The 72089-nt window shown below is 42.5% G+C and overlaps 1 protein-coding gene and 1 pseudogene across 1 annotated transcript; one reads left to right on the top strand and one right to left on the bottom strand.

The window, feature by feature from the left end:
- Positions 1-30329: 30329 nt before the first annotated feature.
- PPP1R3C (protein phosphatase 1 regulatory subunit 3C) lies at positions 30330-34910 on the bottom strand. The gene is made up of 2 exons (XM_065894400.1): positions 34814-34910; positions 30330-32782 (listed from the first exon to the last, which is right to left on the bottom strand). The coding sequence occupies exons 1-2, from the start codon at positions 34825-34827 to the stop codon at positions 31843-31845; spliced, it is 954 nt and encodes a 317-aa protein (XP_065750472.1). The 5' UTR covers positions 34828-34910; the 3' UTR covers positions 30330-31842.
- A 4427-nt stretch (positions 34911-39337) lies between these two features.
- LOC136136002 (developmental pluripotency-associated protein 4-like) lies at positions 39338-65025 on the top strand (annotated as a pseudogene).
- The last annotated feature ends 7064 nt before the right edge of the window (positions 65026-72089 follow it).

The raw sequence follows: 72089 nt of genomic DNA, 5'->3' as shown, positions 1-72089 counted from the left end.
TTGTGAAGTTCTGGGGGTTAAGACTTCAACACATGAATGTTGGGGGTACACAATTCACCCATAACAGTATCTGTTTATGAGGGTAGGGGATTAGACTACAGAAGTTTTCATGCATAGTGTTTGCGGCAGGACCATTTCAGGGACTCGTAGACTGACATTAACAAGGACATCTACCTGAGGGTAGTTTCCATCATGGCTGATGATCAGGACCATCTGGTACTTGTTAAAACCAGAAATTCCCAAGCTGCCTCCCAGACATCCTGAATCAGAAAGAGATTCAGAAAGTTGTGTGTTAACAAGCACCTCTGTGATTCTGATGTAACCAGCCCTTTGATGCCCTCAAATCTGGGAAGCACAGTTCTAGCCAACCCACATGGATGTTCAACATTCTGGCCCTTGTGACAGCCAAGTGCCTCTGAAGTGGTATCCAGACTCCCTCAACTCTCCAGCCACCAAGATGCCCGTGGTAAGTTCTAAGTTCAGATCAGTCACCTCAGGAACACTTGCCCTGAGGACTACTCCAGAGTTTTCTTTACACTCAGGTCCCAGATTACCTACTTTGGTCCACAGTCGGCACAAAAAGTTCAGAGAAACTGAATTCTAAGCTAGATGATTTCACTGAGTGGAAGCCAAGTTGAACCAGGTCCCCTGGGATCCATCTTCACTAACCCAATAACTTCTCCTCTTCAAGTGCCTCTGCTCGCTTGCCCCTTTCTCTCCATCAAAGGGCTTCCTCTGCCAGTACCTCAGCCTGTACAGTAGTCATCCTGGTTGCTTTCATCCCCAAGACTACACGGCTCTTCAACTCAGTTCCCCACAGCTCAATGGCTCAGTTTCTCAAGGTTCCAATTCCAAATTTCCAAAAGAATCCAAGTCCATCCTGGGTTAGGTAATCTTACTTCACCCAGTTAACTGTGACTGAATAGTAGGTCACACAGTACAAACCCAGCACCTCAGCCAGGCATCTTATCAAGGGCTGTAGGTGAAAGCAAGGGTTCTATGGGTGGGCAGCACCCAAGGCACGTCTTCTACAGTAATACAAAAAAGTGAGTGCCATTTTCTAAGCACCTAATAGATGACAGACACTGACCTACATGTAATTCTCACTTTAAACATTCAAGGTAATTATTACAGATATGGAAACTGAGGCTCACAGAACTGAGGTAATTTATCAAGGGTCACTCAGCTAGTCAGGGGTGGAGTAGGAATTCCAACTCAAGTCCACCAGATTTCACAGCGGTGTACTTTTCTTTTTGCCTTCCAGCCTAAGGCAACCAGACCAAGAGACGGAACCATTTCATCACACCAGGGGGAAAGAAACGGGTCAACAATCTCTACCCTGTCTATCTGGCTGGAAAGTGCATTGGGAAACCTCTACAAAGATAAATGTGAGCCTTTGAACATGCCTGCTACCACCAGACCCCGTCGTGGTGTTTGCTGCAGAGCATCTGTTCACCTCTGCCCTGTGGCTAGAATTGGTCATGGCCACAGCAGGGGTCTTAGCAGCTGTCCAAGACCCCCTGCAAACAACTGCCCACTGCTTACAATCTGGTGGTATGGCCACATAAACAGAATCTGAATCCTCAGCCCAGAGCTTGGCAATCCAAGGTGAGTGCTATTTGAATTGCAGTAACCTTCTTGTTTTTTCACTAAGAAACTTAGTGTCCAATGCCAAAATGTTGGTCAGTTGTGTTCAAGTTTGGTGTAACAGAGCACAAACCATAGTCATAGGCAACTCTCAACTGTAATGCCACCCCCCAAACCACAAGAAAGGGGTCAGGCCCACCGAGGTTTTGCCCCAGAAAGGAGGTGGGTTTCACACTATGATGTGGAACAGGCCACTCTCATTGGCACTTACAATGGTTCTTTCTTTGTGTCAATTTGGTTGGGTTATGGTACCCGGCTGTCTGGTCAATCACTAGTCTAGATTTTGCTGTGATGGTATTTTGCAGATGTGACAAACATTTACAATCAGTGGACTTTAAGCAGAATATCCTCAATAATGTAGGTGAGATTCATCCAATCAATTTTTTTTTGTCACTTGACAAAATTTTATTAGGGGCATGGAACTCTGCACATAGCAGAGTTGAAGGATATTAAATAAACAAAACTGGCCAGAGGGGAGGATTCTTAAAGATGGTAGAAGAGGCAGTTAGAACCAGAATTTGGACTCAATTACATGCATAATGAGGTCCCACTAAAAGACAAGGAAATTGATAATTAATGTAGGGTTTTCTGGAAATTAATATGACTGATAGGGTGGAATAATACACAAAATGGAAGGAATTAGAACTGTGTAATAGATGAGGGTCTTTGTAAATATTTTAGGAGTGTCATCCAATCAATTGAAGGCATTAAAAACAAAAACTAAAGTTTCCCAGGGAAGGAGGAATTCTGCCTCAAGAAATGCAGCCTGAGTTTCCAGCCTGTTGGCCTGCTCTACAGATTTCAGACTCAATAATTCAGTTCAGTATCAACTCTTATCTGAATTTCCAGCTTGCGAGCCTGAAATTTTCTCTCCCTCCCTGACTGATAACAGTCCTTACCCACTGGACTGCTGATGGTGACCTGATGACACTTCCCTCACACTGACAGAGTAACAACTCCTGCAGCTGGAGCCCTAGGCCAGATAAGGAAAGGGAAGCAGACCATGCTCTGCAGTGCCCAGGTGCAGGTATCTTAGAGTGAGTCCCTCCTTCTTCCACAGATTCCTGTCTCTCCGCCAGAGACTCAGGTAGCCTCAGAGAGCTCACTGAGGTTGATATAGACCCTCACTACTCAAAGCATGGCCCACAGACCAGCTGTATGAGCATCACTTGGGAGCTTATTATTTATTTATTTATTTATTTATTTTTGCTGTGTTGGGTCTTCGTTTCTGTGCGAGGGCTTTCTCTAGTTGCGGCAAGTGGGGGCTGCTCTTCATCTCAGTGCGCAGGCCTCTCACTGTCGCGGCCTCTCTTGTTGCGGAGCACAGTCTCCAGATGCGCAGGCTCAGTAGTTGTGGCTCACAGGCACAGTTGCTCCACGGCATGTGGGATCTCCCCAGACCAGGGCTCGAACCCATGTCCCCTGCATCTGCAGGCAGATTCTCGACCACTGCGTCATCAGGGAAGTTGGGAGCTTATTAGAAATACAGAAGCTCAGGTCCCACCTCAGTCCAACTGAGTCAGAATCTGCCTTTTAACAAGATTCCTCGGTTATTCAAATACACGTAAAGTTTGAGAGGCACTGTGATTGAAGGCAGCCTGAAATTTCAGGACAAACACTGGACCAGGTGTTAAAGAGATACGGGTAGAGTTCCTGATCGGACTCTAGCCAGCTCTGAGTATGTGGGCAAACCTCGGAAGGAAACAGGCATGCTCAGAACTAACTAACAAGAGCTTATGTTATTGGGGTTTCACTATGTACCAGGCACTGAGCTAGGCATCTTGCGTGTATTAACTCTCCCAACCCTCCCATTGAACCTCTGAGAAAGGTACTCCCGCTGTCTCCATTTTACAAATGGCAAAAATGAAATACAGAGACGTTAGGCAGCTCGTCCAAGGTCACACGGAAAGTAAATAGTTGAGTCAGGTTTGAACTCAGAAAGTCTGGCTCCAGAGCTATATACTGCCTCTCAGATTCCAAGCACAGAGTCTTCGCAGTGTTCTATCAGGTGTATAAGAGAAGCTCTGGCATGGAACTAATTCTCTCTTGACTGTAGGGTTTGAAGAAAGCTTCATAAAAGAGGCAACTTTTGAGATGGTCTTTGAATGAGAGGTAGGAGTTTGGTAGGAGTTTTAAGTTGAGTGCCTTCCATGGGTAAGAAGGCTATTCCCATAACCCGGATGGGGTTTCCATGCAGCCGAGTACTCCTGTATCCGTGCTGTTTCCTCTGCCTGGAACATCTCAGCATCACCTCACCCCCTTTCACCTGATAATCTGGTTTCACTTGTTGAGTGTCATCCTTCAGATCTCAAGCTCCCATGACACTCAGGCAAGGTCAGGCTTCTCATTAAAACTCTCCTCACATCAATTGCTTTTCCTTCATATCACTTAGACCAGCTTATAAATAAGGAGTTATTGTGAGAGTGTACCTAATGAACGTGGGATTCTCCAACCAGTCTGTGAGCTTTTTGAGGGCAAGGACTATACCTAGTCCTCTTTTTTTACAGTATAACAACATAACGATCTGACATATGTATACATTGTGAAATGATTACCGCAACCAAGTTAATCAACACAGCAATCACCTCACGTAGTTACCATATTTTTGTGTGTGATGAGATTATGACCTACTCTTAGCAAATTTCAAGTATACAGTACAAACAGTATTATTAACTGTAACCACCACGCTGTACACAGATCCCCAGAACTTATTCACCTCATAATTGAAAGTTTGTACCCTTTGACCAACATCTCCCCATTTCCCCCACCCCTAGCCTCTGGCAGCCACTGTTCCACTCTCTGGTTCTGAGTTCCACTTTTTTAGATTCCACGTATAAGTGAGATCATACAGTATTTGTCTTTGTCTGACATATTTCGTGTAGCATAATGCCCTCAAGGTTCGTTCATGTTGTTGCAAAGAGAGGATTTTCTTCTTTTTATGTCTGAGTAATTTTCATTGGATATACATGCCACATTTTCTTTATCCATTTATCCATTGACACTTAGATTGCTTCCATATCTAGGCTATTGTGAATAATGTTGCAAGGAAGAGGGAATGCAGGTATTTCTTCAAGATGGTGATCTCATTTCCTTTGGATATCTGCCCAGAAGTGGGATTACTGGATTGTAGAGTAGTTCCATTTTTAATTTGTTGAGGAGTCTCCATATTGTTTTCCATAGTGGCTGCACCACTTTACATTCTCACTAATAGTGTACAAAGCTTCCCTTTTCTCCACACCCTCTCCAACGTTTGTTGTCTCTTGTCTTCATGATAACAGCCATCCTGATGGGTATGAAGTGATATCCCATGGTGATTTTGATTTGCATTTCCCTGATGATTAGTGATGTTGAAGACCTTTCATGTGCCTGTTGGCCATTTGAATGTCTTCTTTGGAAAATTGTCTACTCGGGTCCTTTGATCATTTTTTAATTTGGTTATTTGGGTCTTCTGCTTTTGAGTTGTATTAATTCCTTATATATTCTGGATATTAAACCCTTATCAGATATGCTTTGCAAATATTTTCTCCCATTCCATAGGTTGTCTTTTCACTTTGTTGTTTCCTTTGCTATTCAGAAGCTTTTTAGTTTGATGTAGTCCCAGTTGTTTATTTTTGCTTTTGTTGCCTGTGTTTTGGGTGTCATATCTAAAAAAAATCATTTCCAAGACCAATGTCAAGGAGATTTTCCCCTATGTTTTCTTCTAGGAGTTTTATGGTTTCAGGTCTTAAATTTAAGTCTTTAATCCATTTCGAGTTAATTTTTGTGTATGGTGTAAGACAAGGGTCCAATTTCATTCTTTTGCATGTGGATATCCAGTTTTCCCAACACCATTTATTGAAGAGACTATACTTTTCCTGTTGTGTGTTCTTGGCACCCTTGTCAAAAATTAGTTGACCATACAGGTGGAAACTAAACTTCACAGCATACACAAATATTGAATTATTACGCTACACACTGGAGACTAATCTAATGCCATATGTCAATTTTACCTCAATTAATAGAAAAGATTGGTTGACTATATAGATGTGGATTTATTTCTGGGCTCTCTATTGGACTGTACCTGTTTCTACTTTCTTGTGAATCTCTAGGGTCTAGCCCAGTGCCTGACACACAGTCAGCACTCAGTACTCAGTAACTGTTAGATGCACGGGACATGATCATCGGCGGCTCTCAATCACCACCGCCCCGCCCCTCCCCCACACAGAAGTCAGAGAATGGGCTGCAACCCGAAGCAGGAAACCACCCTCCCCTTGATTAATAAATGACAAACAACAAGTCTGCCAAGCCTGCATACCTTGGGTTTATCCATTTCAGCTCATTCCTTCTTTGGAGCCACAATGAGCACAGATAAATAGTCGTTCATAATTTGAATGGCTGTTACTTGTACAAGGTTGTACTGTTACCTCCAAAGCATAGAAGACAAATCATGTATTTAAACTGAAAATGTGAAACCTGTTCCAGCAACACTGTGGCTTCTCCAAAATTCCAGATCAAAAAGGAATAAAACAAAGTCGAATTCTTCTTTTAGGCACCGTGAGGTTAGCTTAAACACCAGAAGCACTGACTTAAAGGGGCAAATTCTTCAGAATTATATAATAGATTTGACAAGATCTTACAAGTTAATTCTCTTTCCAATATGAAAACCTCCTTTCAGAAGCTGGCCCCATTTTGATAAGCGATTAATTTAGTGGTAAATGAAAGGATCCTTTGCCATTCAGAGCTCTGCTTCGTGTGGTCAGCTTGGGAACCTATTGCAAAACCTCCATCCCAGGCTACTTGGCTTCAATGGTGTTGAAATAAAGGGATCTCTTTTCCAAATCAGGTTGCCATTTATCAAAGCTGCAATTCTTCTTAGGGTCCAGTTCCATGTTCATTTGCTTGTTTACCAAGTCTCAGTTGGTCCTTTTAAACCCCAAATATAAATATGCCTCCAACTTTGATTTCCGGCCAGGGATTTCTAAAAGCAAGTCAGACTTCAGAATGTTATTCTTTCTTGTAGGGAGGCCTTATCAGATCCCATCACACAAACTGATTTTGTGAAAATAAACTCACTTGAAAACCAATAAGAAGCCCGGCTTTTGGGACCAGTGACAGTGAAAACAAATCACTCATGTAGCTGTGAGGTCTACTGGCAGAGGTTTCTCTCACTCTTCAAACAGAGCAAAGAATCTGCTAAGAAACATTCAATTCTCCTGTAATTCTGGATTGCCCAAAGCAAATATAATTGGAAGCAGACATATCCAGTAGCCCAGCACAGTCATGTGGGTTGACTGTGGGTTCAATTTCAAAAGGAAAGAGTTCTCTGGACCAAGGAATGATCATGTTTACAGTCGCCCTTTGAGTCGTTTGAGTTTTGCTTGTCAGTTTGTTCATAAGAAGACAGAAATTTTAGGAAATTAGAGGAAGAATTTCTTCAATGCTGATTGTCAATGTCCCCACTGAGACCTCTGAAGAGAAATGATTCATTTATCCCTCAGCTCTATCTTCTGCTTTCTAGCCTCATGCATTCAGGAAAACTGAGAAGTTGAGTTTCCTCTGCTAGACAAGGTCTGGCCAAATATTTACTATTGAAGGCCAAGTCCTGAGATCAGCGATATACCATTAATTTTCACAACAGGCTAGTAAGGCAAGTACAGGTATCAGCTTCATTTTATAGATGAGGGAGATGAGGCTCAAAAAGGTGAATAGGTTACCCAGCTTGTAAAGACAGGCCTGGATTTAAATACTAGCCGGTCTGACTTCTGACCCTCAGCTGGTTTGCCTCCCCAGCTCTGGGCTGTTTAGCCCTGGCCTCGGGCCAGTGCCTTGGGCCTGTCCCCATGGAATTCTTCCTTCCCCACAGCCTTCTTTCTCCTCCTCCGTGCAGGCGGGGGGAGCCTGCTCCAGGCTTGTCCTCCAGTCCCCATTTTCTCAGGGCTGCCCATGATGACTCCCTGAGCAGATTACAAGCCCTGTGTCCCTTGGTTCCCATTTATCTCCAGGGCCTGAACACCAAGCTGTTCATCAAGGCTCTGAAAACTGTTGGTGCCTGACTGATGATTATTGGGGTTCAGACCCCCTCTTCTACAGTGTCTTTCATCTCATCGAGGAAATACCCTCAACTCAAGCCTCCTTTTATTCCATCATCCAGGTCACAGATAAAAATATTCAGCCAAACCCATAGTCTATTTGCGTCACCCACCGAGAGAGACCAGTTCCACCTGTGCAAGAAGGCAGCCCAAGGGAGGAGGGAAAAGGGAGGAGAGAGACGGGGGTGCAGGGGTAGTTCTACACCCCTCCAGCAGTGAACCCCTTTCCCACTATTGCCATGTTGTATAAAGGCCCAGAAAAAGTAAAGAATCTGAATTGGAAAAAGAAAAACCATGAGGAATCTATCAAAACTACAGTTATTAACAACTTCTTACTCATTTATTTTCATTGCATTTTGTTTCTCTTTATCCTTAAGGACAGGACACAGTAAAACCAAATCGACCAGCTGAGCTCTGTCTGAGAGGCCAAAGAAAGTCTGACCTGTGACTTTTATGTATGAACAAGGCCCACTCTCTACTAAAGAAATAGGTGAACAAAGAGCTCTAGATTAAAGTACTAAAAACCCAAATGAGCAGTTACCTACATGACAAACACAACTTCCCAGCCTGGAAACCCCTTTGGAATGATACTGTCCAGAGACACTATGGCTCATTGAAAAGAGTAGTGGACTTGATGGGCTATCCCAACCCTGCTCACTGACAAGCTGTGTGACTTTGGGGAAATAACTTACCCTCTCTGAACTTCAGTTTCCTTAACTATAAGATGGGAATCATTTGAGTTTTACTTTACAGGGTTGTTGTGAGGATTACATAAATTATTAGGTCACAAGAGGTCCTCAGTAAATATTAGTCAAATTCCAATCCTAATGGCCCCTTACACATACACTGGAGGTGACCACTGCCCTCCAGTAGCTTTCTGAATATCCAAAGTTCCTCTGGGCAATTCATTAAAATTTGCCTATACGTAGGACACCTACTACTTCTTCCTGTTGGTCCACCCACTGCCCCTACCCCACATAAGATTCCATTCTCTCATTTAACTAAACATAGCTGAGGGACAAGCAACTGAGTCTTTGGTAGAAACTAATTCTCAGTAAGCATGAACAGCCACAGGTAAAGCGCCTGGGTAGCTTGCCACTTTGCCATAGGTAGACTCGGGGTAACAAACCCAGCTGTGCTTGCCTTGCACCTCCTTCTCTTTACTTTCCTCCCCTGTGAACTGAGATGGTTGAGTCAGCTGGATGGCAGACTCCTATTCAGTCTTATCAGTCAGTGGGGCTCCAGCATTTACTGGGGTCCATAAAGGCCACCACATGGACCTAAGAGATCCAAGTTTTCTCTTCCCACATCCTCAGTCTTCTCCTCTCACTCCCTCCAGCATCTCTCTTGGCTTGGCCCCCAAGACTAAGCATCTTTCCAGCCTAGTCCCCGATTTGGATGCCCTATCTACTCCAACATGAAGAAATCCTCAAATACAAACCATATGCAGGTTTTTAAAATTAAGCTCACTCCAATCTTACTCATTACAAAAAAGGTTGAGGTGACTTAGAATAAAAGCTATAAAATTAATAGTACATAGTTATCATTATGACACCAGATTAGAAACAGCTGATGTCACTAAGTGAGCTCTTACTAGGCCCAGTGAAGCATTTCAAAGGTTCAGCTCAGGGTTTTGGGGTCTCTCTGTCCTCCTGGCCAACTGCAGGTTATAAATCAATTCTGCCCCATGCTTTCTCTATTCTCCACTTTTGCACTTTCCAGCTACTTCTAATAGTGTATCCAGCATGCCTGGGCTTTGTCTCTCTCTCCAGGAAAAGTATAGACTGGGACAATCAGAAGTTGCTTCTCTCCTGGGCCCTGCCTTCCTGGGAGAGCAAACAATGATTCTCTTGATGCTTTAGGTCTTTCTCTCTTGTGCTTTGGTCACCCACCTGTAGGGCACCTTAACAACTTTTGCAGCCCTCCCCTGGTTCCTATAGACCAGTGGTTCCCAAGCCTGGCTGCCCATAAGAATCATTTGGAGAGCTTAAAAAATGCTAGTGTTTAGGCCTCCACCCTATTGATGTAGAAGCCCTGTTGGAAAGGCCTGGCCATCTGTATTTGTAAAGCTTCCGGGGTGATTCTAACACATAAGCAGGGTTGAAATCCACTTCTGTAGATTTTCACCTTTGGACCTCCAGCCTTACATTGTCTGCTGGTATTTCCAGGTTCCTAATATATTACAACTGAATATTCCTTGGAGATGAGGGGAAGGGGCATGGGGAAAGCAAGGACAATGCACTACTGTTACCCAAAGGTAATTTTTTTTAAAAAACAGCAATAGGAAATAATTTTCTTTTAAGGGAAACAAAATAATTACATGTGGCATAACACTTTTTTTCGAGCAGCCTTTAGTAGTTATTAAGAAAATACTGGTACATTTTATTTATTCATATATTTCATTATAAAAAGAACTCATTTTTATTTTCAGATACAAAACAATAAGGCTAATTGAGCAAATTCTTGATTCTCACATGTAATTAGTGACAAAATAGTTTGGGAAAATCTAAACAAATTGTATCAAAAGTCCACCCCTGGGACACCCTAAAGGTCATTAAAAAGGCAAAAGGTGCAGGGATCTCTCTTCTTTTGAAACTGAAAGCCATCTTTGCACAGATGCGATGACAGGCATTTCTTCAACAAAAATGTGTTGAATTCCTACCTGGTGTGAGGCGCTGCTCCAGGCCTGGTGTGTGGGGCTTTAACTTGAACCCCTACATCATGCCCTTCCACCTCAAGTCCCACAGGTTGATTATTCATAGGCTGTACTTCTTTCCTTAGATTGAAGTATAGTTGATTTACAATGCTGTGTTCATTTCTGATGTACAGCAAAGTGATTCAGTTACACATATATATATTCTTTTTTCATATTATTTTCCATTATAGGTTATTACGAGATACTGAGTATAGTTCCCTATGCTATACAGTAGGACCTTGTTTATCTCTTTTGTATATAGCAGTTTGTATCTGCTAATTCCAAACGCCTAATTTATCCCTCCCCCCTCTTCCCCTTTGGTAACCGTAAGTTTGTTTTCTATGTCTGTGAGTCTGTTTCTGTTTTGTTAATAAGTTCATTTGTATCAGATTTCAGATTCCACATATAAGTGATATCATATGATATTTGTCTTTTTCTTTCAGACTTACTTCACTTAGTATGATAAACTCTAGGTCCATCCATGTTGCTGTAAATGGCATTATTTCATTCTTTTTTATGGCTGAGTAGTAGTCCATTGTATGTATGTATACTGCATCTTCTTTATCCACTCATCTGTCCATGGACATTTAGGTTGTGTCCATGTCTCGGCTATCGTAAATAGTGCTGCAATGAACATTGGGGTGCATGTACCTTTTTGAATTAGAGTTTTCTCCGGATATATGCCCAGGAGTGGGATTGCTGGATCATATTGTAGCTCTATTTTTTGTTTTTTTAAGGAACCTCTGTATTGTTCTCCATAGTGGCTGTACCATTCCCACTAATAATGTAGGAGGATTCCCTTTTCTCCACACCCTCTCCAGCATTTATTATTTGTAGTCTTTTTAATGGTGGCCAGCCTGACTGGTGTGAGGTGATACCGCATTGTAGTTTTGATTTGCATTTCGCTAGTAATTAGTAATGTGTTTTAATTCTCACCGACAACATTTTTTTATTGAGATGTGCCTATTGGTCATCTGTATGTCTTCTTGGGAGAAATGTCTGTTTAGGTCTTCTGCCCATTTTTTGATTGGATTATTTGTTTTTTTTTTATTGAGTTGTATGAGCTGTTTGTATATTTTGGAAATTAAGCCCTGTTGGTTGCATCATTTGCAAATATTTTCTTCCAGTCTGTAGGTTGTCTTTTCATTTTGTTTATGGTTTCCTTTGTTGTGAAAAAGCTTATACATTTGATTAAGTCCATTTGTTTATTTCTGTCATAGCCTGTACTTCTAATTGAATCACCTGACAACATATGAATCTTGTTTTCAATCATTCTCTTTTTCTTCAATGGTCTCTACCTTCATCATCATCGAGTTTCCCATTGGTCTTAGTGTCTTTGATCTCCTTGTTTCTGAAAGTTCTCCTACATTTCTTCTAGAGTTCTTATACACAGTTCAGCCATTTTTATATTTCCTAAAACTTATCAACTTTCTCGTCAATTATGTAAAGGAAAAATTCTTGAAGGCGGTCACAAGCTGATACAATCTGCCAGCCTAAATCAATAAACAGACTTAGTTTTGTCACCATCACTAGACATGCCACCTGAACTTAAGGGAAGTGCAAAAGCATTTTACATGTTTGTAGACTAACAACTCATTTACCTGCACCTAGGAAGCGAACTCTTCCTCCTTCAGGACTTTCCAAAAACTTCCAACACTAAAACTGAAATTTAGCCATTTAGATCAGGAATCTCGCAGTGGTAGATGGTGGACTAATTCAGTTTGCATATGTGTTTTAATTTGCACTGAAAACATTTTTTTATTGACATGTAATTGACGTACAACATTGTATTCGTTTTAGGTGTACAACATAGTGATTTGATCCATGAATATATTGAGAAATGATCAGAACACTGTTTAGTCGACATCCATCACCACACCCACCCACAAATTCTTTTTGTGTGTGACTACTATCACTTCCACCACCCACACACACACACAAACACACAAGAGTCTTTTGACATACACAAACCCTTTCTAACCCTCTACTCTTCTGTGGGCTAAGAACCAGGAAGATAATTTAATTGAAATTGTGTGTAAAGTAATAATAAATAGGCTTGAATCAGGAAGTCTTTAAGGAAGGTGCCTCTTTATAATAGATAAACTTCAGTGCAAGTTCTTTGTTTTGCCTGTTCAGAAATCGTCACCATTCAGTTATAGGCTCTTTAAAGAAGGCTGATAAGTATGTCTCCTGTCTAATAAAAGAGTTTGCAATGGAAATTCTGAGCATTGAATTTCCCATGAAGAATCAAAAACTCACTCACTAAGCCAAATAGAAAGCATGCCCACTGACCTTCAATCCTTGACCTTCACTGCCAACCATAAAATAAACAACTAGAAACAAACAGCCACAGATGTTATGCCCTTCCTTGGGTTGATTAGTGGCACCAAGAGCATTTGTGCACCCAGCACTGTAGCATGAGCCACTTGTGTAAGCAGAAAGCCACTCGTCATTAACTAGACAACGATGGCCAAGCCAGCCCAGCCCAGAGCCTCTACTCATTCTGTACTCAGAGCCCACAGAAGCAGCTCCCTCAGAGGGGCCGGGGCTGCCTTGCTCCCCTCACATCCAGTCAGGCCCACTGCCCACCCCAGCCTACGTTTTTGTCCCTCCTCGCCTGGGCTATTACAATGACTCCCCCAGCTGAACTTCTGCTTCCCATCTCTCTCTGCCTGAGCCATCCTTGTCAGACTTTCTAACCCTCTGCTCTCATTGCATTGCCTCCAGGTAAAGACGCAGTTCAGTCTATCTCCCTCTTACCTGGAGAAAAAAAGATGACTTTCCTCAATCTCCATCATTCATTGCACCTTACCTTTCTGCAGGCCCCAGCCCAAGCAAGCATGTTTACCTCTTAGCTTTCCCACCACTCCATGGTTATTGCCACTTCCTGCCTTTGCTCTTGGTGCCCTTCTGGAACACCATCTCTATTCCCCTCTGTCTGTCCAAATTCCAGCCAGACTTCATATCTCTATTCAAGAAGCCATTCCCAACCACTCCACTCCTTCAGGGTATCATTCAACTTTCATTCAACTCCATACAACTCCCAACAATTTAAGCCCTCCTCTTTTTTTTCCCACTGTCCTGGGCATAAGCCCTGGCATAGAACAGAGGTCCTAACATGAAACTTCTTTGGTGGGTCCTGATCAACTTCCATCTCTCTATATACTAACATGTTTAATGAATACAACTGACCTTGTAAATGAAGACCCTAAAAAGGGGTAAGTTTCTCTTTGGAGAAACTGCAGTCTCCCTCTCACAACGATGCACTGCCCTTCAAGTTTCATGGAGAAAGTACCGACGGGCTAGGTTTCCCGACAGCTGGCAAAGGAAGGGCAAATCAACCTCCTCCCCTCTGCCAACCACCCCACACTTGCCAGACAGCATTTAAAATGCACTTCAGGGTGTCCATCTTTTCATTTGGAAAGGAAACAAGTCTTGACATTCTGTGTCTCCCATTTCATTAAGGACAGAGGTCATCCCAGGGAGGGGAAGGGCAGTTTCCAAGAGAGGGCTTGTGGAGGAGTGTGGTGGGGGAACTCCCTCAGCCCTTCTCTTTAGCCTGCTTCACCCTTTGAAGAGAACAAGCCTAGCTCTCAGAGCAAATTATTTTCAGCGCAGCCTCTGCCAGGACCAGGCTCTCCCTGGCTGGCTGAGGCAATACCCAGCAGGACTGAGTGATAGCTCAAGGTCAAGGTCAGTGACTCAAGTGCAAGGTCAGACAGGGTGTCCAGACAGGACTGGCTGGAGAGGTGGCACTGAGACAGCTGGGAGAAAAGGGATTGCAGAGGGGACGAGGGAGAAGGCAGAGTGCATGTGTTAAATGAAAGCCGCAAAGTTTCCCTTCTCTCTCTCTCTCTCTCTCTCTCACACACACACACACACACCACTCCCACACAGAAACACATTCTTTGCTTTCCCTCCCCTCCTCTACCTCCCCAAGGCATTTCTATAAATAAACAGTAAGCCACCGTGCCTGCCTGCCGCCCATTATTAATCTTGCAGTGTTCAGACTGTAAGTATATAAATCCTCACACTGTCCCGCACTTCAGGGTTTGTAAAGCCCTTTCCCACATGTAATCTTCACCTGATTCCTGCATCACACACCTTAAAGGGTCCTATAAGTCCCGTGCACAGAATCATGGGCATCCCACGGCTGCACTCTCCAAGTTCTGAGCCTTAATACAACAAGCTTCAGGTTGTGCTGCTCAGAAGAATCCCTTATGGTTCAGGCCACGTATTTCTTAAACCATTATTTGCACACCCCTAATAATCAGAGCCACGATCTTTTAAACATTTGCTCTGTTGCAGGCACTGCACTAAGTGGTTGACACGTATGATCTCGTTTAAATTCTGTAACGATCCTGAGTTGTCAGTATGACAGGGGCATTTTGTCGATGAGGGAAGGGGAGCTCTGACGTTATGTTACCTGACTGAGATCCTAACTGGAGAGTGTGGGTGCCGAGTTCTGAACCCAGATCTCTATGACTATAACACCTATGTTCTCAGTTCCTGCCCTGAGGTTCTCTTACTAAGAATCCTTTAGCGCCCAAGGCAAACCTGTAAAACTCTCTGGAGGTTGGCCTTGATCCACTGCCCCATGACCTCCTCTCTGTGCCCCCCATAACTGACAACACCCTGCCCCACCCCCCCTCCTAAGAGAGGAGTTGGAGGGCAGCTGGAACAAAGAACCAGGTTGAGGAAGGGCATGGGAGCAAAGACAGGTGGAAGAGCTATGGCTGGGTTTGCCCTGTCACAGAGCACACAGCTGAGAGCTCTCTCCACACCAGGCATGCAATAAAAGAGCAGTGAGTAAACATGAAAGGAGGATGCTGACAATCCTCGAGGAATTAAAGGGCTGAGATGTGAAAGAGTAAGTGGACTTAAAGGCCTTAAAGATTCCCAGGGCCCCGGGGCAAGGATGCAATTGGAGGCCCCTTCTCTTCCCACCCTGACTTTGGCCTGCAGCACTGGGGACCTCATCCTTATGCAGTGGACACTCCAACCCACAAGCCTTGTCCACGTGAACTCCCCCACCCCATCTTCCAAACAGCCACCTCCCAGAACCCAGGGTGCAGCCACTGGCGGTATAGACCATCCTCAGGAAGACACACTCGGAGCAGAGGCCAGCACGGGCCCTGGAGGTGGGCTCAATTGGGGAAACCATTCCAGGGTCCAGGGGTGCCATGAGCATAGTCTAGATGGGGGATGTGCAGAGGCTCAGGTGGGCACATCCCCTTGGCCTCATGGATTGCTCACCCTGTGGGAAGAGGTATAGCTAGAAGAGGGTCAGAGAAGGACCTTCTAAGGTGCAGGGACTGAGGGCAGAGGGGCCGAAGGTGGTATCATGCACTTGTTAGTGGAGCACCAAAAGGCAAAACTGGGACAAGTGGATAGGAGTTAGAAGGAAAAATCTTCCCTAGGGAGCTTGCTTCCCTTCTCCACAAATTAGTATGCCCAGCTCTAAACTCATCTGTGTTACCAATTATACATAAAATGTCTGTGGATTCACCGTCACCTCCAACTCAGTCTATGCAAAAGTACAATCTTCCTCTCATACTTCACGAAATTCCCCACTGAGTCGGTGGTACCATCATTTTCTCATGTCCTAGTAAGTTAAAATACGGAATCATCTCCTCTGCCCTGCCTTCCTCAGCACCTGGTTCATCTCTGTCTGGGGCCCTTCAGCTAAAATTTAATAATAATAATGATATACATGTAAAAATGAAACCTGTTTGTGATGAGAGGTCAGACTTTGGAAATTGGAAAAACAAAAAGCGCATTTGAGAAATAAGAGAATCTACCTTCCTATCATATCTTAAATCACAGGCGTCTAGTGACGGCATTCACCTGCAGTAGCCTCTTAAACGTGATGACAGCTCAAGTGGCATTTAAATAACGTACTTTCAATATAAAGCTCTAAAAGAAAGCAATTTTATGATAATGACGGTTGTCATGAAAAGAGTTTAAATGTGCATGTAGAATATTTGTTGTCTGCTACCCACATGGTTGCTTTTGGGATTTGTGTCCAATTTTTTCAGTTGCCAGCCAAGACGTTGGTAGCAACAAAATGACAACTCCAGCTATATGCTAGGGTTGATTCCCCGTGACCTAAATGGTCAGAGCCCAGAGTATCAGCCTCCACAGAGAAGGGAGTGTATCATAAATCCCAAAGCAGACGTGTAAACAAGTAGTTTATAGACTATTAACTAGGGTATATCCAAAGATTAATTTTCAAAGTTACAGCATCCAACAGTGTACACTCTGAACATTTAAGTCTTTGTATGTCTCTGGTTATAACCATTTTTAGTTACTGTGAATCTGGCCAGCATTGTAAATGGCCAGGGTAAAACATCTGCTGGAGGAGCAGGTATAAACCTGTGACTCACCAGCTAATCTGACTCAGTGGACCCGTACCAGTCAGGAGCTGTTAATACCTAGATCCAGTAACAAAGCCTGAGCAGGGCTAAGGGGCTATAAGAAGTTTTAACAGCAAATGGCTAGGAGCCCCTGTGGCTGTCTTTATGACTGTATCCTTCGGTGGTATGTAGCACCTATATCTTTTGTTGCTATAATGGCAAATTTGGGGTATAGGCGTGGCCTGATCATTGTTTCCAAGCACACTGAAACTAGATGATGATATAGTACAGTCGGAACTTATCCCAAGATGGGAGGTGCCTCTCTCTACCAGGGTTTGACACACTCTTAATGTAGATGAAGGCTGGGAGACTCTGCTAGAAATCAGAAAGGCAGAGTGGTATGGGTGCCTATAGTTGCAGGTGGTGGGACCATTTAGAATGTTAAGGGAGGGTGGTTACCATGTTACATAGGATTGGTCGTTCTGCCACCTAGAACCCCTGGTGTGAGCACCAATAACCTGGAGAATAGCTGGTCCTTAACAGAAACACCTAAGGATTTAGCTTTTATTTTCATTCCTGCAGTAGCAATGAGAACGCAAAGAAAACTTCTACTCAACTTGACACAATCTGACATCTCAAAACTTTAGGAAAAAAACATATAAAAATGGCCCTGGGGCTTCCCTGGTGGCGCAGTGGTTGAGAGTCCGCCTGCCGATGCAGGGGACACGGGTTCGTGCCCCGGTCCGGGAAAATCCCACATGCTGCGGAGCGCCTGGGCCCGTGAGCCATGGCCGCTGAGCCTGCGCGTCCGGAGCCTGTGCTCCGCAACGGGAGAAGCCACAACAGTGAGAGGCCCACGTACCGCAAAAAAAAAAAAAAAATGGCCCTGGTTCAGGAAGATCCTACCTGCTGCAGAGCAACTAGGCCCGTGCGCCACAACTACTGAGCCTGTGCTCTAGAGCCCGCGCATAGAGCCGGTGCTCCAAGACGAGAGAGGCCACCACAATGAGAGGCCCGCGCATGGCAATGAAGAGTAGCCCCCGCTCACCGCAACTAAAAAAAAAGCCCACGTACAGCAACGAAGACCCAACGCAGCCAAAAATAAATTAAAAAAAAAAAAAGGTCCTTTGTCATGAATTCAAACCACATCTTAAAGGCTGGCAGAACAATGCTTTCAAAACCCAGACGTTCCCAAACAATTTATTATTCTCAAGGGTTACATAGGGAAGAGATCATCACTAACCACCCCCCAAAAAATTGAAAAGAAAATAAAAGTTCTATTTAGCATGCAAATGGGAAAGTTCCTAGTGTGCTTATATATGTACTAACAAAACTTGTTTACCGTGTTTATTATAAAGTATTATTTACATATGAAATATATAATGTGTATACAAGAAATTTTTGCTTAAGAAATAAAATGTTAACTTTGTTTTTTTGGGCTATGTTGGATCTTCGTTGCTGCGCGCAGGCTTTCTCTAGTTGCGGTGAGCTGGGGGCTACTCTTCGCTGTGGTGCGCAGGCTTCTCATTGTGGTGGCTTCTCTTGTTACGGAGCATGGCCTCTAGGCACACGGGCTTCAGTAGTTGTGGCGCACGGGGTTAGTTGCTCTGCGGCATGTGGGATCTTCCCAGACCAGGGCTCGAACCCGTGTCCCCTGTATTGGCAGGCGGATTCCTAACCACTGCGCTACCAGTAAGTCCCCTTAATAACCTTTTTGAATCCTTTTTTGTACACCACCCCATTCCCATTTACGTCCTCCCCAAGAAGTAACCACTATGCCAAATTCTACTTACTATTCCTATGTTTCCCTTATTAGATATACATATCAATTTGCTATGGATTTGTAAAAAATCCATATATTCAGCTGTGTGTGGTCTTAAACCTTATGTAAATGAATCATACTGTAGGTATTTTCTGTAACCTGCTTTTTTGCTCAACTTCATGTTTGTGGGATTCATTTGTATTGGTAGGAGTAGCTGCCATACATTTTCACTTAAATAGAATTTATTTATCCAATGTACCCTCAGTGGATATTTGTGTTGGTTTCAGTTTTTGCTTTTACAAATAATACTGTTATAAACATACTTAACTATCTCCTGATACACACACTCAAGAGTTTCTCTGTAGGATATATACATATAGAAGTGGAATTGCTGTGCATCGCTGACTTTACAATGCTAACTTGTTTCCAAAGTGGTCACACCAGTTTATAATCTCACCAGCAGGGTATGAGGCCCACCGTCCACAAGCTCACCAATATTTGCTGTTTACAATGTTTTCACTTTTGCCATTCAGGTGCATATGAAATAATATCTCGGTTTTAATTTGCATTTTCCTGATCATTAATGAAGTTGATAATCTTTTCATATGTTTATTGGCCATTCATGCTTTCTCTTCTGGGAAATGCCTACTCAGGTCTTTTTGCCTGTTTTTCTATGGGTTTTTTTCCTTATTAGGTATCGGAGTTCTGTACATATTCTAGATACTAATCCGTTGTCAGTTATAGCTTCTCCCACTTGGTAGCCCATCTTTTCATTTTCATTATATTGTCTTCTGATTTTAAAAAATTCTACATTTTAATGTGGTTAAATTTATCAGTTGTTTCCTTTGGATTTGTGTTTCTTCTTTATCTTAGAAATCTTTTCCAGCTCCAAGGTCCTAAAAGCCTTCTATATTTTCTTCAAAAAATTTTAAAAGCTTTTCCTTTCCCCTTTAATTATTTAACCCCCTGGAACTGCTTTTGGTGCAAGGCATGAGGAAGGGTCCTAGTTTCATGTTTTTCCATGTGATTAACCATCTGTTCCAGCATCAGTTATTGTGAAGTCCATTCTCTTCCCACTCAGCATCATTCCCAGCCCTGTCCTAAGTCTTCATATACGTGTGGGCTGGTTTCTAGGTGCTCTATTTTGTTCCACTGGAAATCTGTCCACCCATGAGCTTACACCCTACACTGTTAGTTACTATAATTTTATAAGAAATCTTGGTATTTGCTACAGCAAGTCCCCCTCTTGCTCCCCCATCATGTTCTTTTTCTTTAGGACATTCTTGACTCTCATTGGGGCTCTTTTACTTCCACACAAATTTTAAAAGCAATTTGTGTAGTTCCTTAAAAACAAAAAACTATTGGTATCTTGGTTTTGATTGGCAGTGCTTAAAATAGTTGACAAGTATCTTCTTGATATTAAACATTCCTAACAATGAACATGGAAGTTATTCATTTGTACATCTCTTTATTGCCTTTCAAAGTATATTTCTAATTTTCACCATAAACATGTAGAAACTTTTGTTATGTTTACTCCAAGGAATTCCAAGTAATTTTTGTATTATTGCTGCTATTGTAAAATATTCCTTTTTTAAAAAAGGAATATTTTCATTGCTTTATCTGTAGATAGTTCACTTTTGGATGTTGATCATTGCTGAGTAACAAATTACCCTTAAATGTGGCTTAAAACCACAAACATTTATTATCTCATAGTTTCTTAAAGTCAATAACTTAGGAGGAACTTAGTTGGGCAGTTTTGGCTCAGGGTCTCTGAGGTCATAATCAAGATGTCATCCAGGAGTGCAGTCTTCTGAAAACTTGACTGGGAATGGAGGATCCATTTCCAAGGTCACTCATAGGGCTGTTGTTCAGAGGCCTCTGTTCCTCATCATGTGGGCCTACCCAGGAAGGATGTTCATACCAAGGCAACTGGCTTCTTCCAGCACTGGCTTCTTCTCAGAGAGAGAGAGAGAGAGAGAGAAGTGGGGAAGAGGGAGGGGGAGAGGGAGGGGAAGAGGGAGGGAAAGAAAGGGGAGGAGGAGAGGGAAGGAGAGAAAGGGGAGATAGAGGGGAAGAGAGAGGGGAGAAGGAGAAGAGGGGAGAGAGAGAGAGAGAAAGGACAACTAAGATGAAAGCCACAGTGTCTTTTATAACCTAATCTTGGAAGTGACATACCATAGATTTCTGCTATGTTCTATTGGTTATAAAGAGCAACTCTGGTACAATATGGGAGGAGACTACCAGAGAATGAATCTCAGAAGGTGGGGATCATTGGGGCTGTCTTGTAGGCTAACTACCACAATCTTATATCCAACAACTGCTAAATTCTCACACTTATTCTAATAATTTACTAGTAGACTCTTTTGGATTTTCTGTACAGGCAAATAAGGACAATTTTCTTTCTTTCCTTCCAATCCCATGTTTATTTCTTTCTTGCTTTACTTCACAGGCTCAGATTTCTGGCACAATGTTTGAAAGAGGTGGTGACAGAGGATCTTATCTTAAAAGTAGTGTCAACATTTACCATAGTATGATGTTTGTGGTAGGTTTTAATTGTTTTTCTTTTTAGTCAATATCCTTTTTCTCAAATTAAGGAAATTTCCCTTTATTCCTAGTTTGAGTAGTTTGAGGTTTTTTTTTTATCATTAATGGTATACAATTTTATAAACATTTTTTGGTATCTATTGAGCTTATCATGTTTTTATTCCTTTAATTTGTTTATGTGGCAAATTATAGTAATTTTTGGTCTACTGTTGAACCAATCTTGCATTCTTAAAATATCCCCAACTTGATTATAATACATTACCTTTTTATATATTTTGGATTCATTTTAAAAAGTTATTGTTTATAAATGTTTGCATCTATTCAATATTTATAAGTGAAATTGGTATCCTTTCCCATACTGTCTTTGTAAGGTTTCAGTGTCAAGGTTATGCTAACTTATATATGAATCAGGGAATGTTCCTTCGTTTTTATATATACTGCAGAATATTTTATATAAGATTAGAAATATTTGGTCCTTGAATGTTCGATACTACTTATATGTAAAAAATATCTGGGCCAGGTATTTTCCTTATGAATGGATTTTAAACTACTAATCTTAAATGTTTATAGACTACCCAAGTTTTCTATTTCTTCTTGAGATCATTTTGAAACAATACATTTTTCTAGAAATGCATCTATTTTATCTGCTTTAAGATTTATTAGTATAAAGTTATTCATAATGCCCTTATATTAACTTTTAAATTATGCATTACCTACATTTATGACATTTTATTTAAGTCCCAATTTTTTTTAGTTTTCTCACTTTCGTCTTCATGCCTCTTGTCGAAGATTTGTCTTTTTATTGCACTGGGTGTGAATTCATGTTTGATGAAAATTCTTTGAGGCTTTATATTGAAAGTACACTCTTACACAGAGCACTTATATTTGCTTCTACCAAAAACCTGTGGGTACTACAACTAGAAGCCTCTTTTTTTTTTTTTTTGCGGTACGCGGGCCTCTCACTGTCGTGGCCTCTCCCGTTGCGGAGCACAGGCTCCGGACGCACAGGCTCAGCGGCCATGGCGCACGGGCCTAGCCGCTCCGCAGCATGTGGGATCCTCCCGGACCGGGGCACGAACCCGTGTCGCCTGCATCGGCAGGCGGACTCTCAAGCACTGCGCCACCAGGGAAGCCCAACCAGGAGCCATTTTAAAATAAATTTTCTGCTTCAGGTTTTTCAGAACACAGGAATGTGAATTCAGATTGCAAATCCCGATGAGGGCCAGAATGTGGTTATGAATTTTAGGAGGAGGTATTTTTTCCCTCTACCCAGAGGTAGAGGCATCTTTCTTAGTTGAGTTTCTTTGTAAGAGGGTTTTATCCCCTTCGTACCAAGGGTGTATCTTTTCTTGATTCTGGCTATACTAGATATTCGCTGTGACCCCACACCCACCTTAATGCAGCTTCTTTCCTCATAGCAGCTGTAGATGTTAAAAAACAATGTTGGTCACCTGGGGATTAACAGGTGATTTCAGGACAGGTGCCAGCCATTTACCTCTCTAGAGTTCTGCTTTTGCTTTTTGTTCAGAGGGCAGAGGAAGCCTTTAAGGCCAGCCTTACTTTCTTCCCAGCTTAGCAATGTTTTTATAAATGTAAGTAGAAACTATTTTATCTATCACTTTTAGGTGTTTTGTAGTGGGAGAGTTTTGGTGGGATATAATCTAGACTTTTTATTTACTTTTTACATTTTCAAGGCCATTCTCATCTTGGTCATGTTGCACAGGGTATAACTTTGGGGTTGCTATGAAGCACTTCTTTAGGTATTAGAACAATCCCTGAAATGCTTCTAGAGGACAAAGGTGAAATAGGTTTCAAGCCAGGTTAGGATCCTGGTTATACTCTTCAAATTTTACAATGACAAAGTATACTTACGCCCTCTCCTTAGATTTCTAGAAGAAATTCACATAGAGTGAGGCAATGAACTGTATAAAGTTATGAGAGAAGAGCTTGCAGTAAACCAACATTCTTAATGAGGACAACTAGAAAAGCCATATAAAATATGACAACAAAAAAAAAAATCTGAAAGCATTGAGCTGTTGTTGAGACAACCAGGGACTTGAAATAAGGAGAACCTGTACAGAGAGAATTAAAGATCGGATAGACCACTTCTGAATATGATAGAGTAACTTGAGGCAGACCATTACTAACATGAAGATCAACAAGAAAATCTAGGGGAAAATACCAACAAATTGTTTAAAAGCATTGGAAAGTTACTAAAACAACTAGATTTTATGGCTAAAGGGAGCTAACACACTGCAGCTGTTTGTACCAGGATTTGTTTGCTGATTCTGGACAAGGGCAAGAAGCTGAAAATCTGAACTTTGCCTTGGAAGAAGACCAGTGGCATTGACAGAGGTATTGATGGCCTCCAGGAGCTGGAAAAAAAGAAAATTTAAGAGTTCAGACGTCAATATTCTGGTGAGAGGGTGTGCATAAAACTGAACCTGACACTCAGTTCATTTTCCACTCAAGATATTTGGCAAATTTCAAAGCTACAAAGGGCAGGAGGCCAAACAGCTTACCGCAAAAGCAGAGTGGAGATGTTGACAGTCTGGGGGTGCTGAGAAGACAAGGATTAGAGTTTAAAACCTGTCAGGAGGAGGAATCCTGCTGTATACACCAAACTCTCAGCCTCAGAGGGCCACAACTTAAGTGTAGTGGTGAACGAAAGATAAAAAATCTTTAACATGACTGCAATCCTGCCTTCATTCAGCTCAATTCCTGAATGGATTAGGATGATTGGTCCTAACCCTATATGTCTAGCAGAGGAAAGGGTGAATACTCTCTGGAGAAGATTGTACATCTGGTGAAATTCTCTTTCATCTATTTTCTCCATCTTTTCCTCTATTTTTAAAAAACTACTAATAATATCTATTTTCTTTTTGCACTCAATACTTGTCATTCAATCCAAAGTTACTAGGATGCCAAAAGACAAGACCACATGAATAAAAACCAAGAAAAAAATAGATAATATAATCAGACCCAAAGGAGACTTAGATATTAGAATTAGCAGACAATTATTTTAAAGTAACTATCAATATTTTCAAAAAAAAATAGAGGAAAGGGTAGAAAAATAGATGAAAATATGGAGAAGTTCACAGGGAATTGGAAACTATCAAAAATAATTAAATGGAAATTTTAGAACTAAAAAAGATAACAACTGAAATTAAAAGCACAAGAATGGATTTAAAAACAGGGTTCAACACAGCAAAAGAGAGGCTTAAGTGAACTAGTGAATAGAAAATATGTGAGTAAAGCCCAGAGAGAAAAATAATGGGAAATAGAGAAAAGAGGATGAAACACTGGGGCAGAGTGAAAGGGTATAACATAAATGCAATTGGAGTCCCAGAAAGAGAAGAGATAGCAAACGAGACAGAAGAAATATTTAAAGAAATAATTAGCAGATGATTTTCTAATCCCTACCTAGACTCCTGGCTAGAAATTTACACCTAGTGAAACTATCTTTCAAAAATGAAAGCTGGGGCTTCCCTGGTGGTGCAGTGGTTGGGAGTCCGCCTGCCGATGCAGGGGACGTGGGTTCGTGCCCCAGTCTGGGAAGATCCCACATGCCATGGAGCGGCTGAGCCCGTGAGCCATGGCCGCTGAGCCTGCGGGTCTGGAGCCTGTGCTCTGCAACGGGAGAGGCCACAACAGTGAGAGGCCCGCGTACCACAAAAAAAAAGAAAGCTAAAGATGTCTTCAACAAACAAAAAGAGGGAATTCTGCACCAATAACTATACTAAAAGAAATACTAAAAGGGCTTTTCCCTAAGACTGAAGGAAAAGTGATCCAAGATGGAAACACAGAAATACAAGAGAAGGAAAACAGAAAAGGCAAGTAAATGGATATGGATAAATATAAAATAACTGAAGAAAACAATGATGACAACATCTCATGGGGTTTAAAATATATTTAGAATTAAAATGCAAAATAGCAATGCAAAAGGTGTTCGGATGGCAAAGTATTTTAAGGTCCTAGCTTTATTTTTTTAAAAAAGTGGTAAAAATAATAATGTGTGTTGTAATTATTAGCGTAACCAACAAAAGAACAGTAAACAAGTTAATAAACTGGAAAAAAATGGAATAATTAAAAAATAGATTAGGGAGTTCCTTGGCAGTCCAGTGGTTAGGACTCTGTGCTTCCACTGCAGGGGGCATGGGTTTGATCCCTGGTCAGGGAACTAAGATCCTGCAAGCCACTTGGTGCAGCCAAAAAATAAATAAATAAAATAAATTATAACCATTATAAATAAATAAATAATAGATTAATCTAAAAGAAGCCAAGAAATAAATGTAAAAGAACATAAAACAAGGGGGTCTAATAGAAAACAAATAATAAAATGGAAGACATAAACTCAACTTTATCCAAAATTGTATTAAATAGAAATGGACAAAATAACCAAAAGGCATATTGTGAATAAAGAGTTTTGAGAAGCAGTATAGTATAGAAGTGATGACCATGGACTCTCTAAGTCTGGGCTCCAATCTTAGCTTCAATACTTACTGACTAAATATTTGACATTGGGCAAGTCACAAATCTTGCCTGTGCCTCAGTTTCCTCATCTGTAAAATGAAACTAAGGAGAAAACCACCTGATAGAGCAGTTGTGCAAATTAAATGAGTTAACATATGTGTAAAGTACCCAGAACAATGTTTGGCATATAGTAACTGCTATATAAGCGTTAGCCATTGTTATTATTATTTAAGCCTCACAGCAACCCTGTAAATAATTAACTCATTTCACACAGAATTCAATTGAGGCTAGGATGGTAGTGCAACTTGCCCAAAATTACCCAGCAGGGGTGTTACTACAAAATTATAGAGATGTGTAAATGTCTCCAATAGTCACGCTCCATGAAAGCAGCAACCATGTTTGTTTTGTTCATCACTATACATTCAATGCCAAGCACATAGTTAGTGTTCTAGAAATAGTTTTTAGATGGGGAGTGACTCTTACTACTTACTATACCAAGCTCTTTCAGATACTCTCAGCCAGGAACACAGAATATTAATATTAGTACTAGCAGTCCTTATTTGAGAAAAGAATCTCAAAAATTGATATTCATCTTCAATAAGAAACACACTGTGAGAATGAATATTTGTGAGGAAACTTTTTACCACTGGGTATTAATTTTAGTAACAACTTACACTTATTTACCACCTATCATTGTTAAGTACTTCATCCGTATGACCTCATTTTATTCTCACAACCACTTCATGAGGTTTGAATGTTATCCCCATTTTAAAGATAAGAACAATGACACCTGGAGATAAGTTGCCACTGAAACACTGGGCCTCAACCATTTAGGAAAGGCTGTACCAAGGGGACCTATGTGATGAAGTTCCAGTATTTCCTTCCTCCGTACAGCTTTGAGTTTCAGAAGTTGCACGTCCTCCAGCCTCTGGTTGGAATCGGGGTTGGGGGTGGGGGTGGTGAAGGGGAGGGAGGATTCCTTACTTCTCTGAGCCAATCATAGAGTCCCATTCACCTGTCCAGGGATCGGCTTATGCACAGGCATGTGCCTTAATTCCAGTCAGTGAAACGTAGTGAGGGGAGGGGAGCCTTTGGTGGAAGGTGGGATGAACTCCTGGGAAACGTCTATTCACTCATAAAAAATGACACAAGAAAGATGGGCTGCTGCTTCTACTCAGTGGCGTTGTGTCTGCATATGAGGCCTGGAAGTTGTGGCAGCCTTCTTATAATTAGGAAGCAAGTCAGCACAGGCACGATCAAAAGTAATGAGGATGGGAGGACGAAAAATGAAAATAACCTGAGTTTAAAGCTACTAAATTAACCAACTTGGAAAACACCCTACCTTGGGACTCGAGATCACAAATTTTCTTTACTGTTTAAGCTCGTTGAGTCAGAGGATCATGTCCCTTGCAACTAAAGGCCTCCTCATTAACATACCACCATATAAAAAGATCAAAGAAGAGAAAAGTGAGTGGAAAGATTGGTAAAACTAAGAAGTCCGTGTTCAGCTTGTTTAGCAGGAGGGGATATGGGCAGGGGCAAGGGTGTTGGGAGAAGGGGTCAGGGGGCCAGGCCGTACTATCTCTGTAACTGTCAGCAAGTCTGAACTACTCTAGGCCTCCATTTCATCGTCTGTAAAAAGAAGTGAGTGGACGAATCCTCTGAACCACGTATGACTTTCTCTGAAATGGAGAAGTTGAAGACACTTCACTTCCCACAGCGAAAAGCAGGGGTCCTCAACCTTGATGCATATTGGAGACAGCTGGGAAGCTCTCAAAACTATCTAATACCCAGGCCACAACCCAGAATGATTACAAAAGAATCTGAGAGGGGTGGAGGGAGGCAGGCATCAGTCCTTGTAAAGCTCTCTAGGTTATTCTGATATGTAGCCAAGGTTGAGGACCACTGGCTTAGAGGGATCCTATAAACCCAGTAGTGGGTGCCCACTCATGGGCAGAAGGAGGGACGGGTCCAGAGGCAGGAAATCAGCAAAACTGCATATAAGGTATTGCTCTGACTTTGGGATCCTTGCCCATGATCTAGAGGGTTTGTTTAGGCCACAACTCCCAGAAGCTGCTAAAACAAAACAAAAAAACAAAAAAAACTCTGTGGGGAACCTGGCGATGAAAGCTGAAAAGGAGGCTCTCTCTTTGGGGCCTGGAGGATCACCCAGACTCCATGAAGATGCACAGTCTGCTAACTGCACTAGGGATTTCCAGACCTTCAGTGTGGGGATAAACTAAAAGGAAAGCCATAAATCTAGAAGAGAACAAAGTCCTTCCTTAAATAACTAAATTAAGCCTTATTTCTCTGGAACAGAATATCATGCACCCCAAATTCAAGCCATTCTCCATGTTAAACTTTAAAGCAGTGTTGCTTCTGCTATGAGGTGAGGTATCAGGATGTGAAATATGGTTGATTCTGTTCAATAGGAAACACTCAGGAACAGCTTGCTCTTTGACCAGGCTCTCCTCCTTCAGATCACATGCAGCCCAGGACAAGCCAGTGGTGGGTGGAGCTGGCATAGGTGACCAGCAAGAGCTGACCAGAGTCATGCCTTCCTGGCAATCACTCCCTCTTTAAGAAAGACAAATATCATATGATATCACTTATATGTGGAATCTAAAATAATTGTACAAATGAACTTATTTACAAAACAGAAGTAGAGTCAGGGATGTAGAAAACAAACTTAAGGTTACCAGGGGGGAAAGGGGTAGGGAGGGATAAATTGGGAGATTGGGATTGACATATACACACTACAATATATAAAATAGATAACCAATAAGGACTTATTGTATAGCACAGGGAACTCTACTCAATACTCTGTAATGACCTATATGGGAATAGAATCTAAAACAAGAGTGGATATATGTATATGTATAACTGATTCACTTTGCTGTACTGCAGAAACTAACACAACTTTGTAAATCAACTATACTCCAATAAAAAATATTTTTAATTCAAAAAAAAGGAAGGAGGCAGCTAGGAAGGGAAGGTCTTCAGGGGAGACTTCAAGGAAGAAGTGGAAAGGAAAATACTAGGCAAAAATTCACTGTCTACAAAAACAAAAACTTTTATTTAAAAAAAGCAAAAGAATAAAAAATATTTTTAAAAAGAAAAAACAATCACTGTCCGGCCTGGAAGTCACTGTTCCAGGCCAACTCAACCTGCCACGGGACCTTGAACAAGTCACTTTCCCTCTCTGAATCTGAGTGTCTTTAATAAAGGCAGACATTTGCATCCCATGGTCTTCAAGGTCCCTGTCAGACCCATATTTAATTTTTCTCCAACCTGTGGGAGGAGGGCTCTCTTCACCCAACCATCAGCATGAACAGAGAGCCAGAGAAAATTTCATGAGTAAGTTTCAGAGTAAATTTCAGAGTAAGTTTCATGAACTCCAGGGCCTACAGAAGTCAGGCAGACAGCACAGAAGAATGCAGCAGGGGTGACAAAACAAGCAAGTACCTCTGTACCATTTTTCTAGATTCCACGTATATGCGTTAATATACCTATTTGCAGGGCAGGAATAGAGACAGACATAGAGAACGAACATGTGGACACTGGGGGAGGGGGGAAAGGGAGGGGGGACGAACTGGAAGATTAGAATTGACATATATACACTACCATGTGTAAAATAGATAACTAGCAAGAACATGCTATAATGCACAGGAAGCTCAGCTTGGGGCTCTATGAAGACCTAGGTGGGATGGGGGGAGGCAGTGGTGGGAGGGAGGTCCAAGAGGGAGGGGATATATGTATACATATAGCTGATTCACTTCACTATACGGCGGAAACTAACACAACATTGTAAACATTGTAAAGCAACATTGTAAAACAATTATACTTTTATAAAGTATACTATTATAAAAAATACTATAATTTTTTTTAAATTATACTTTTAAAAAAAGCAAGTATAGCCCATCTATAAAGGAGGCAGCTGCTACTCAACTCCAGGTAACTGTCACCATGAGGAAAGACCTTGCAACTTTTTCAGAAAAAAGGAAATCTAGATTTTTTTTTTTTTAATGTAGCCTGCTGATGGTCTGCTCCTGGAAATAAATTCTCTTTAAAAAAAAAAAGAGAAAGAAACCAAAAAACAGTATCAAAAAAAAAACATCTGCAGCCAGATACAGCCTGTAGGCCTATAGTTTACAACTTCTGATCAAGAGGCTGTTACGATATGATTAAATTTGTTTTTCATAATTGGGCCTTTCTAGGTTGGTCATTTATTCCCCCTTAGGTTACACTGTGCAGAAGACGTTTTTGGCATTTTAGGCAAGAACTGAAACTACAACTTTGGTTCCTAGACCTGCTGCCTCATACCCCAAGGAGCTGAGCTCCCCCTCAGTCTGGGACTGATGCCCACTGCCCCTCCCTACACCCTCCATGCAGCTCCAAGCTTTGCCCCTGCAGGAGGGAGCCGGATCTCAGGAGGTAGAAGCCACTTCCCACACCATCCCTTCCCCCATTTCAAAGACTCTCGAGAGGTGGTCCCCAAGATAAACCTGACCCAGCAGAGAGTACACGTTATGAGCAGTCAGCACAGATGGGGACAGTCAGGGGGACAGTCCCAGCAGCTCAAGTCACTGCCCCTGGACCCCAGCCCCAATGATCAGGAGGTGGAAATTCTCACTAATGAGACTGGGACCACGTGAATACTTTCAGGTGGATCCAATTCCTGGTCCAAACTAACCTTGCTCAGTTGTTCTTAAAACAGGAGAATATCAGTTGATGGTTTCTTATTTAACTCACTGTGGCTTTGAGAAAGAAAACATACTCAGATCTTATATCAAACATTTTTATTTTTAAAGTGAGAAGTTCACAGAGGATAGCTATAGGAGAGTGAAATATTTAGAGCAGAAAAATTGTGGGTGCTAGCCAAACTTCAAATATTGTCATAGCAGAGTTATTCCACTAGTACGCTTCCAGCATGGCAGACCACGTGTTAAAATTAACTGCATTCTCGGAACACCTCAGTGGACGTGCACAATGATAGAAGCAAACATTCAGCGGCTCCTGTTCTGAAGATTTTACAGAATGGATTTAGGCACACTCCAAAACAAGTATATTACAACACACCCCAAACAGTTCACGTCCATTAAAAGAAAAATGTTGACTTTAAAGATATTGGTAGGAAGACTTAAAATAACAAGAAGAATATAGGCAAGAAACAGAAATGGCTACTTTTATGTGCAAGGTACTGGATTCTTAAATTGAGAATCAGTGCCAATCCTCACTTCCAACATCACATCGAAAAAGTGTGGCAGAAAAATGAGTCACCTTCAATATGAAGGACGCGAGTTGTATACATTGACAACACTCTTGAAGATACAACAGTTTTGCAGGAGGAATGCCAGCATACAGAGTGGGCCTTCTTATGAGGCCAAACGCTCACAGGTTATCCGATGACCCTTCACACACTCCGGTTAAGCAACTACAACATTCTGGTTTAATCAAGGCACTGGCAAGGAGTGATCCTTGACGTGACACAGAGTCCCTACAAGTTGCTGGCCAATGATGATGGCATGGGTATTTTGGTCGGGCAGCATCTATACTGAGAACCCAAGCATGGTACCTTGATCACAAGCAAGGTCACTTATCCCATTAGGACTGCAAAGCCAGATTTGCTTAAGCTTTCCCCAAATCATGATTTTTGTTAAGTCACGTGTGAACAGAATCAATCTTGATTCCCCAGAATTATAATTCACTTTCCCCAGTACCACCCAACACTCCTAAAGTTTGTTTGGGTTTTTCTCTACAAGAATACACAGAATGGATGTTTTTCTCCCCTCTACAAATTACTTCCCTGGGAGAGAACTGTAAAACCAACTTAAAACCACAAAATAACCTTACATTTTCTCACCGACAGTTAAGTATCAGACCTCTCGCTCCTACTCTGACCTGAGCTGCAGAGCCCTTTGGGTATAATTTTCAGACATTCCTCATACCATTAACACAGCTTTCTGTCACCATCCACTGTCCTTCCTCAACCTTTTCTTGCCCAACGGGAAAGCCAGTGAATTGAGAGGGAAGGAGAAATGGGCATTGACAATGTATTGCTTTTATAAAAATAGGCTTACCAGGCTGTTACTTGACCCTCCACAGCAAAATGGGGCAGCATCATCCATATAGAACCCCACACTAAATTCTCAAGGGGCTATCTTTTTTGTAGCCAGGTCTCAAAAGTTCCAAGCTAAACCTACTGAAGGAAAGTAGCAATGCCTTCCTAATATTAAGCAACACAGACCTAGAATTACATGGGCAATAAGGTCAAGACCAGCCGCTAGGTTGCTTCATTCATCGGTAAGAGGACAAGTTCTCCATCCTCCCCCAGCTCTGCCATTCTGGGAAGAGCCCGCTGGCCAGCCTCGGGCTGCCGAAGACCGTCGACTCCAGCTCGGCCTTGGGGGACGCCTGGTGGAAGGTGCAGTCCTGGGCTGCCCTCTGCGTCTGCACTCCATCAGGTTTCCACTGCGCGTGGACAATTCTGTAATTCTGACCCTCATTGTTGTCCCAGAAGACCCGCCCGTTAGCATAGTATGAGATGCAGAACTCAATTTTCTCCTTCGTTGGGATGACGGAGGGTAGGTCAATGGCAAACGAGAAGGTGTCACTCTCGGAGCCACCATACACGTTTTTCATGTAGACACAGTCCACATCCGTGTAGCTCTGCCAGGTATCAAAAGTGATCCGGATCTGAACCTTCTTCTCAAAGCTCATGTTTTTCACCTTCACAGTCCCCGTCACCGTTCGCTCTTGCAAAGAGCAGTTCTCCAGGCAGACAGAGTTCTTCTGGAAGTGGTTCCGAAAACTTAAGTAATCAGCTGAAGGTTGAGGGAAATCTAAAATCAAGTTTTTCTCCTCGTGGAGTTTTAAGCCTGAGGAGATATCGTTCAGGTCCAAGAGGTCAAACTGGAGATCCCACACTGGTTCTTCCGGAAGGTCTGAGAAGACGTGGATGGCAGTGAGGGAGAGGCCCTTGGAGTCCGCAAACACCACCCGCTTCTTGGCTTGGTTGTGTGAAGGCTTCCAGTCGTTCTGTGTTTTGGCTTCCTGTTTTATGTTGAGACACGGCTTCAGAGGCTTTAATTTGTTCACAAAATTTCTTCGTTGGAAGTCATCATAAGGGCCCAGGAAGCTCTTCAGAGGTGGGGAATGAGCCAGGCAGAGCCTCATAGCCACATCCACAGGCATGACCGAACTTGTCAAAGGCCGTGGATCTAAAACCTGGATCATTCTGGAATACAGAAAGAAGAGAGGTTATCATCTGCACCTGGAATGCACTTCGCCTGGTCCCAAACATATCTGTACTATTTTTGTTAGCTAAGTTATAGCCAGCACAGTAAGCTTCAAGGAGGTGCTCTCATATGTAGTGAAGGAATACAGTATTAGGTGATGACAGCTGCATCTTATGTTTGGGCTCTACCCTTGACTGGCTATAGGCCATGGGTTAAAACACGTGGGGTCTCAGTTTCTCCATCTGAGACATAAAAGATTTGGATGCGATCATCTCTAATACAGCTCTAAATCCATTTGGTCTGTTCTGGACCAGTGGTTCTCAAACCTGTCTGTTCACAATGGCCTAGGAAGTTGGTTTTCTTCCTTTTTCTTTAATGCCGAATCCTAGGACTTAGAGCCACTAATGCAGAACCTCTGCGAACGGGGACAAGGAGGTAAATATGTTCTTAAAGCTTCCCAGGTGATCTAATGACCAGATAGGCTCTAGAACCAAAGCTCTCCCTCAACTGCGCTCCCTCAACTGCTTTGATGATTTTGCTATCGAATTGATTACACTTCTCTGGAATAGTAATCCACTTAAAAAGAAAAAAACAGCAATAAAAATTCTCATGGAATGGTTTTGAGACTGAGGGGCTAGAAAGAGTGAATCAGAGGATTATCTTTGCACTTTCATTATCATGCTCTTCATCATTTTACACAAATAACCCACCGAAGTGCAAGTCAGCAATCGGTGAACTTAAAAAGAAACTTTACCTAATCTGTATTTCACAAAGAAAGACATCCATGTCAAGTCCACATTTAAGTGGAAAAAGTTGATGACCTGAAAATGGGGCTGTTTTCAACATATGCTATATATATGAACTTATAAATGTTGAAAAGTGTAATAGGAAGCACAACAAAAAGATAACAATTATCTCTGGGTGGTGGGTGATCTATTTTTGCCTTTGTACTTTTTTGGTATTTTCTAATGTTTTGGCAATGGATATTTATAACCAGAAAGATAATAAAGCTATTTAAAATTTAAACATAACTATGTTCCGCAATACTAAATCAAGAAGTATCCATCAAGAAGGATATTTTTTCTGGCCTTTAGCCCTGAGTATACTGCCAAGCTTATGGACATTTTTCCCCTATCCTAGCCTTCAGATAAGAGGTGTGTGTATACTGTATGTGACATTTCTCAGTCTGGCTTTAGTAACTTTCCTCCCAGCAGCTCTAAGCACAAAGGCAAATGGTCCTTATCATAAGATGGATAATAAAAGAACATTCAGAGAATTTACTTTATTAGACTTGGGATTTTTCTGGGAGACCTACAAACTTAGAACAAACAAATGAAAGTGAAAGTTATATTTGTGGCTCTAATAATAGTGAACGGGCAGGATTTTTAGAGAGGTCTGCTAAGTTATGCCTAGAGGAGCTATTTAAGTAGTTTTGCAGGGGGCGGGGGTGTTTGGGAGGTTTGTTTTGTATTTTCATATTTTGCACTTATAGAAAGACAGTTTAAGGATACGGAGATTTCCCTGGAATTTAAGTCCTGCCCCAGAGTTTAAAAATAATCATTTGCTCAAACTCTGAGACTGAGTTTTCTATGGCAAACCGTCATAAGAAGAACGGAAGAGGACCAAGGAATGCGAACATCGTCCTGTAGTTATTCCCAAAGCTAAACTACCCAACCAGCAATCTCAGAGTGCTATTCCCACGAGTTAAGCGGCCCGAGTCCTTGAGACATCTGTGCAGGACCAAGAGATACGGTCGGAATCCATGAGGGAATCAGAACTCAAGCTGACTCACGTTAAGACAGTTTCTGGTTTAAGATGCCGTTTACCAAAATCAGCTCTGCCTAAGAAGCACAGAGCAAATCTCCACACCTCCGAGGCCTCCCCGGTGCCAGATTCCAAGTCAGCAGCCAGTCAACCCTCCCTCCCCTAGGGTCTTCATGTGCGGTGATGACAGAAGGAAAACGCAGCCCAACCTCCCTGCAGCTGCGCGCTCCCTGTGCTCCGGGGCGGGGAATCTACAGGGAACCTACCTGGTGCAGCTCATTAGGCAGAGGGGCGGCGGGACTCCGCTGCCTGCGCGAGTTCGCACCCGGCTCCCAGCAGCCCCGGCTTGGCTGCAGCTCTGGCGGATTGCGGGTGCAGCGCCCGAGAGGCCGCTTATCTGCTCGGGACCACGTGAGCCGACGGCTGGGACCAATTGCCGGGCCGCGAGCTCGACGGCGCGACCAACCAGCGCTCAGCTGCGGCGCGAGCCCTCGCCCGGGACGTGACGGCGGTAACGCAGGACTCGCGCGGCTTTGGGGGCGCTCGGAGAACCCTGGCCAGCTGGTCTGAGTCGCGTTAACAGGAGCCCCGGGCGAAGCGCCGTGGAGGCAGCACCGTAGCGCAAGTAGCGGGTGCAGGCCAGGAGGGAATGCAGCAAACCTGCCCCAGGCCGGGCGCCAACACAGCGGGGCTGCGGGGAAGGAGATGCCTTTCACTTCTAGAGGCTTCTGTATACAGTTAATCTGAGCGCAGAACGTTGTGGCTTGTTCCAAATGTGTGTGTGTGGATATAGATAGATATAGATATAGATGATATAGAAACACAGAAATAGATTTCAAACATATATATTTGAAATGTTTATCTTGTTCACTGCTTGGTGCATCGGCTCAGGTTCTCCCTTTCCTTGCCCTGAGCAAGCAGAAGTTGGCTTTATATTTTGGGGTTAGGGTGAACCCACAAATGCACCACACAGTAGACTGCTTCTCTAACTAATGTTAATAAACCATGTTAGCCCTGTTATAAGACAGTGAGAAGGCATTCACTTAAAAGGCACTTTGTATTTCGATCTATTCTTCAGTTTTTCTCCCTGGAAGAGAAAACTAAAGCCAGAAATGGCCTGTTTTGTTTGTGTGGCAGCTCAGCCACAGAGCCAGTGGTCAACCCAAATCCCTCGACTCGGTTCTGACGTCCTCTGGCAGTGATGTGAAAACCAAAATGTTAAAATATCACACTGTAAGTTTCATGATTCTCCCCGGCCAGTTACTCTCGCTGAGGTTTTGGAATTTTGTTCAGGTTGGGGAGGTTTTAGACCATCAGTTAAAACCATAAAATTAAATTTCTAAGTCTAGTATAAATTATTTTTATAAAACCCATGTCCTCGTTCTACTCTCAACTTAGTTATCCAGTAGTCCATTAAAATGTACAAAATGTACAACGTAAAATGTACAAAAATCCCTGTGTCTTTTAAATCACTGTCAAACAGTGGAATTGATAAAATGGTGTGATTAAAGAAAAAGAAACTCACGCTGAATATCCCTGGGGAAGGTACTTAATGCTTGGGCTTGATTTTTTTAAAGGAAACATCCAACTAAGAGCAGATCTAGTCTCTCAGCCCAACCAAAACTAGCTGAAGGGACATAGTCTTTGGAGTTGACACTTTCAAATCTAGGCAAGTTCTAGCCTCAACTCCCTCACCTGTAAAATGGAGATAGTGACGTTGTTCTTAGGATTAAATGATATCGTGCAGATGGGAAAACTCAGTGTAGTTTCTCAGTATGTGTTCAACTATCCTATGTTGAGGTAAGGAGTGTATATTACCAATTAAAGTTATGGCGAAACATAAAATAAGAATAAATTGCGATCCCGTTTTAGGGGTAAGATGTGCACTCATAGAAAACAGAATATGCTCAACCAAAATGTTAACAGTGCTTAATTTTGGAAGTGATATTATGAGTAATTAAAATTTTCTTTGTCATTGCTTCTCTGTATTTTTTACTTTTTCTGCAAAGTACATGGACTTTTTCTGTAACTGAGAAATCATCTTTAAATGACTTAAGACGTTCAGATTCAACTAACACGTATAGCCTACCTACTAGGTGCCAAGGACTGTGTTGGAAGCTTTGAAATGCTTACACCATCTACTCACGTCCTTTTGAGTTTGGGTTTCTTTCCATTCAAGCTACTTTCTCTTCTGCCCCCTGGTGCTGACTGATGCCGTAAAAGCCACCTCTCCAAACTCCTTAAAATAGAAATCAGGGATACAGGGACCTCTGCAAAGAAGAGTCAACACTCAATAAACTTCTAAACTGCATGATCCAGGCCTCCCACTTCTTTCCTCCCCCCAGATTTATTGAGATGTAATTGACATATGACATTATGTAGGTTTGGAGTGTACAAGGTATTGATTTGATATATTGCAAAATGATGTTATGTTATGTTACCACCATAACACTAGCTAAGGCCTCCATCAAGTCACATAATTACCGTTTCCTTTTTATGGTAAGAACATTGAAGATATATTCTCTTAGCAACTTTCAATTGTATAATAATACAGTATTATTAACCATGTGGTACATTAGATGCCTAGAAGTTTATACTCTTTGACCATCTCCCCATTTTCCCCACACCCCCAATCCCTGGTAACCACCATTCTACTCTCTGTTTCTATGAGTTCAGCTTTTTTAGATTCCATATATATGTGAGATCATATGGGATTTGTTTTTCTCTGCCTGACTTATTTCACCTAGCAGAGTCAGGCCCCTCATTTCTATGTCCTTCCTGGCTTTTACTGCCCTTCATCATGGAATGAGAGGGACTGGAATGGAATCGGCGTTCTTAGTCATGAGTTGCCCCAGTGAAGACATGGTGGATTAGGAATTGTGGGGAGTTTTCTTCTTATTTGTAGGTTTTCTCCAACTGTTGTTTAACAGCATCCAAACATTGCTTTGTCCTACCCATCTTAATAATAAATCTATTGGTGAGAGCTTCTTGATCTGTGCCGTGTTTCTAGCCATGCCAGGGGTTGCAAGGACTCATAAGCCAGAGCCCCTTGACCTTGAGAATGCTACAATCTTTATTATAGGAAACCAAATTTAAACTCATGAAATACCCAGGGAACATTTTAAGGTGCTACAAAGCAAGGAGCTGATGATGTGTGACTTATACAAATGGGTCTCTTCCAGCATCTGCCCAACACGTTACCAGACATGCCCTTGTGGGAGAAACACCCTGGGGGCAGGGAGTCCCAGGTTGTCAACTCATTTTCTCCAACCTAGCCCTTTTTTTCAGTGCCCAATCAAGAAAGGGCTTGAATATTCAACTCTACAGTTATTAATATTAAAATGTCAGTACTCAGTAGTAACAGAATGAACCTTATAACTGATCTTTAAGCCCTGCCCTGTAGAAATAGTGAGGTTGAGAACTGCTCGTTTTGATGAAAAGAACTGAGATTTCTATTTCTGAAATAAAGAAAGGAGCCAGTTCACATGTCTCCGCGAATAGTAAGCTCTCTCCTACACTAACTCCTTCTGCCTCCTTTAGCCACATTGGATGGGAACACCAATATTAGGTGAAGGAGAGTAATTTTTAAAAAAAACAAAGACACTTACATAAGCTTACTTTGGGTCAGGCGCTGTTTTAAGCATTTTACAACTAAATATTAACTCATGTAATATTTATAAGAATCCAAGTAGGTCGAAACCATGATGTTTATCCACATTTCAAGATGAGGAAACTGAGGAGGTCTGGGAGTTTAAGTAACTTGTCCAAGATCATGTAGCTAGTAGATGGCAAGACCAGGTTTCAAAACCCTCTAGAATCCACGCTCCAAGTGTATGAGTTGCTCTGAAAAGAACAAGCACCACACTGGTACCCACCAAGACCAAAAAGTGCTTCAGAAAGGGGAGGGCTCCCTGAGGAATACATATGAAAGCTTTAAGGAGGAAGTGAGACTTGGGAATTGGCAAGAATTTACCTATGGCGGACTATCATCTTTAGGGCATTTAGATGATAAGAATCCAGCTGTATGGCTCAACCAACGAGAGAGAAAATGAGATCACAATTGAAATGGTACCAGCAGCCCACCATTCTATTCAAAGAACATATTCCCAGAGGATAAGAGAAGGAATTAAAAGTGTTGCTGAGTAGACTATACTATTGGCCATTCTGGTTGCACTGAAAGAATTTTCAGTATCATTTTCACTGCCTGGATTTTTTTTAGTTTAAAAAAAATCTCTACTTTTTTTTTTTTTTTTTTTGCAGTACGCGGGCCTCTCACTGTTGTGGCCTCTCCCGTTGCGAAGCACAGGCTCTGGACGTGCAGGCTCAGCGGCCATGGCTCACGGGCCCAGCTGCTCCGCGGCATGTGGGATCTTCCCGGACCGGGGCACGAACCCGTGTCCCCTGCATTGGCAGGCGGACTCTCAACCACTGCGCCACCAGGGAAGCCCCAAATCTCTACTTTTAAAACATCCCTGTAAGAGAACAATCTGGGTGCAGTTGTGAATGCACAGTTGTTGCTACCAAGAGTAAGTGGTTAAAGAAAGTGCAAGACACTACCTGAGGCATGTAGAGTATCTCAGGTGAGGTGAAGAGGAAGGAGAAGGGAGGGGGAACAAAAAAAGGATGATACACTTAACCTCTAATAATCTATTGGGAAGATGGACACAGAGGTTAAAAGACCAGTAACCATACCAGGTTGGCTGAGTGGCAAATGGGTCGTGTGAACATAATGCACCTTTGCTATATGTGCTTCAGGACGTTAGAGAAAGGAGAGGCCTCCAGGGGCCAGGATGGCCAATGAGGACCAGGATATGCAGGGTAACAGCAAGGAGAGCGGTTTGCTAGATGTGAGGATTCAGGCTAGGGGAATAGCAGGGAAGAATCAAAGGAGAGAGACCCTTTAAGTTTATATATTTTTTAAATTCCCTGGACTATCTTGAACAAAATTAGAGATCTGAGTGATACAAAAGGAAATTAGCAAAGAATTAAATAATAATCTGACTGGAGGGGTGAAACCATTCTCTAACATTGCTAGTTACATCTTCAAGTTTCTGCAGTTTCTCCATATTCATTGAAGGATTAGGGTGAAGAAAAGTAGAAGTTAGAAAGGACCTATGAAGAAAACTTTAAACCACTATAGAAGGGCTTTTTTAAAAAAGGTTTTAATGTGAATGTTATGGAGGATGGGAGAGGGAACAAACAGGAACTACCCAAAATGTACTAAAGTTCATATGAAACAGCAGCTTAGGAAAAATCAAATTGGGAAGAAGGAATATTTTGAAAAAGAATAATGAGGATGTACTAGCCCTATCAGCATAAAATTTATTATAAATTTAGAGTGTTTTAAAAAATTAGTATTGGTGTATGAATAAAGAGTCAGATCAGTGAGATTAGAGTCCATGCATAGACCTTCTTACGTAAGAGAATTTATTTTATGATACAGGTGGGCATGTCTAATAACGGAAGAGGAAAAAATGGTTTATTCAATAAATGGGCAACTGGCCGTCCATTGGGTGGGGGGTGGAATGGACAGATGTGTACAGGAAACTGTTTTCAATTCATGCCTCTGTGGAGAGGGATGAAGGTGCTTTGATGACATGGCAACGTACACCAACAGGCACCTCCATAGGGAATTCTGCAAGGGTACTGCTGGTTCAGCATGCTCTGGACACTGTAATTTTTGTGACTTGGAGAGTTTTCTTTTTAACTCGGGGCTATGGGAAAGAGAAAAAGTATTGGGACAATCAGTGAATCCAGTCAGTAAGAGAAATGACACAACGAACACTCTAAAATTCTGTCCTTCTCCAACTCCAGTTCCTTCTCCCTGGAGAAGACCCTTCCTGGGCATGGCTGACTGCGTTTGTCATGCCGGCTGGGTCTGATGCTCTGTGCTTGTTCTCATGGCTCCGTCTGGGCCAAGATACCCTCCTTTAGTTTCAGTCCCATATTTTGCTAAATCTTAGCATTCTGAATCATTGTGAATTTGCATTCTGATTCTTTGTTACAAACTTAAAGCCTGTGAGACGCAGGTACTTTCTAACCGCTCTACTCAGCAGACTAATTTGTCTGAAGACAGGTATTTTTCTGCTGTGTAAACTGGCTTTTGGACTCCGCTGCCAACTATGGCTATTAGAGGAGTTTTGGCAGAAGGAATCCAAACTGAATACAGATCCCTCATTTATAAGGTACCACACTTCCTTTCTCATGTGAAAGAATTAAACTTCTCTACCCATCCACTCCCCACGCACACACACAAACACATCACATCACCACCACCCCCAGCTCTGGACATAACTATTCATGACTACTTGTTCCAATAGATGTTTAAAACTCTTCAGACTCTTCTTTTAAGCTATGCTATAGTATCTCCCTGAACCATGGAGAGAAAAAGCAAATTCAGTCTAAGACACGGACAGCTTTGTGTCTATCAGAGAACTCTTTCTGTTTACTTGCTACATGCCCTCTCTGACTTGGTGGAAAGTTCCAACTGGGGGAAGTTGGGGAAGGTGAATAATTTTCCACATCCTACTGAGACAACTCATTTCACTAGGGCTTTAATATTTGTCTGAAGTATAATAAATCCTCTAGAATACCAACCACAGCTTTAAAAACTCGTTTCAAAGCCAACTTTCTCCAATCCTTGTTTTACTCTCTATTAGTAAGGTATTAATATTTTTTAACTGAACAACAGTGAAACTTTTAAGTCACTCAGTAAAATCGGCAATTATTTGAGATCACCAATAGGAGGACAAAACACTTAAAAATCCCCTCATTTCTCCTGTCAAAAAACCACCTCCTGTAGTTGAAAGTACAACTGAGCAAAAGAGCGTTAGGTCTTGCTTCCTGCATACAGAATTGAGCTCTGGTTGTCACAGAGTTTTTGGAGCCCAGACAATTAGTGATTAAAAGGGAAGATTTTTCTTTCAGAAGAAGTGACAGAAAAAAAGAAAATTAAGCTTATTAAGAACAAACTACATATTCAACACTCTTTTAGGTCCTTTCATATATTTTATGATATAATCACTGGCTACAGTATTGATACAATATAATGCTTTTTTTTTTTTTAAGAATAAGCACTTTATTTATTTATTTGGCCATGCCACACAGCTTGCAGGATCTTAGTTCCCTGACCAGGGATCAAACCCGTGTCCCCTGCACAGAGTCCTAACCACTGGACCTCCAGGGAATTCCCTATAATGCATCTTTTAAATTAAGTGTTATTAAAGAGAAAAACAGAAGACTATGGCTTAAAAGAGGACAAAAGATGATTGCTTCCCTCCTGCCCCACACCTATATCCAAAGTTTTGACACTATTTATGGAATTAGTCTTCTCTATGGTTGATTTTGGAAGAGGTTCTTATTTTGTGAACTACACACAGAAATGCCAGATTTGATTGGTAAAGATCACAGGGGCAGCATTTGAGCAGTAACATTTTGCATGTGAGTAATCCTTTCAACTTTTTAAATGCCTTCACATCCTTTATTTCATTTAATCTTCATTAAAGCCCTGTGAAGCCAATCTTATTATTATTCCATCTAACAGATGGGGAAACTAAGACTCAGGAAGACTGAATGACTACAGTAGGGTTCGCAGCTGTCAAGTGATGGAGGCAGGCTTCGGTGCCAAGATCTAACCTTATCTGAGTCTTGAGGACATGGGGAGGGGGAAGGGTAAGCTGGGACAAAGTGAGAGAGTGGCATGGACATATGTCCACTACCAAATGTAAAACAGATAGCTCTTAGGAAGCAGCCACATAGCACAGGGAGATCAGCTCGGTGCTTTGTGACCGCCTGGAGGGGTGGGATAGAGAGGGTGGGAGGGAGATGCAAGAGGGAAGAGATATGGGAACATACCTGTAACTGATTCACTTTGTTATAAAGCAGAAACTAACACACCATTGTAAAGCAATTATACTCCAATAAAGATGTTTAAATAAATAATGTTGCAATAACCATAGGGGTGTATATATCTTTTTGAATTCGTGTTTTTGTTTTCTTTGGAAAAACACCCAGAAGTGGAATTGCTGGATTGTATGATATGATAGTTCTATTTTTAATTTTTCAAGGAACCTGTATACTGTTTTCCATACTGGCTGCACTAATTTATATTCCACCAACAGTGCACAAGTGTTCTCTTTTCTCCACATTCTCACCAAAACCTAATCACTTAAGTGATTATCTTTTCTTCTGCAATGTTTAACCTGTTGTTAATCCATGTAGTGAATTTTTCATTTCAGATGTCATATTTTTCATCTCTAGAAGTTCCATTTGTTGGAGTTTTTTTTTTTGTTTGGTTTTGTTCTTTGTATCTTCAATTTCTCTCCTCACTGTCTTCATGTTTTCCTTTAAATACTTGAACATAATTATAGTAGCTGTTTTAACATCCTAGTCTGCTAATTTTATCACCCCTATCATTTCTGGATCTATTTCTATTGACCTTTTTTTTTTCCTGGTTACAGGTCACAGTTTCCTTCTTCCTGGCATGCCTAGTGGTTTTTTATTGGATGCTGAATGCTATAATTTTAAGTTTCGAGTGACTAGATTTCACTGCCGTCTTTTAAAGAGGGTCAGACTTTGTTCTGGTAAGCAGAATATCATGTTCTAAAGTCACACAGTTTGTGGGCTTTTGTGAATTGTCTTATCACTCTACATAGCGCTTTTGAAATTCATCCATATTGTTGCGTGTATCAGTAGTTTGTTTTTTCTTACTGCAGAATAGTATTCCACTGTATGGGTGTACCACAATCTGTTTATCCATTCACCAATGGATGGACATTTAGACTTTTTATTTCCAGTTTTGTGCTATTACAAATAAATATGCTATAAAAATTTAGGTACAGGGTCTTCCCTGGTGGCGCAGTGGTTGAGAATTCGCCTGACGATGCAGGGGACACGGGTTCGTGCCCCGGTCTGGGAAGATCCCACGTGCCGCGGAGCGGCTGGGCCCGTGAGCCATGGCCGCTGAGCCTGCGTGTCCGGAGACTGTGCTCCGCAACGGGAGAGGCCACAGCAGTGAGAGGACCGCAAAAAAAAAAAAAATTTAGGTACAGGCCTTTGTGTGGACAAATGCTTTCAGTCCCTTGAGTAAATTTCTAAGTGTGAAATTGCTGAATCATCTGATAAATGTATGTTTAAGTCTATAGAACTGCCAAACTGTTTTCCAAAGTTGCTGTACTACTTTTTATTCCCACCAGGAAGATTTGAGAGCTCCGGCTGCTCCACATCTTTGCCAGAATTTGTATTGTCAGTGTGTTCTTTGACTTCTTATTATTGAGCTGAAAGAGTTATTTATATATTCTGGATACAACTACTTTATTGGATATATAGTTTGCAAATATTCTTCCTCCCAGTGTGTGCCTTGCTTTTCATTTTCTTAATGTTGTCTTTCAAAGAGCAGAAGTTTTTTATCTTGATAAAACCCATTTTATCAATTTTTTTCTTTCATGGTTCATGTTTTTTATGTCCTATGTAAGAAATCTTTACTTAACCCAAGATTATAAAGATTTCCTCCTATGTTTCTATGGTTTCTTCCAGAAGTTTTATAGCTTTAGCTCTTAAATTTTTGTGTCTATAATCCATTTCGGTTTGATTTCTTTGTAGATGTGAGAGTCAAGTTGTTGTCGTTATTCTTGTTACTCTTTTGTTTTTGTTTTCACATACAGACTTCCAATTGCTCCAGCCCCATTTATTTAAAAAGCAATCTTTCTCCATTGAGTCTCCTTTGCACCTTTGTCAAAATTCAGTTGATCATTAGGGTCTATTTCTGGAGTTTCTATTCTGTTCCATTATTCAATAAGACTATTCTCCTGCCATTATCACACTTTCTTGATTATTATGACTTTATGTTAAGTCTGAAATCAGGTAGTGTGAGTCATCAACTTTGTTCTTAACTTTCAAATGTATGTGCTAAAGTATAATTTAAATTTTTCCATGTATATTCATAAATTTAACTACAGAGCATTCTGTGCTACATTTTGCAGATTTTAGTATTAAAGTTATGTTTGTTTCATAATATTAATTGAGGAACTTTCCATACTTATCTAGGGTCTGAAATAATTTGATTAACATACAAATTAACTCTTCTTTGAAGCTCAGAGGAATTCAGTTATAAAACAATTAAGTAGGTTTTTGTTTGGTTGGTTGGTTGGTCGGTTGGGTTTTTTTTGCGGTACGCAGGCCTCTCACTGTTGTGGCCTCTCCCGTTGCGGAGCACAGGCTCCGGACGCGCAGGCTCAGCGGCCATGGCTCACAGGCCCAGCCGCTCCGCGGCACGTGGGATCTTCCCGGACCGGAGCACGAACCCGTGTCCCCTGCATCGTCAGGCGGACTCTCAACCACTGCGCCACCAGGGAAGCCCTAAGTAGGTTTTTTTTTTCTTAAAGGGAAAGTTGAACAATCTTTTCCACCTCTCCTATTATTTTTGGTTTTCAGTCTCTTCTTGCACCAATTTTGCTCATTTATATTTTGCCAGAAAATTATTCATATTGTTACATGTCCAAGATCAGACAGCTAATTATAGCAGAGCCAGGATTTGAACCTAAGATGTCAGGCTCCTGAGTCCCTGCATCAACCACTAGATATCAGGAAATACTGATACATAGTGACCTTTAAATTCAGGAAATAATTTGATAAAGTCTTTCATGATATCCTTGTGAACAAGATAAAGAAACCTAAGCTACAAAACGTGACCAACATTACCCAAAGAGAGTCCATCGTTAGCTCTCTTCTTTAAACCCATCAAGAAAGAAAATAATAAAGGGCTTAACATAGAGATCCAAAGACATGGATGAGAACATAAAATGTAATTCCTGAACTTGCAAATGATGCAAAGTACATCTGATAACTTAATGGAAAAACAGAACTCAAGGGACTTTCCTGGTGGTCCAGTGGTTAAGGATCCGCCTTCCAATGCAGGGGACTCAGGTTCAATCCCTGGTCGGGGAACTAAGATCCCACATGCCGCAGGGCAACTAAGCCAGCACGCTGCAACTTCTGAGTCCGTGCCACAGCTAGAGAGAAGCCCATGCGCCACAACAAAGATCCCACATGCTGCAACTAAGACCAAATACAGCCAAAAATAAAAATAAATTAATTAAATTAATATTAAAAAAAAAACTCAGAAAACCTCCCCCAGTGCAACCCAGTCAATCAAACAAGTGTCAGCTGAACAGATTATAGGCCCCACAAGAGCAAAGGCCAAATGTGTTTTATTCATCCATGTAAACAGAGCTCCCAGCAGAATTGTAGCTGTTTAGTAAATATTTTTTAACATTTATTGGAAGAAAAATATATACATTACTGATCTTCAACAACTGCACAAGTTTAGACGGAAGATGACATGGTTAAACATTGAGACGAGTGGAAAATACAAGTTTTGGTTTGTCACAAGTTCAGTATAAATCAATAGTGTGATGGTGCAGACTTGGCATCAGAAAACTTAAGACTAGATCTTAAGGTGGGGTAAGTCACTCAAACTCACAGCAAAATAAAGCTAATAATAATCTAAAAGATTGTTTTGAGGGTAAGATCATTCACACGAAATTTTTTTTGCAAACTACAAATGTCCATTATTAAGTACGTATTATTGTTATTAGATTATAAATCCCAACATTAAGCTAAGAAGCCCTTTGAGCTTATCTGTAATTTCTCAGTTTTGGGGGGGGGTTGAAGATTAAGAGAGGGTAGATATGAAGTCCCTAACAAGATGTCTGAAGCATATTAAACATTTAATAAATCTTAGCATAAATGGATTATCCTTTCATATACAGGAGGCTGTATATATAAGTATATATGTAATCATTTATACACATATATTTACATATATGGATGGATATATATCAAAATGTAAAGAGGTTTCCCTAGTTATCCCCCAGTCACTATTCTAGATACTGGAGAGACAATGAAGAATTAGATAAACAAAATACTGCCCTCAATTTTTTGTGATTTACTTCTTTCCATCTTCTCTCCCATGTACAAGAATCACTTTTTAATTACAGAAGAAAAACCAAACTATAAAGACAATAAAAATATAATGATTGCCAGGGATATGGGGGAAGGAGGAGGGGGATGAACTGCTGGAGCACAGAGGGTTTTTAGGGCAGTGAATTATATTATCATTTGGCAAAACCTATAGAATGTATCACACAAAGAGTGAACCGTAATGTAAACTGTAGATTTTAGTTACTAATAATACATCAAAATTGGTTCATCAATTTTTACAAATGTACAACATCAATGCAAGATGTTAACAATAAAGGAAACTGAGAAGGGGAGGATATCGGAACACCATACTTTCTGCACAATTTTTCTGTAAACCTAAAACTGCCCCCAAAAATAAAGTCTGTTAGTTAAAAACAAAAAATCTCTAAAAAAGAGAAGAAAAGAAAAAGAAAAACTAATGAAAGCTCTGGTTTGCTTAAGTGAACACTTTCCAAATACTGAATTGCAATTGCATTACTATTCCTGGCAGCAAACAACTAATGACCTTTTATCCTTTTATGGCAAGAAATCTTCAGCTGCATCTCCCTTTTGGCCCCAAGTCTACTGAACTATAACAATAAAATGCCTGGTCATATATAGAAAAACCTCCGGGTTACCAATTTTTTTTTTATTATATGTGCTTTTATATTTGCTGATTACAAGCAATTAGTGGTCGCTTGGCAATGAAGTTTGGGGCTATCTTCCAGGTAGAGGTGAGTTGTCTAAATAAAGCACCTCATTGTCTTACATTTCTCCAAAGAAGATATACAGACTGCCAACAAACACATGAAAGAATGCTCAACATCATTAATCATTAGAGAAATGCAAATCAAAACTACAATGAGATATCATCTCACACCAGTCAGAATGGCCATCATCAAAAAATCTAGAAACAATAAATGCTGGAGAGGGTGTGGAGAAAAGGGAACACTCTTGCACTGCTGCTGGGAATATGAATTGGTACAGCCACTATGGAGAACAGTATGGAGGTTCTTTAAAAAACTACAAATAGAACTACCATATGACCCAGCAATCCCACTACTGGGCAAATACCCTGAGAAAACCATAATTCAAAAAAGAGTCATGTACCAAAATGTTCATTGCAGCTCTATTTACAATAGCAAGGAGATGGAAACAACCTAAGTGTCCATCATCGGATAAATGGATAAAGAAGATGTGGCACATATGTACAATGGAATATTACTCAGCCATAAAAAGAAACAGAATTGAGCTATTTGTAATGAGGTGGATGGACCTAGAGTCTGTCATACAGAGTGAAGTAAGTCAGAAAGAGAAAGATAAATACCGTATGCTAACACATATATATGGAATTTAAGAAAAAAAATGTCATTAAGAACCTAGGGGTAAGACAGGAATAAAGACACAGACCTACTAGAGAATGGACTTGAGGATGTGGGGAGGGGGAAGGGTAAGCTGGGACAAAGTGAGAGAGTGGCATGGACATATATACACTACCAAACGTAAAATAGCTAGTGGGAAGCAGCCACATAGCACAGGGAGATCAGCTCAGAGCTTTGTGACCACCCAGAGGGGTGGGATAGGGAGGGAGGGAGGGAGGGAGACGCAAGAGGGAAGAGATATGGGAACATATGTATATGTATAACTGATTCACTTTGTTATAAAGCAGAAACTAACACACCATTGTAAAGCAATTATACTCCAATAAAGATGTAAAAAAAAAACCCAATAATCACAATAGAAAAATAATAAAATAAAATAAATAAAGCACCTCATTGTCTTCAGTGCTGGGTTTCCAAAGCCACCCCAGCGTAACCACAGTTATGGAATTCTTCTTGGATTGAGTGACATTCACATCTGGCTCAGCTCTTTTCATATTCATTCATTCAACACATATTTAACGAGTATCTATGGTGCGGGTCACCAGGCTAGGTTCTGGAGGTAGAGTGGAGAATAAAGTGTACAATGTCCCTGTCCTCAAGGAGCTTGCATTCTAGTGGGGAGGAGGAAGGACAAGCAGTTAAATATAATTTTTCAGGGAATTCCCTGGTGGTCCAGTGGTTAGGACTTGGTGCGCTCACTGTGAAGGGCCCAGGTTCGATCCCCGGTCAGGGAACTAAAATCCCACAAGCTGCACTGCGAGGGCCAAAAAAAATTTTGTTTTCAATTATAACAATTAGGCAAAGCTGAAGATGAGTGCTATGAAGAAAAGTGAAGTAGAATAAGGAGATTTAAAGAATTTGGAAGAAAGTTTCTCTTTGTTCATTTTATAAGTGGTTAGTGAAGGCCTCTCTGAGGAGGTGATGGTTGAAGACAGCTGAACGAAAATGGGGAGGGGGAAGAGCGTGCCATAGACAGAGCATTCTCTTAGGGAGAATAGCAGAATTCCATAGCACTTGGCCTGACAGTAAAAGAAATCATTATACGGTTAATTTTCAGGATTGAGCTGCAGATCGTTTGATACTTTTCAGACACATTTGTCTGATGATTAATTTTATTTATTTATTTTGAACTAAGAATAAATTGACATATTTTATTAATAGAGGAGCCCTGTTCTTTCAGGCATGATTGTTTACTGATAATATTGAGCCAGTAATTAAAATTTTAACTGGAAGTAAATTGGCCCTAAGAGAAAAATCAGCCAGCCACCACTCAATTTTCCCCTCTTCTACTAAGTTTTTGACAGAGAAATTAAGGCTTAAGTTACACTAGTCTGATCTCTTTCCCTCTTTGAAGATGAGAAACTTTCATTTTAAAGAGTGTAGGGGCTATTTTCTATTCAAAGCTAAACCTTGTTAACATTTTGGTGTTCATTATTCTGAGGGTTTTTTTTTCCTGTACATAGTGTAGAAATTTTTTTTAACTTAAAGTATTAGGATTATCATATACATTTTCCACATGTCTTTCTTACTTACTAATATATGGTACTCGTGATTCCTTTTCATTAAATATTCTTCTAAAACATCATTTTTAATAATAGAAATATTTGAGGATTTTTATCTCCCATTCTCACCTACATTGGATTTTATCTTTTCGTTTAACCTTTGCTAATTTGGAGGATGAAAAGATATTTCCATTTTTACCCTTTACTAGTAAAGTTGAACTTTTTCATGTTAATTAATCCTTTTTCTATTATTTTTTCTTCTATCTTTTCTACCAAAGTACTTCATTGATTTATAAAAGCTTTTTATATATTAGGGTTATTAATATTTTTGTCATATGTTACAAATATATTTCCTAAAATATATATTTGCTCCAGATTTTTAATTTTGTTAATAAAATGTTTACCCACAAAAGTTTGATATACAATTCTTTGCATTTTTTTCTACTGTTTGTTTCTGTACCATGATTCCTTTAAAAAAGGCCTGGGGAGATTGTGAGGAAAAAAAAAAAAAAATCCCTAAGTTGACTGGAGAGGCCTGAGGAAGGGAAGGGAAAAAAAGTATTAAGTCAAGTGTTTTCAAGAAGGAGTAGACAGACCTGGTCTTAATTCCATCTCAGTATAACTGGACAAGTGTAAATCTCTCAGAACCAGTTTCCTCTTTTGCAGATTGAGGAGAATAATCCTTTTCCGGCAAAGTTGCTGTGAGGACTAGATTTTTAAAATTTAAAACACCTCCCTTGAGAGGGAGTGGGTATCCAATAAGTTGTAGCTATTACTAAAAGGGAAGGTGTCCCAAACTGGTGCTTCTCAAATGTTAATCTCCCTGTGACTCACAGGACTTCTTGTTGAATACAGATTCTGATTCAGTACACCTGAGGCGGAGCGTGAGGGTCTGCATTTGTAACAAGCTCCCAGATGATGCTGAGGCTGGTTGAAGGTTCTAGAGTCTTCCAACAATGGGAATCCCTGATGGGGACTATTTAAGAACCAATTTAACAACTGACGTCTATTTTCCAAAGAATTGTGACTCTTAGAATTACCCAGAATTTGCAAGATAGAAGAGAAAACTATCCCTTAGAGGATGAAACTGGGATCTAAACTTATGCCAACCAGGTCAATGTTTCACCAGATGAAATTTAATTACAGTCCCTGTTGCTGTCCAGGGAAGCCAAACCTCAGATGGATAGAAAAGTGTACATAAAGAATAAAGTAAAAGATCTAGTGGTCAAATTTTCTCAATGACCTCCTTCTCAAAGGCCCACCCAAAACATCCATCAAAAGGAAATAACAACAAAAATTGAGGCCTTTAGAGGAAATAAACTGCAGTACTCTGCATGCATCTTCCCATGATGCAGTGTTTTCCAGCCTCAGCCAATCAGGAACATCACCTGGGGCATTTGCTCCCACTCTTAGCACCTCAGAGAGTTCATGGAAGGGGAGGAAGAATGCCAAGCATCTATATTTCTAGACAGAAATGGTTTGGGAACCCCTGCCTTACTGCATTCATCTCCTTTCTTTGCAGTTTAGAATTTATACCAAAGAGGGGTTAACTGAACATAGTGAACAAAGGTTCTGCTGTGAAAAGAACTGGACGACACTCAGTCACCGTGTAACCTTGAGCAATTTACCCATCCTCCTTGAGTCAGAGTTTTTTCTCATCTGTAAAACAAAAATAATGAAATCCTCTACATAAGTCATTATAGAGACCAGATAAAGTAATGGATGTGACAGCCACTTGTAAACTGAACGCAAGTGTGATTTCCATAAATGCATGCATTGTGTCAAATCTTCACTGAACCAAGCCATTAAGATTGTTCCTTGAAATCTAAAAATAAAACTGGTTCTGATGAACCTAGGAGCAGGACAGGAATAAAGACGCAGACATGGAGAATGGACTTGAGGACACGGGGAGGGGGAAGGGTAAGCTGGGACAAAGTGAGAGAGTGGCGTGGACAAATACACACTACCAAATGTAAAATAGCTAGCTAGTGGGAAGCAGCCACATAGCACAGGGAGATCAGCTCGGTGCTTTGTGACCACCTAGAGGGGTGGGATAGGAAGGGAGGGAGGGAGACACAAGAGGGAGGGGATATGGGGATATATGTATATGTATAGCTGATTCACTTTGTTATAAAGCAGAAACTAACACACCATTGTAAAGCAATTATACTCCAATAAAGATGTTAAAAAAAAAATTGTTCCTTGAGGGTTTTAGTGTGGGATTTTATACCCATAGCAAGGAGGAGTCCGTAAACAAAATGTCAAGCTGAAATAAAACCTGGCTATAAACCCAACTTTGCCTTTCCTTGTTTGAGCCACTCAGGGAAAGATGGCAATCTTCCAGTACTGTTATCTCAACTGTAAAACATGAGGATGATTAACTCTTTGCTCCCCTCTCAAAGACGTGGAATGCTTTGTAAATGATGACATCTGGAGGTGTCTTATAAACTCTAAAACTCCATACACATTGTCTGATGCCTGCCTGTGCAGGAGCTGGAAAGGACAAAGCATCCGTTGTCAGATCCAGTAATACCCCAGCCCTACCCCACCTAATCCCTGTCCTGCGGGGCAAGAAGATCTGCTGACGGAAGGGCCTGCATCTGAGTCACGATTTTCCATCAGCGGTTCAAGGGACACCAAGAGTACTCAGAGTTCCTGGGGCAGAGGTCCGTCCCCTGGGGTGGAGTCGAGGGGCTTCTGCTCAGCAAAGGAACAGGTTGACCCGCGTGCCTGGCCTCTTTGCAGGTTCCCAAGAGTTCAGTGACAGAAGGGGCCACATGTTCTCAGAGCCGCTGGCTGAAACTGTCATTACGCCTCAGATTTCAAGAGTGGAACCACAGAATCTGTGCCTGGGAAGAAGAACGGGGTCGAATACCTGTAGAGTCCAGCACAGACTTATTACGTGACTCGGAGTGGGGAAAAGCCTGACAAGGTAAAACTGCTCACAATGATTAAAAGTGGGGAAGTGAGGACAGCTGTCTGGAAAGATAAAGAACGGCACTCAGAGATGGAAGTCGGATTGCAGGGGGCAAGAGATGGTGAGCAGAGACGGTGAGCAGACAGGAAGACCAGGCGAGCACCAGCGCTAGTAAGTGGAGCGTGGACCGATCAGCTGCTTCCAGCCGTGACCACGTCCGGAGAGGAATTCTAGAGAACCAAGGATCTGGGCTCAGCAGTGAGGTTCGGAAGAGGTAAGTTATGGAGACTCATAGCCCCAAAGAGCAGCCTCCAGGTGATTATATTTTTCAGATTTTTTTCAAAGCTCTCTTTTTCCTACCAAATCTTACTCACTTAGAAACCAGCAAGAAATGTGGTATCACATTTATTTACAAACCTAAAGGTAACAATTCCTACATACTTTCCCTTTCATGACATATTACATTCAACAGGATGAGCCTTAAAAAAAGAAAAAAAAAAACTACTGGGTGCATCTTAGGGGGATGAAGATCTGTTTGTCAAGAAAACTATCGCTTTAAATTCATCGTTCTCAAACTTTAGCTAACATCAGAATCATCTGGAGGGCTTGTTAAAGCACCGAGTGCTAGGCCATACCCGCAGTTTCTGATTCATTAGGTCTGGGGTGAGGCCTGAGAATTTACATCCCTAACAAGTTCATAGGTGATCCCGAGGCTGCAGTTCCAAAGACCATACTTTGAGAGCTATGGCCCCAGCTAACTGGGGATCTTTGACAGGGAGAGAAATAAAAACACAAAGCATCTCTATTGGCCAATCATTCCCTCATCATTATTTGCCTTCCAATCTTTAAGTTTAAGTTCAGAAATGTCACCCCTCCCAAGCACATCACTTGGCGAGCTAGTTAGTTTCTCACTTTGTAGGAATAGTCATAGAAACTCTAAGGGTCATCTGAAAATAGAATCATAGTGGTTCACTGAACTAGAACCACAGCATGAGGTGGAGGTCACTTTCTTAGGGGCTGGTGACATTAAGATCTATCCCCTGTGGGGACGGGCCTGTCAAGGGCAAGGAACACAGAACCCCCTCGCTTGGACGATACTTCCTGGTATGTTACCAAAACCTTGCTCTCTCAACCCCATGTTAGAGAATTCATCATTCAGGAAACAATCCCTCTCAGTACTATATAGAATCTCCTTTCTGAGGAGACAGACTCTAAAGATTTGGGACATTCCAGATCCTTGCTCCCAATCGAAAAATAACGCAAGCCACGTATATAACTTTAAATTTTAAAAGTAAAACTAAGCAGGTGAAGGTAATTTTAATAATATATTTAATCTAATACACAAATATCACCTCAACATGTAGGACCTGTTAAAAAAAAACTGAGATATTTTTACATTCTTTTCTTATACTATTCTAGAAGTCCAGGGTGTATATTATAGCACATCTCAATTTGGATTAACCGTATCTCAAATGCTCAATAGTCACATATGGCTAGTGGCTACCTCGTTGGACAGAGCAATTCCAGATGATATTTTCTTGATAAATTGGATTTGCCTTTGATCTTAGTAGCACCAACTACTTTTAATAATTATTTTCCTTGTGCTATCAAGCTCCAACAGACTCCCAAGACTCTCCCCACTCTAGCTGCCCCTGAGAATGGCTCTCTGTCCAGAGAATAACTGGTACCATGTCCATTCCCCCACACTTCCATAGAGATGGCAAGTTCAGCTGGACATGTGGCTACCCAGAATAAACACTGCACTTTCCCTTGCAGCTAGGTGAAGCCGTGAAACTACTTTTCAGTCAATGAAATGTAAACATAAGTTCATGCAACACCTTCCAGAAACCTTCTTGAAGAAAGAGCTGGCATCACCCTTTTCCCATCTCAACCTCCTTCTTCCTAGTGGCTGGAATGAAAACCAGATGTCTGGAATTACTGCCACGACCTCGTACCATGAGGTGACATTGGAAATGGAGGCTACACCATAGTCTAGGAGCCCATTTCCTGGGGATTTCGTAGAGCAGAGCCTATGTTCTGACTTTAAAGTGAGAGAGGAATGAACTTCTACCACGTTTAAGACAATATTGTGTATCCAGTTTTTACAGCTGAACTTAACTCGTCATACCTAACTCACGTGCCCACCCATTCATCCCTGGCTTGTAAACATGTCCCAGGTGGAGATCCCTGGGAAAGAGGAACTCACAGATGCAGTGTGCATTTTTAGCACAAAATAAAACTAATAAACTGAGTGCTTACTTTAACAGGCCTTATGTTTTTATTCCTTTTAATGCTTACTACAATCCCCATGTATAAATAAGGAGATCTAAAAGATGTTAAGTGACTTGTCCAGGATCACACTGCTAGGAAATGGTGAAGCCAGGATCTGAATCCAGGTCTGGATGGCTTCATAAACCATGTTCTTTGCTAGATGTATCCTCATTGGTAGAGTCTGAGCCACACAACAGGAGAGAGAATGGGACATAAGTCCAGTTTTTCAAAATCAGCAGAAGTACTAAATTTAAACCTGAATTCATACCCTTATCCCAGCAAGATTCAATCAGTAAAAATGTGAGTCAGCTGTTCTTAGCACTTTGTAAAGCACTTCAGGTGAAAGAGGAACATCCATTTAAGCCGATTTCCCCAAAAATTCAACTCCCTTTGGGGTTCTCGCACCCGTCCAGCTATTCTTTTCGTCATCACTTTAGCACTCTAAGGATTTAAAAATGGATATACCTAGAGTAAAACGTCTGATTTATTGCATTTCTAATAAGTCCATGTTAAATAAGAATTTTTTGAAGAATGGTGGGTTTGGGAATGCCTTTGGGTGGCAGGGAGTGGAAGGAGACTTTTGGAAAAACAACCTGGAGCCAGAAGTCAGAAGAATTTTCTTTTTATCAACCTCAACTCTTTTTCAGACGATGGAGAACGAAAAAGGCAAGGAGTGAAACTCCATAGAGAAGTTGGGGGAAGAATACGTGACTGTCAAATTCAAACCTGTTGTCAGCAAAAGCTGGAGAGAAACACCTAGCTTCAAGCAAGCCAGTGCCTCAGCTTCACCAAGCACCTCCTCCCTCCTCGAAGGGGACCAAATGAGAAGCATCTGTGAAGGATGACAAGGCCGCTGTGTACAATAGAATGCTACATGCAACGAGCGCCTAAAACCTCCGAAGAAGATACCTCGTCCTCCGTTACCCTCTAAACTGCCACCAGTCAGCCTGCTTCCCCGACACCTGGTGTGGGCCTGGCATCAGTGACAGCTGAGCGGAGGTCGGACGCATTATAAGCAGCTCTCCGAATGCGCTTCCCCAAATCAAAAGAATATTCCTATCCCAGCAAAGGAGGCCAAGATCCAGACACTCATAAAGAAAATCAAAGGTGGAGTAAGGGGAAACCTATCTAGAAAGGTCTAAGAAAAAGATGTGCTCTGAGGGGACTGATCCTCTGGCCTGAGGAGGGGAGCCCGCACTAGAAGAATCTCCCGCTCTCACTGAGGGAGCTAATACTGTTGTAGTAACAACTTCAGCCCCAAGGCTACGCTGGCCTCCTGGACCAGAACTGCAGCCAAGGCCAGGATGGTGGAGGCAGCAGAATCGCCACAAGAGCCTTAGGGTGTTCGGTGGGGTGTGGTCCATGAGAGAAGTCTCCCTGCAGACACAGATGACAGGGTACACTTGTAATTCCATGCTGGATAAGCCTGGGTTCCTGAGAAACCAGGGAGAGTGAGCGCCTCCTTCTCGTCCCCTGCCTGCAGTTTTCCAGTATGTTGTGCCCCATGTGTTCAGAGGGATGATGTGTTAATGAAAAGCCTCGAGTGAGACTAGGATACCAGGAAAAAGGGCACATCGGTGATTGTAGTCGTGGTGGAAAGGTTACTCTACACCCTCCACCCTTCCTGCTTCCAGGTCTCTGGACTGGTGGGTTGCAGGTGATACACAAACATGTCTGCTTTGGGTTGGGATACAGAGACACTTACGTATAAAAAGGGAAAAACATTTCATTAGTTACCATTCATTCCAGTGAAGAAGATGAAAACATCTTCCGTGTTACCAAATGTTTGCCCTTCTGAAACGGTAGAAGCGGCCTCAACAGCTTCTAATGGGAGTGTCTTCAGCTGAGCATTGTGACGATGTCTAGTGAGGAATCGGCGATAATTTGCTTCCAGGCTGGATTTCCCTCTTCGGATACAGACCACCTTAGGAGCTGCTCTCTTCTAATTGTAAGTGTGATGACTTTGAACGGTTGAGCATTTTAAGCCAAAGCTGTTATTCCCTTCTTCCCTCCTGAAAACACATAATTCTTAACTTGGAAACTGTTGTTTTGTATTTTTCTAAGTAACCTGAGACTTCTGTGGTTCAGCTCTGGGCTAAAAATGCGGGGCCCTTTGCAATAGTATTTCCACTTGTAACTGTTGTGTATATTTCAGCTGCTTAAAAAAAAGGTTTAAGGCTGCTTCCCAATCATAACTAAATAATATGTTGTATTTAAAATGTGTGTATAGGGCTTCCCTGGTGGCGCAGTGGGTGAGAGTCTGCCTGCCGACGCAGGGGACACGGGTTCGTGCCCCGGTCCGGGAAGATCCCACATGCCGCAGAGTGGCTGGGCCCGTGAGCCACGGCCGCTGAGCCTGTGCGCCCGGAGCCTGTGCTCCGCAACGGGAGAGGCCACAACAGTGAGAGGCCCGCGTACCGCAAAAAAAAAAAAAAAAAATGTGTGTATAAAATAATTCATCAGCTATTGTATTTAGGGGACTATATTCATTGCATGCAAATTGTTAGTTAACTTTCTGAACTCCAAATAGGTTAAAGTCAGAAAGCATGATTTTCTTCTTCTGCATGATTCACTTTCAATTTTTTTCCTTACTACCTAAATTTATAAGAAGCATATTTCTGGGAGTTTGGCCTGAAGGCAGCTGGGCGGCATTCTGGCTCCTGCAATAGACTTATTTCTCCACAAGAAGCACTCCCTCTCCAGCGGTCTCTGAGGACAAGAGAATATTGCTGTGTCAGCGCTCACCGAAATGTTTAAAACGTTTACAATAAGTGGTGGCACAGGGATGCTTGCAGCTAATGTCTGAAATTATACATAGCTCTGGAAGTTTATCAGTTCTACTAAAAAGCAGCAAACCTGAAGAGGCACTGATAGAGCAAACAGCTAGCAGAAATAATAGATTTCTTTTTTCCTAACATGTATTGGATATTTACTCTGTGCTGGGCCAGGGTTCATCACACGAGAGTTTCACAAAAGCCCTATGATAATATTAATTTTAATTTACAGATAATATTATTTTTTAATTTATTTATTTTATCTATTTATTTTTGGCTGTGTTGGGTCTTCATTGCTGCGTGTGGGCTTCCTCTAGTTGCAGCGAGCGAGGGCTACTCTTCATTGCGGTGCGTGGGCTTCTCATTGCGGTGGCTTCTCTTGTTGTGGAGCACGGGCTCTAGGCACGCGGGCTTCAGTAGTTGTGGTTCTCAGGCTCAGTTGCTTTGTGGCGTGTGGGACCTTCCTGGACCAGCACTCAAACTCGTGTGCCCTGCACTGGCAGGCAGATTCTTAGCCACTGTGCCACCAGGGAAGTCCAATAATATTATTTGTAATTTACAGATTTTTAATTTAATATTTTTAATTTAATCTCTGTAAATTAAAAATAATATTGGGTCTAGAAGGTATTAATTACCCATGGTTTCACTGCTAGGAGTTGGAAGATGCCAGCCAACTTCCAGGCCTCTTTTATATGAGAGAGGAATAAATAAATACCTCTAGGGCAGTTTAAGGAATAAATATCTGTTTAAGGTGCCTTCTGTTATATGTAGCTGAAATTAATTATAGCTGTTACATTTACCCAATTACAAGGGATTTCTGATACCACTTGTGGTTCTTCAAGCCCGAATCCAAACACCCTAGCAGACATTCTAAACAGCTGTAATCATAATATACTCTTCCCAGTGTGCATTAAAAAAAAAAAAAATCAATAACTATCTGACAATACAAAAGCTATATCACAGGGAAAAAAATCCCAGTGTTCCAAGGACTTTTATAGGTATAATGACTGTATTTTTACCTGACCCCAAAACTGACCCCTATGAAATGATAAACATGAATGTGCTTAGAGATTTTCAATAGGACCATAGGGGAAAGTTATTTCATTCATTTAAAAGCCATTTATTAAGTTCAGGGAAGCTATACAGATAAAAAGGTGGGCCCTACCCTCTAGGAGGCCCCAGGTCTACCGAGAGAGGCGTACAAGGTGGGCCAGTGTGGGAGTGCCGTAGCCCAGCGGAGCCCAGGGCACACGATCCAGTGTTGAGTGAGGGTAGGAGGCTTCCTGGGGGAGGTGATGCTCAAGTGAGTCCTAAAAGCTGAGAGGTATCCGTGGGTGAATCTGGGAGGAGACATGGCCACCGCAGCATATGAGAGCCACATCACGAAGGCCTGGCACCACGATGTCTGGATCACCTGGAAAGCTCCGCAAAGTGTGGAAGTGTTTTAGATGGGGAATACCATGTGAATGGTTGTAGTTTAGAAAGATCTCTAAAATGCCGTTCCCTGGGTGAGCTCTCTGACCCTTCCTGCTCTAACACTATGCTTCAAATAACTGGTGTGATTTTTTTTTTTAATCGCAATAACTTGTCTGAATCTAGACTGATAGGAACCTGCAAGTAACACGTGCCCTCATTTGGGAAGCTAACTTGGCTCACTGAACATGCGTGCCTGATTCTGTCCTCTTGGCACATGCCTGCTGGACATTCTTAAGTTGGGAAAAGAGATGCAGGCGAATCCTTTGGGGGTGCCGAGTCAAGCAGGAGCGAGGACTGGAGCTGAGAAGAGGTGAAGTCTCAGGATTGGGGATTAGGGCTCAGTGATAGCATGTTATCAGCTAGATGGCTGCAGGGACCGAGAACCCAGCAAGTGCTACACTCACCACATCAGACTCCTCTGAGGGAACTCTCTTCATATTTGAACATTATCTGCAGAGTTCAGGGGGTTTCCAGGGCATGGAAACAGGGTTGGAGCCCCAGTGGCTCCTGGGCTAATAAACCCTAACCTGGGTGAGGGAAGGTGAGGGCACCTTCCCTCACCACTTCCACATGCATTGGCCAAAGGTGGTGGGTCCCTCCTCAGGAATCCCATGCCTCCTTCTACTGAGTAAAGAGCAGGAAGCCAGGTGCCAGGCAGGGACTGAACCTGCTTTGTTCACAACTGTATCCTCAGCACCTAGCATAGCACTCACTCAGCACATGGTAGGTTCTCAAGAAATATGTGTGAAATAAACAAATGTCAGTTAATTGTGCTTTTGCATATATAATAATAGCAAACATATTGTTAACCATGTGTTCTAAGCATTTACAAGTATTTTATCTTTGAAACACTGTAAGGGATATACTATTATCCCCTTTTTACAAATGAGAAAAATTAGGCATGGGGAGGTTAAGTGACTCGGCTAAGATCACACAGCTGTAAGTATAGATTCTGTAGCAATAGAAAGAAAATAGTATTTGTTAGATGAATTAGTATTTCTGGTTCCTTTGAGACCCCATTCATTTTTTCAATTTGGGGCACTCGTAGGTTTGGGTTGTTGTTAAGGTAGCATTATTAACAGATAAACCTGCTCATCTTCTGGTTATGAATTGCAATTGAAACGCTGGAAGAAGCGAAAAAGACTCAAGTGGGAGAAAACCTTAAAATCCTCCACCACAATCCCATGACTCTTAAAATAAGACCCAAATGCCCAGCCCTGACCTCTCTGATCAGGCCCCAAATCTGGTTTCCCTGGTCACTGAGGTCTCTGTCACGTGGGCCAGCTTTCTGCTCTTCAAACACGCCAAGTGTGTGCCCTCCTCACGGACGAAGCATCTGCTATTCTCACTGCCGCACATACTCTCCCCCAGGTTTTCTCCTGGCTGGGTAGCTTCTGGCGTCCAGGTGGCTCCTTGTTGAGGCCTTTCTGGAGCTCCCAGTCTAAAGAACTACCGCCAGCCCCCACCCCCCCTCCACCTGTCCAGTCATTCTCTCTATATCCCATGAACCTTTATTTTCCCATGAGCTTTGTTTTCTTCACAACACTTATCACTAGCAGAAATAATCATTTATGTTTGTTTGTGTCCTACTGTCATCTTCCCACTTGAGACTGTAAAATCCATGAGATAGATCAGGGACACTGTCCACACAGAAGAGTGTCATTCATACTTTTTGAATGACAAGTGATTCCACAAATTACAAATCTTTGCCAAGCACTGACCAATACAAATCATATGAGAAAAGGAACCTCAGATTTCTGTGCACCCATATCTATGCACCTGAATCATGTAGGATGAAATACCCAGGCCCTGAGGCTTCCACATCAAAGGCTCACTGACAATACCCAGTTGTCCCTAAAGACTCCCAAAGGCCCCCCCCTTGCAAATATAAGAGGTCAAATTGGGGACTTTAAGCATAAGGCAGATGACTGTAAAATCAAACCAAGAGGTTTAGTAGCACCAAGGATGCTGGAAGTCTGTGGGGCTGCTCCCAAGGTTCCTGGGGAAAAAAGAGTTGGTACCACCTCTAGGTATCAGCAGGGAGGGTTGTTGTTCCAGTTTTATATACTGAGTGTAGCATAAGATTTCACATGAAAGAAAAACATTCCTTTAATTTAAAAAAAGCATAGTTTAGAACCATTTTTTAAGTATCGTTGGTTTATAGTATTATATTAGTTTCAAGTACACAACATAGTGATTCAATATTTTTATAGATTATACTCCATTTAAAGTTATTACAAAATAATGGCTATATTTCCCTGTGCGTTCAGTATATCCTTGTTTCTTATTATTGTGTACATAGTGTTTGTATCTCTTAATCCAGGGTTCCCCAACCCCTGGACCACAGACCAGCAGCGGTCTGTGGCCTGTTAGGAACTGGGCCGCACAGCAGGAGGTGAGTGGCGGGTGAGCGAGCGAGGCGTCATCTGTATTTACAGCCGCTCCCCATCACTCGCGTCACTGCCTGAGCTCCGCCTCCTGTCAGATCAGCGGCCACATTAGATTCTCAAAGGAGCACGAACCCCACTGTGAACTGCCCATGCGAGGGATCTAGGTTGTACACTCCTTACAAGAATCTAATGCCCGATGATCTGAGGTGGAGCTGAGGCAGTGATGCTAGCCCTGGGCAGTGGCTGCAAATACAGATTATCCTTAGCAGAGAGGTTTGACTACACAGAGACCATAATAAATCAATTGCTTGCAGACATATCAAAACCCTACCTGTGAGTGGCAAGTGACAATTAAGCCGTATCTTACGGAGCAGACTGGACATAAGCAACACACTTCAGGTGTCACTGTCTCCCATCACCCCCAGATGGGACCATCTAGGTGCAGGAAAACAAGCTCAGGGCTCCCCCTGATTCTGCATTACGGAGAGTTGTATAATTATTTCATTATATATTACAGTGTAATAATAATAGAAAAAAAGTACAGAATAAACGTAATGCACGTGAATCATCCCGAAACCATCCCCCCTCAACCATCCGTGGAAAAATTTTCTTCCACGAAACCGGTCCCTGGTGCCAAAAAGATTGAGGACCACTGTCTTAATCCCATACCCCTATCTTGCCGCTCCCCACTTCCCTCTCCCCACTGGTAACCACTAGTTCTCTGTATCTGTGAATCGGTTTCTATTTCTTTAGGAAACTGTTTCTTCAGAGAATTTCTCTTCATTGGGGACAGAGTGAAAGTGCTAGAGGAAAAAAATATTCTTATTTTTTACTGAAGTCTTTCTCAATATTCAGAATAAATATTTTAAATGTTGTACTTCAGGGGTAGGAATTTTAAAATTTCAAGGCCAAGCACCCCGCCTGCAGGCCCAGGGAGTTGAATGCATTCACCCCTCCGTCCACCCTTCACTCCTCCCCAGGTGGTGGCTAGTGCTCAGTGCCGGCTCCAGGCAAAGCACATGAGAAATACGGGGCCTGCAAACGTGCTACTGATGTGGGTAATTTTTCCTGCGGGAAGAGAAACCAGGAAAATAATTGCCCTAGAAATAACTCAGTCAATGGGCATCCCTCGCCCAAACCCCTCCTAGCAGCTAATGCTGCAAGCCAGCATCCCAGAAGGCTTTGGTAAAAAGTCTGCTCACAGCCATCAGAATGGTTTGGAAGGTTTAGCTGAAAATAAACTCCTTCCCCTCATTTGCACTTCATGCCTTCAAGCTCCCAAGGTGCCACTTCCCCTGCTGCTGCGGGGAGAGTGGCAGGGAATCTGTAGTCACTCTCCCTGGTAGCACAGGCCTGGGACCGCAGAGCAGCCGCCCCTCACCTCTGTGTGGTGACTGCCATCTCACTGCTGCTAGGCAAGAGATAATTGGTGGTGCTGAAACATGGCCAAGATTCAGAAGGATGCAGAGCAGGCATCTAAACACAGGGCTTTGGTGCCAGCATCTGAGCCCTGACAGTGGTGGGTTAGGGGCCAAGGTCACCACATAGTTCAGTGTGACCTCAAAGGTCAGGGCACCCTGCCTGTGTCCAGGCCCCCACTCACTCAGCTTCCATGCTACGTGGATGCCACTCCTCCTACATACCAGCCTCTTGCTAGGGTAGCAACAAGAAGGTGTTAGGTGACATTCAATCCTATATGGCATGCAGGTAGTGACTGCACATCACCCGCAAGTTGGATCGTGACAGTGGCAGCTATAATTAGGGAAGGGGATCAGCACAGCCTTCCGTGGGTACTGCCAGTACTGGCACCGGGGCTCTTTGCGTTGTGCCAGCCAGCTTATTGGTAGTGTAGAACTTGTTCCGTGCCAATTGGGAAAACGATCACTTTAACTTGAGCCAGGGAGAGAACAGCATCTGCTGTTTGAAGAACCACACCCTTGTGGTCTGACACTCAATTGGTTAATTGAATCCGAAGACCTATGCGTCTGCGTCTTTTTTTGGAAGTTGCTCCACCACCCCACCCTCTGTCACTGTATTGTCATTGCAGAAGCCCAGCGACAGCCCTAGTCCTGAGACTGGGTGTGTGCCACTGGGGACAGGGAGGGAAGGTTTTAAGTGGGGTACCACTCTCAGAAGTAGGGGCAGGCATCCCATTTCACAAGGGGCATCAAGAGACCAGCTAGCCCAGGCCTGTGTTCACAAAGGTCCTCAAACTTAGAATTTTGAAATGACCTGCAAGAGAAATTATATATACAGTCAGTGAGATCCCCTGACAAGAGTGAAAGAAAATAATATTCAAGATGAAACTTTAAATTAGCATCCTCTTACTAAATGACACTGCATGGAGTGCAAAAAGGTAATAATAATAATAATAATGACTGACATGGGGCTTCCCTGGCAGTGCAGTGGTTGGGAGTCTGCCTGCCAATGCAAGGGACATGGGTTCGAGCCCTGGTCTGGGAGGATCCCACATGCCACAGAGCAACTAGGCCCGTGAGCCACAACTACTGAGCCTGCGCGTCTGGAGCCTGTGCTCCGCAGTAAGAGAGGCCACGATAGTGAGAGGCCCGCGCACCGCGATGAAGAGTGGCCCCCGCTTGCCACAACTAGAGAAAGCCCTCGCACAGGAACGAAGACCCAACACAGCCAAAACTAAACATACAAATAAATTAATTAATTTTAAAAAAAGACCTAAAGAAGAAATACATGGTGAATATCTTAAAAAAATAAAATAAAATAATGACTGACATGTATACAAAGCATACAAAGAGGGTACTTGTATAAGACTTACATTTAATCCTCACAAAAACCTGAAAAGGAGTTAATACTATGTCCCTTTTATAGACTAGAAACTGAGGTATAGAAAGACCAAATAACATGCCCAAAGTCACACAGCTGATGAGGTAACCTGGCTCATAAGTGCCAGGATTTGAACTCAGGCTCTCTGAGCTCCAGGGTCCCTATGCTTCACTACTATACTATGATGAAATTGTTTTTTTTTAATATTTATTTTATTTTATTTACGGCTGTGTTGGGTCTTCTCTGCTGCTCTCGGGCTCTCTCTAGTTGTGGCAAGCGGGGGCCACTCCTGGTTGTGGTGCGCGGGCTTCTCGTTGCGGTGGCTTCTCTTGAGGAGCACAGGCTCTAGGCGCATGGGCTTCAGTAGTTGTGGCACGTGGGATCAGTAGTTGTGGCTCACGGGCTTAGTTGCTCCGCGGCATGTGGGATCCTCCCGGACCAGGGCTCGAACTCGTGTCCCCGGCATTGGCAGGCGGATTCCTAACCACTGCGCCACCAGGGAAGCCCAACGTAATTGTCTTTAAAAATAAATCCTTGGTAATAGCACAATCACATTGCCATTCTGTGGGTTAAAAGCACCCACCTCTTAGTATGGAAACACTTGGCATTTCACTATTTTTTAATATCCCAAGAGTCTCTGAAAATGGAAGCACCCCAGACTCTCTAAAAGGCCTCAGGTCAGGCCAGCAACAGCCTGTCTTCTTCATGAGGATTGCTCCTACTTGAGAGAAAAGTGACACAAGTTCTGGATGAGGATGTTGAAGGCCCTGTGAGTGGGCCTTTCGCTATGCTACAGAATCGCATTTATGTGGTCATGTCAGTTCTTCAACTCAACGCTGTCAAATTAGGGATCAAGAGAGCTTCTCTGTACCTAATAACTGGTGATGCCAAGGCCCCTGAGAGCTCCAATTCTGTTCCAGTCTCCCCGATGGAGTGGCAGCATCAGGGAGCCGTGCCAGGCACCCAGCCAAGGTGCTGGGAGGCATTGCCCAATGTGAGCTCTAACTGACCTACAAAATGAAAAGGTGGCAGTTGAATTGGGAAATCTCTCAGCAACAGAGTCCCGAGTCTGCTGGAGGGGACCACTGTGTACAATTAGTATTTGATGAATGGACATTAGGATTTATTCACTCAAACCCATTACTAGCCCTCCCTGGGAGGGCCCTGTGCTGGGCACTGTAGGAATGGAGATGAATGAGACTCGAGAGCCTGGAACGGGGGCCATGAACACACAAACAAATCGCTACTACAGTGTGGTTCATGAAGCAGACCACAGCGTGTACTCATGCTGGGCAAACCCAGAAGAGGGCAGTTTTCATTCTGCAGAGGAAATCTGTAGAAGGCTCCATTACAGGAGCTGACATTCTCAGGCAGCCGCTAAGGATGACTTAGCCAAGCAGAGAAAGCTAAGTGAAGGACAAAGGGAGGCAACGGGGACACAGGAGTAAAGGCAGGGCCCCTAAGTGCCATCCAACCTGTTATCACCTTCCTGCCTTTGAGCAAACTTCCTGTTAATTAGTCGATTTAATGACTATTTACTGAGCTCCTGCAGTGGGACTCCTAATGCTTGAAAATTTGGGGGCACTACCTGGAATTCTTAATCAATGTTTGAAAAAGAACTAGGTGTTTCTGAACTAACTCTGATGCATGTTTATCTTCAGAAACTAAAGTCAGCAGGAACCATAGAACAAATGCAGAACTGCACAAGTGCACGTGCATACACACATACACACACACCCCACACACACCTTCTTGTGAGGATGGAGACTGTGGAGGGGTTTAGAGCATTTTCACCTTCACGCTTGATTCCCTTCTTACTCTGACTTCTTAGATTATATCTGATGGGTTGACATCCTTTCTCGGGGACTGTTAATAACAGATCATACTCCCAGCAGGGCCTTGAGACGTGCCTTTCCCCCATCAGGGTGGCTATAATCAGAGACAGAGGCCTGCGTGAACAAACACAGTGAGGCCGTCATGCCTTCTGTAGGGATTTCTGGGGCTGAGCTGACTCTTAGTTCTCTATCCCTTTATTCCCTCAAATACTGTAGAAAAAAATCTGCTTCCAAGAAGAAGCCAACCGTGCCCTACCCCACACTAAGCTTCCAGGCCTGGCACAGGCTAGAGCTGCCAGAAAGAACTTTGAATGAAATTTAGAGTTTTAACTAACACCTTTGGCTGGATACTTTTATTCTTTTATTAGATTTATTTTATTAAGTATAGTTGATTTATAATATTGTGTTAATTTCAGCTGTACAGCAAACTGATTCATTTATGTGTATATATATACATTCTTTTTCATATTCTTTTCCATTATGGTTTATCACAGGATATTGAATATGGTTCCCTGCGCTATACAGTAGGACCTTGTTGCTTATCCATTCTATATATAATAGTTTGCATCTGCTCATCCCAAACTCACAATCCATCCCTCCCCCTTGGCAACCACAAGTCTGTTTTCTATGTCTGTGAGTCTGTTTCTGTTTCATAGGTAAGTTCACTTGTGTCATATTTTAGATTCCACATGTAAGTGATATCATATGGTATTTGTCCTTCTGACTCCCTTCACTTAATATGATAATCTCTAGGTCCATCCATGTTGCTGCGAATGGCATTATTTCATTCTTTTTTATGGCTGAGTTGTATTCCATTGTATATATGTACCACATCTTCTTTATCCATTCATCTGTCGATGGACATTTAAGTCTCCATGTCTTGGCTACTGCGAATAGTGTTGCTATGAACATAGGGGTACATGTATCTTTTTGAATTATAGTTTTGTCTGGACATAATCCCAGGAGTGGGATTGCTGGATCATATGGCAACTCTATTTTTATGGAAACTTTTATTCTTGAAGTGTTATCACATTTGTGACAAGTAACTGGAAAACCTTTCATTACCTACAGATGACCAGAAAAGTCAGGGGACCTGCCGTACACATACCGAAGAGCAGAAGGGAACTAGCTCCACAGAGCAGGTTCAAGCAGGTGGTGGGAAAGAATTAAGTTGGTTTCTCTCTGTACTCTCCAAAGTTCTGTTCTTAAAATGGGATGTTTACCTACTTTCACCAGGAATTCTCAATATTCTGCTAGCCCAGCAGGTTGAAAGTTGTCATCAACACAATGGCTGGCTGGGTTCAAATCCCATTTCTACACTTACAGGTTTGCATAAAATTAGGCAGGATCGGGCTTCCCTGGTGGCGCAGTGGTTAAGAATCCGCCTGCCAGTGCAGGGGACACTGGTTCAAGCCCTGGTTCGGGAAGATCCCACATGTAGTGGAGCAACTAAGCCCAGATGCCACAGCTACTGAGCCTGCGCTCTAGAGCCCGTGTGCCATAACTACTGAAGCCTGCACGCCTAGAGCCCGTGCTCTGCAACAAGAGAAGTCATCGCAATGAGAGGCCCATGCACCGCAACGAAGAGTAGCCCCCGCTCTCTGCAACTAGAGAAAGCCCGTGCGCGGCAACAAGCACGCAACACAACCAAAAATAAATTAATTAAGAAAAAAAATTAGGCAGGATGTTTATTCTCTCAATAGCCACATAGAGCTTAGAACAGAGTCTGGTACATAGCAAATGTTCAGTCAATGAGGGCCAATGTCATCAACTTACTCATCAGAGACCTTGAAATTAATCAAAGTTTTGCTCATTAACCTCTAAAGAGAAAGAGGTTAGTAAACATTTGGAATCTTGCTCCAGCCAGAACAAGGCTGATGCCACTAGGGGTGCATCCCTTACAGGACAGCAACACCTTTGTTTCCAGATTTCTGCCTCTAGGACCCACCCAGTTCAGTCCCTGTTCATAGTCATTGCCAAGAAAGGCTTGTTGAGCAAGTGAGTGAAGGAATGCATGAATGAATGCGTGCATGCGTGCATGCGTGCCTACTCTGCCTATGCTCTGGCCGCCGTGATCTGGTTGCTCTGGGGCCAGTTGAGTGGTTAGGATCTCTCATCTTTCCTTACCTTGAAGCTACTGGGGTCTTCAGAAACTCTTCCCAGCATGAGTCCCTCACTCCAACCTCTGATGACTGAAAGGCGATTGTCCTAAGCAGTTGCATAGCAAATTGTAGCATGTATCAGAATCACTTGGAGTGCTTTTTAAAATACAGATTGCTGGGCCCACCCCAGAATTTCTGCTTCAGTAGGTCTGGTTAGAAATTTGCATTTCTAATAGTTTAGTGGTTTCTAGGTTGAAATTTGCATTTCTAAGTGATGCTGATGCGCTGCTCCTGGGACCACACCTTAAGAAACATTATTCTAAACCGTGGATTTGATGTCATCACCCACTGCTTTAAAAAATCTCAGAGAGTTCCCTTTAAAAGTCCACAAACTAAAGCTACGAAATAAGGTCCACACTCTTCAGACTTGGTCCCTTCCAGCTTAACCCCAGTCCAACTTTCTGGCCTTGTTTCCTGCCACTCCCCTCATTCTCTAGCCTCACTGAGCTACTCTCTATTTTGTGAACATTCCATGGCGCTCGCTGCCTTTGCATGGTTCCCTCTGCCTGGAATGCCTTTCTCAGTTTTGCTAACAAACTCCTGCTCATCCTTGAAGACCTGATTCAATTGTCAGTCTCTGTGTCACTTTCTGTGAGCTCATGTGGATATACGGTGTGGCTTCAGCACACTGTACATGGCCCTACTATCATCCTTGCACATTGTCTTTTAGGTGCCTGTTATGTTACTTGACTGTCTGCCCCTCCAGCCATGACCATGTGTTATTCCTATTTGATGCTCAAAGCCCAGCACAACACTTGCCAAAAGGAGCAGTTTAGTGCCTATGTGATAAATAAGTGAGTTCCAGGCTACAATTGCCCTAGCTGATATCTAGCCTGCTCCACAGACGTTTACTGTATTAATCAGCTATCGGTGTAATAATGCTGCATAACAGACACATACACACAGTCTCCAACAACAAGCTGTGTGTTTTTCTCGCACAGCTAGGGCAGCTCTGCTTCAGGCAGAGATTTGGCTGAGCTGGGCCACAGGCTGCAAGTTGGGTTCAGGCTTGCTGTACACATTTTCTGATTCTGGGACCCAGAGCTCTGCAAGACATGCTCTTCTCGTGGTGGATCACATAAGCGCGAGAGGTCTAGACAAAACATGCAAGCGTGCTTACAGACTCTGCTCACATCACATCTGCTAATATTCTGTTGGCCAAAACAAGTCATAGGGCCAAAACCAACATTAACAGAGTGCCATGGTGCCACTCTGTCTGCCAGGGTACCAAAAAAACCACATGGCAAAGTGTATGGAGGTATGATTCTATAAGAAGCCAATTGGGAACTGGGAAGGAAGTATTGGAAGAATAACAATCCAACCTATCAAATATATTTTCCCATCTTAGGGGCCTCAATCATCTTTGTTTTTTCTGTTCAGATGACACAGTAGAAACCCAGGCACCCAGTGAATCTCCATTGCTAACCCTGGACATTAGCTGGGCTATCTCTGGACTTCAACGGCTGCATCCATAAGATGGACAGAGCTAAGCAAAGGCCCAGAAAACCTTGGTGGTATTCAGCCTTTTGATAAGAAATAGAAAAGTTGCCCCTCAGATATTTCCATATTTCTATTCCCTCTCTTAAGAAAAGCATTGCCACTGGTTACACTGGTTTTTCTTTTTCTTCTTTGTTTTTTTTTTTTTTTTTTTTGATTTGTGTCTATACTACATCATAGTTAAGATGTAGCTAGTTCCTTCAAAATCTCACTTGAACTTCGGCCGTGCTTGCAGTTGTTCAAGTATTGATACTTAGAAAGTCATCTAAAATAATAGATTATCCTCAAAAATGTGCCATGTTGTGGTTTAAGGACTATGCTCTGGGTGGTCTGGTGGTTTACAGACGGTTGTGTAGGCAAGCCCAGCCGGAAGGGTCCTTTAAGATGGCAGAGAACTAAGAGATCAAAAGCTTCAGACAAACGGGTGTTCTTCCCAGAGCCAGGTGGGAAGAAACTGTCCTGTTACTGTACTATATATAGTGCTTGTGCTCTGAAAATAAGAATATTTTTTTTATAGAGCTCTGGAGATTTAATTTGGGAAAGAGGTCATTGTGACCTGCTCTCTGCTGGTAAGTCAGGACAGACCTACTGACTTCCCAGGGTGGTAACTGGAGCCAGTCAACTGATTCTTGCCTCACTGCTTCAGCCTTGAACTTCTGTCAACCATAGGGCTGGTCCGGAAACACCAGAAGGGCTGGACTGAGCCACTGCATTTTTTTTAGTTACCATATACAAAGTCATTATAGTCATTAGTGGAAACGCCATTGTTAGAGAAATACCGCACTAGCCTGCTTGTGTCGAAAGCACAATTTCCATTCTTCTTTTGCAAAATATTATGGGTTTGAAATTTCTCCTTTTCGATCTAATTCTTCTTTTCATAATGGTACTTTCCTTGAGCTGAGGCCTCACTCACTATGATTTTACCTAATACTTAATCCAAAGGCTGACAAGCAGCCCTGCCTAAACCAGCAGAAGGGAACCAGTGGAAGGAGGCCATAAGGCAGTTCCCATGGAGATGGGAGAAAAGACAGCAAGCCCCTACCCCACCCTCTACACACCCACACTCGTGTTCCTGAGAGCTTATTAGGGAGTGAATGTTTGTATCTCCCCTCCCAAAATTCCTGTGTTGAAATCCTGACCCACCCTCCATGTAATGGTATTAGGAAGTGGGGTGTTTGGGAGGTAATTAGGTCATGAAGGTGGAGTCCTCTGTGAATGGGATTAGTGCCCTGAGAAGAAGAGACTGGAGAGTCTGCTCCTCCCTCTGCTCTTCACCATGTGAGGACACAAGAAGGTGGCCATCTGCAAACCAGGAAGAGGACCCTCACCTTGCCAGCACCTTGATCTTGGACCTCCCAGCCTCCAGAGCTGTGAGAAATAAATGTCTGTTTTTTAAGCCACCCAGTCAGTGGTATAGCAGCCCAAACCGACTAAGACAGGGCTGCTCAGGGCTCTAGTGGGAGCAGCACTGGTGTGAGAACCAATGAGTAAGTACAGACAGTGGCCAGCCTCCTTTCCCAACCAAAGCCCCGGGACCCAGGCCAGCTCATCCCAGAGAGGCTCTGCCAGGACTTTATGGAACCAAGCAAGGAGCAGCCTTGCTCCAGGCCAAGTCATAGGCCATGGGCCAGGCCCAGCTTCCGTGAAGCAGTCGGATCAGGGAGAGGCCCTGCCCCAGTCTGTACCTCCTCCTACACTCTTTGCCAAGGGCAGGCTTTCAGGGGGACATGTGGGCCAGGAGCCCATCACAGCTTTCACATGTGTGGCTCCCTGTAGGACTGAACAACTGGCAGCCTCTTGGCTCTGTTGACGAGAGCACTAAGAAGGTTTGCTTCCAGTCTCCCCAGGACAATGGTAACCCAAAGGCCTTCAACATTTCTAGCTCTCGCTGGGATCTAGACACACTGGGCTGGGGACTGTATGGGTGGTGAAGGCTGTGCTCTTGGCTGTGGCTATGCTGTGGGAAGGGCAGCGCAATGATACAGGACAAGGGTCAGTTCTCCTCGAAGCCCCCCACTGCCCTATCAAGTGTCATTTGTCCTCAAGACAACTCCTTCTTCGGGCAAAGAGGAGGGACTGACTGCTCATTCTCCTCTCCTAGATACTTTGGAACCCCTGGGACCAATCACCTCAAGGCCAGAGAGAATGCAGCACCTCAAGACCTGGGCACGGGACTGAAACCAGTAGGGCTGCCCAGGGAGAAAATTTGCAAATGGCCAGGCCTGAGAAATAAGATGACTAAGAAAGGAATCCAAGGAGACAGGCCATCAACTTAGAGATCTACCTGTGCTCACAAGCAGAAAGCAGAGGCTCCATAACTACAAACAGGGCAGAAGAAAGCAGAAACCTGACAATTCGAGTCAGACATGGAGCAGACAGAGGCAGGCTGGCCCAAGTGGGTAGCGTGGATGGTTCAAGGCAAACCATACAGAGCCCAGATACCAGCCCTGACAGCTCTGTGTGAAATTATAGAACACTTCCATTGGCTCAGACCAAGGTCCTAAAAGAGCAGCTCCTCTGGAGAAGAAGGACCCCATCAGTCACTCTTGGGAAAACGGCATTCAATTTACAACACTGAT

Source organism: Phocoena phocoena, chromosome 16 (assembly GCF_963924675.1).
Source record: "Phocoena phocoena chromosome 16, mPhoPho1.1, whole genome shotgun sequence".
In the NCBI taxonomy this organism is placed as follows: domain Eukaryota; kingdom Metazoa; phylum Chordata; class Mammalia; order Artiodactyla; family Phocoenidae; genus Phocoena; species Phocoena phocoena.
The sequence above is the reverse complement of the archived record's forward strand: the minus strand, read 5'-3'. Positions and strand labels throughout refer to the sequence as shown.